General features: G+C 47.5%; 1 protein-coding gene across 1 annotated transcript; it reads left to right on the top strand.

Moving 5' to 3' along the window:
- Positions 1-33,199: 33,199 nt before the first annotated feature.
- On the top strand, positions 33,200-45,584 carry LOC144095598 (F-box only protein 41-like). Its single transcript, XM_077629296.1, has 5 exons — positions 33,200-33,566; positions 36,730-36,848; positions 44,525-44,683; positions 45,340-45,434; positions 45,525-45,584. The coding sequence occupies exons 2-5, from the start codon at positions 36,767-36,769 to the stop codon at positions 45,582-45,584; spliced, it is 396 nt and encodes a 131-aa protein (XP_077485422.1). The 5' UTR covers positions 33,200-33,566; positions 36,730-36,766.
- Positions 45,585-72,089: the final 26,505 nt, after the last annotated feature.

Raw genomic sequence — 72,089 nt, 5'->3', positions numbered from 1 at the left:
GATAGCGTTGATGCGGACATTCGCCGGCCAACGAAGAGGAACCGAGCCGTCCCTCCGCTACCAAAAGTACGTCAAGAACATGCTGGCTCTTTTCGGCGTTTCCGAGTTGCTAGCCTCCGAAATGGCCTCTACGATTCAGGAGATGGATATGCTGACTCTAGAAGTGTTGGCACCCGCCGTTGTCGACCCAGAACAGGAAATTCTGCGGCTGTCGATTCTGAACTTGAGTGATGTCGTGACTCCCGGCTTTCCCACCGACCGCTGGGCGGTCCTCGTCGACACGCATTTCCCATGGGCTCACCGCTATTCCGCCAACATTGAGGTACATGCAGAAAAGCCCAGCCTGCTCAGGGCTGTTGGGTACCTTCTGGGGCTCAAATCCAAGACGCGGGAAGCGCTGGCCCTCAGCTTGGGGCTCCGCGTTGTTACCGAGCTAGGCTGGATGGCAGACCGGAAAATCGCTGAGGCCACTCTTCAACTCCTTGGTCTTCCTTGGTCATCGCACACGCGCCGCTGCCTAGTGGAGGTTGAAAGCAGAACAGGCGTGGCCTGGTTCAGCCTTTTTCCCACAGATCTAGGAGCCCACACTCTGATTCGAGATGTCCGAGACGTTCTACTTGGTGTCGTGATGCGTCGCAGCGGTGCTCTGCTGAAGATGACTGCTAGGAAGGAAACCACTCATAAGGACATCGAAAACTATCTTGCCAGCGTATTGCCGGAGCCCACCCCCGGGACTAGCTTTTTCAACAGCTGGATGAAACTGATGAAGGTTCATTGGAGGCTGCAGCAGCACGATCTGAGCAACATCCTGAAGCCCAGGTCTGTGCTGAGCCACACGTGGAGCGTGCATGGCGCACTTACAGCCTCGGAAGAGTACTTCGTATTCCCTCTATACCATCCGGACCTTCCGCCGGCAGTCAACTACGGCGGTGCAGGGAGGCTGCTGGCAGATGAGGTCCTTAGGGGACTCTTCTACGCGCCCCCTAAAGACCAGCAGCAAGGGGCCCGTTCCTACTTCGTCACCGAAGTCAACGAGACTGACGATGCCCTGCAGCAGTGGTCCCCGTATCACGTGGACACAAAAGCCCTTCTAGCCGCCTTAAAGGCCTACAGGCTTGGCTTGAATCGACACTTCCCAGACACTCATTCTGCGAAATGGAGTCTTATGGAAGACAGGCTTTTTTTCGTGGCCTCCTGCTATGCACTGTGCTCAAGTGGAAACCACATGGGCGATTTCTATGGAGATGCGGAGCAGCGTTGCAACATCGCCGTCAAGGCGCTTGTGGAGTTCAAGAGAGCCTTCCAGTGTTACGGCTATAAAGGTTAGCCGTTTACTTTGTTTCCGCTCCGGCAGCTTTTGGGTGTTTTTGTACTAATGCACATGTCGATGTTATTTTTCTTTTGTGCTCCATGACTTGTACATGTGGAGCGTTAAGGCTGAGAAACTTCTCTTCAACAGTTTGGTGTACACGTTCAAATTGTCTTGTGAAAATGTGCACTGACTCCTGGACAGATGTGTGTGTCTGTGAATGCTGCAGCTAAAGTAGACGCCGGTCATCGGGGATTTCCGCCCATAGGAGCTTCTCGCTCGCCCAGATATGCCTTACACGAAATGTTCCAATCGTAGTCGACACGTGGCACGCACGTACTTTCAGCTTTTTGTTCCATTAAATCTTAAGGCTGCTCACAAGGTATTAATGTGGATTTTCGTGTGCAGAGAAAAAAATTCGAAGGCACAGCAGCGTTGTGCGGTTGCGGTGTTGCGGCAAGTTGAGTCCCCATGTATGATTTTAGGCACCGACGCGAAAAACTTTTTGGTTTCACTCTGTATCGATAAGGTAGTGTGCAGTGTAAGAGTTTTTTCCTAGGGAGTTTTGGATTTCACCCAGGCTGGCAGCCTGGTTCAGCGAAGAAAATAATCGGCCTGGTACCGCTGTCTTGGAGTACGAAGTATTGGACGCTTCCGCTCGGGAAAAAATCCTAATCGCTATTGCCCCGCGTTCGCACCTTGTTGGAGCCCATGGAAGAAGGAAAGATCTTCCCACGGTGACAGCCAAAATGGCAAAGCCAATTACTAAATCCAAAAGCTCCCGCCGCCGATCCCCATCACGAGGATTGTGGCCCACTGCCGCCCTCTCTTGGCGACTTATAAAAGAGCAGAGAGCGATAACTTCAACTTTTTTTTAATGTAACGGCCTGTGTCTCTAGTGTTGCTTGAAGCAGAATGCACAGGGCATAAAGCGTGGTGAAGAAAAAAAAATGTGGCGAGAAAATTCTGCGGCCCCTTTGCTTTGTGGCGGTGCATCTCAACATGCCCATTCTTTTTTAAATTTATTCATTCATTACACGCCGCCTTTTCAAGAAAAGTCCCGAGTCACTGGACAGAGACGCCTCCAGAAATATTGTGACAGAGCAAAATCATTCATTTAAAAGAAAAACTGCTCTGTCTCATTACAAAGGCTTAATTCGACATCCATATGATTTGCGACAACTAGTATAGGTAAGCAATCACGTGTACTCAGAAGCTTGCAAAGAGAAAAAAATTGAAGGGGCACAAAAGTTCTTCCTAAAGGCTATGACGCGATAGCGTAATGGCCTAATTCCCGTATATGTAGACTGTCATTCTCTACTTTGCAATCACAAATCCCCGGGAGTACTCACACTCCCCCCTGGAGCAGTGGTGCAGCGATTAAGCGATGCGCCAGTATAACCTGTGATGACAGGTGCTCCCAGCAGTGAGCCTCGTGCGACTCAGGTTGGTCTTCCCAAGCGACCAATCATTAGTTGAACTGTCACCTGCCACGGTGGGCAGTTTGCTAACTATCCGGTGGGCAGGTTGTGATGACGCCGCAAGGTTACGTGACCTACCTGGGTGCCGTCGCAGGATGCTCAAAAGTTACTGTTATGGATGAACGGCATTCCTTAGACTAGTGCCCTCAGATTGCGCGGAACGTTTTTGTGCGTCTTGCCTTTTAGTTTTATGTTCTCTGCCTCGTGTTTTCGGTAACGGCTCATTTTGTATTGGAGGGAAGTCCTCATTAACAAGCGCAAATGGCTCCGAGGCTTGTTGCCGTGCGCTGGCAGGGCTCTTAATTGTGCCCAGTCATCGACAATGTTTGGTTGCCACGTAGAAGCTCGGCTTGCTGCTTGCGCTCCTTTCGTCGTGACACTCGGGTACAGCGGGAAGTGCTGTTCCTCAGGGTTTTGGTGGCCTGTCGCCGAACAGGGCACTTCGTGTCTGTGGCTACGTGGTGACCTTTGCAACTTCGGCATCGTGTTTCTGTCGGACAGGCCTCGAGGTTGCCACGTGCGCGGAGACCATGGAACGAGCATCGACGTTGGTCGACTAGTGGAAACGGATTTACCCTGTGCCCGATTTTGTGACCGGTCTCACAAATCACAGATATCGGGTGATAATGTGCTATCGATAGGAGTGTGCTCTATAGATTATATTTGCGGGGAAGTCTGGAGCTCTGAAAAGCCATTACAGCTGCTCCGTTCTTGCCCAAGGGCCTGGCGTTAAGGATATTGCATTAGCAGCACGTGAGGTTGGCCCTAAGCTGTTGGCTTGTTAACCCGTTGGCACGGTATATGTCACCGCGGATCTGGCCGAAGCGAAAGGTTTCATAAACCTGTATAGAAGTCGCCTTTCCATAAATTAAGAGACTCTAGACCAAGAAGTTATGATCCCTCTCAGACGTATCCGATTTGTCGACTGAAAACTGATTGCTTCTTTCAAGAGGCCGTACTTGAAGGCCTGAGTGAAAACGAATCTTTTGAAGCTCATCGGCAATGGCTCCGTGCAGCCAGTGTGCGCAGTTGTCCAGGAGAAGTTAGCTTAAATATCACAGCGTGTTTAACACTGACCGGATCGGCAGCCGTAGCTTTGTTCTTTTGTCTAACAGGCTGCCAATCATCCTCCTCAGAATGGTCGTTATCAGCACAGTGATCGATTCTGACCAATGTGGTGACCGTGAGTGCCGAGGCAGAGCCCCGCGATCGAAAATGCGCACCCGTGTAGCGAGCATTTATAGCTGTCTACGAGCGCCGAAGTTTTACGCTGTGTCATTTTTTCACAAAACTAGCGTTTTCTTGAGCGATCTGGGAAGTGCCGAACCCCATCCTAGGTTGCTTGGCAAATTTCGAAAACTTAGAAGTGCAAGATCCTACCTGACAAGGGTTAGTTTCAGGCATGTTTTCCGTGCAAAGAACAGGGAAGGAATTGGACACAGGTATAGCCGCAGTCATTTGGCTGGAATCTTCATCCGTCATGCTTGCGTCGCCGTCAAGCAGAGCGATAGATTGCGCCGCGTTGTCTGTGCCGCTGCGGAGCGATGTTGGCGCGGCGAAGTTGCCGGGGTTGTCCGGGGGCCATGCTGGCGGCCTCGGCGGTAGGCGTATCTGAGATGGTTTCCTGGGATAGTCTTCGATGCGGAAGCGTTCAAGCGTTGTCCACGAGTGGCGAAGAACATGGTAGTGGCCCATCCATTTTTGGGTGCGTAGTGAAAATAAACGTACACCGGGTTTCTGGAAGACAGCTGGGTCCGGCTGATTAATTCGTCTTGACGGATTTCACGTCATTGCGCTAACATACAGGGCGTACTGTGCCTTTGTTTGCCTTCTCCTCTCCCGTCCTGTCTGTTAGCGCTGTGTAGTCGTACCCGTCAATACCATCATCCCATGCTGTCTTCGAATGACGTCAGTTTGCACTACGATAGTTGTCGGCTGGCAGTAGTATGGGACACTGAGGAGCCAAGGCTCGTCCTGCTTGTCTTTGCACGCACATCGAAAATAGCACTTCTGCTGCTATCTTGTCTGCGCCGTCTTTGGCTCAGCCAAGTGGCCGCAGGTTTCCAGACTACCACGCCAGAACCAATTGTGCCGCCGCCCCAAGTGAGTGAAGTTTTTTTCCGTAGCCACCAACAGCGTGTCGAACATTTTTGTCGTTTGATATGATAGGATTTTCGCTGTTTTGGGAGCCTTCACTATGGGTTTTTACACCTGTTCTTCGAAACAGTAGCAGGTATAATATATACTTCAGCTCCACCGAAAGCTTTGGAGCTTGAAATAATCGGCTGCGTCGCTCAGTGCAAAACAGCAGGTGGTCGGTACTAATAGCTCTTTACTACGGCGCTGCAGCTGCAGGCACCGCGTAAAAGGCACAGGTGTAGCTCTGGCGCTTAAAAAGGCCATAATTTTCCCATGCCGCTCCAGTCATTATGTGACCGGAGCCAGCGATTGAGCGTCAAAATCTCGTCTTGCGAACTGCTATGCAATGCAGCATTTTATGCTCTCAGGGTGCACATCGATGTTGCTTCTTCATGGGCCAAGTTCCTTTCCTGCATTTTCCTTTGAGTAAAGCGCGCAGAAGGTATACACACAGCACAAAGGACGGCACATACACACTAGTGCCAGTGTACAACGTTGCTTCCTTTGCCGTGTGCGCTTAACTAAAAAAAAAATGAAGTTCCCAGTAGCCGAAATGTGCGCTCTTGACACTAAGGAACACATGAGACACAGGTTAGCGGCTGCGTTGCGCGATATTTTCTTCGTGGTTATCCAGTTCTATAGCAGTTCTAGCTTCACTCGTGTCGTTGAAGCGGATTATACTGCGCACACGCTTTGAATACGCTGACAGCGGATTGGCAGTTTTAGGCCAATGGGCTACTCTATCCTCCCGCCGTCCTCCGTTGCTTGAGCGGTTATGCTTGCTATAGGGATAACCTGCTGAAAATAGCGCTGGATGACACTGGGCCCACATACCGTGACGCAACAGCGCGGCGGAGCAGTTGCACAGCGGCAGAAGTATTAAGTGCTCGCACTCGCAAGGGTTTCCTCTGCGTTGGGCGGCCGAGATCCCTGAAGGGCGATACTTCGGAAAGCGGTTATTTATTTATTTATTTCTGCGATATCAATGTAGTTCCCGTTCTACAGAAAATCCAGCATCGGATTTAGAGCGCAAAAGCAGATGGCCCACCTTCTACCTAGGTCACGTGACCTTGTGACGTCACCACCTGCCCACCGTGACAGGTAGTTAATACCGGTCGGGCGGTCGGGAGTGGTTGCTGGCAAAGAACAACATGGGTCTCAGCAGAACCACCGGTGATGCTTTCAGTCGCAGTCGTGGCCTAGTGGTCTGTGCCTCCGCTTCGGCTGCGGAAGGTGGTTGGTTCGAAACCCACCGCCGGCCACCCACCGGTGAAAATGGGTACAAGCCACCCCCGGCGCGGCGACCGGTTTCTTCAGGGATGTGTGCTTGGAGGAGGCTCTACAAACCCCGCTGCGCCCTTTTGGGTGGTGGTGGTAGTGGTTTTTTTATTACAATAATAGTAAAAAGGAAGGAGATTTTTTCTAGCCCGGCATCTGCCATCGATTGAAGCACCTGAGCTGGGGCAGCGGAAATAAAGAATAGCAGTCATAATGGAGAAATGAAATGAAAGAGTTGAGGGGACAGGAAGAGAGGATAGGAGGAGAAGTAATATATACAAACTATTTACACAATAAGAAATGTGTACAGGTAGTGCGCGTCATTAGTTCATGTTGGAGGAATTAAAACACACGCGAACAGCACTGTATTGGCTACAACTGGAATGGGGCGTCCAGTTATTAGTCGTTCAAGGTAGAACTCCCGGAGCGTTCGGTCACTGCGTGTAACTACCGAACGGAAAACAGAAGGGACGTCGGGTGCAAACCCAGTTTCGAACACTCAGCCTGCAAAGGTGGTTCGTGTTTCACTGCAATGTGAAGAGTTCGACTCAAAGCTCGCACGCCAGCGTCAAGTTCAACACTGCTGTAAGCGATGCTTCGTCAGAAGCGCTAACTTGAGTATCACTGCGGTCTTGGGCATGTCCGGTTTTACCGGCTGACACACACACACACACACACACACACACACACACACACACACACACACACACACACACACACACACACACACACACACACACACACACACACACACACACACACACACACACACACACACACACACACACACACACACACACACACACACACACACACACACACACACACACACACACACACACACACACACACACACACACACACACACACACACACACACATATATATATATATATATATATATATATATATATATATGCGTGTGTACGGAGTGCCCTTCTACGGATTGATTAGGAACTTGTATTAGATTTATCTCGTGTTGCCACAACCCTTGCCTGAATGGATATTTCCAAGTCTTGTACAATGGCTCTTCTTTCCTTTTTTCCCATAATTTTCTTTCTTTTCCTTATTCTTTTTGTCTTTGTGTTGTGTTTCTTTTTTTCTCTTCTTTTTTTAGAGGCCTCGTTGGCATTCCTCTTTACCCCCCTCCCTGTTCCTCTGGAATGTTGCCTTCTGCATGTACAGGGGTCAAGCCCTTCACGCTTGTCACCAAAATACGCCCTTCACCCCTTTCCAAAGCAGCCCTGAGGTGGTGGAAAATAATCCCCCCCCCCTTTTTCTCTTTTTTTTCTTTTTTTTCATTTTTTTAATGTCCTATTTTGTATTCTCTCGTGTGGCCACCACCCTTCTCTGAATGCATATTACCAAGCCTTGTACAATGGCTCTTCTTTCCTTTTTTCACTACTTTCCTTTTTTCTCTTTTTTTCGTCTTCTTTTCGTCTTTTTTCTTTATTAGAGGCCTCCTTTGCATTCCTCTTTACTCCCCCTCCTCCCCCCCTACAGTTTCTCTGGAATGTAGCTTCCTCCTTGTACAGGGGTGGAGCCCTTCACGCTTGTCACCAAAATCCTGAGAGGAGCGACACCTCGAGGGCCTTTTCAAGGCAGCCCTGAGGTGGTGGGAAAACATCTCCCCTTTTTATATTTTTTTATATTTTTATTATCTTAATCTTATTGCTCTTTTGTTATTAAAAAAATCGGCCTCTCCGGAACACCTGCACCGATTCTCTCTCTTCCTTTGTTAAAAAAAATGTCTCTTCCCTTCCCCCAAGTGTTCTGAACTCGTGCTTTGCTGTAAACTTGTAAACTTTGTACCTCGCTTATTCTCTATAAAAACTGCGTGTTTCAAACGCTGTACTACACTCGAAAAAGGCTGGTCCTGCAGCCGAAACGTCGTGAATTAAATCCTGTTATGTTTCTTCAATTTTTGGTGATTTTATTATATATATATATATATATTATATATATATATATATATATATATATATATATATATATATATATATTTATATATATATATATATATTGGAATGAAGAAGACGCGTTGTCCCGCTCCCCACTGCCCTCTCCTGCGCCCTCTTCGCCAATATCTGCATCCCTACTCGCAGCGCTCACTACCATGGACATGCCCCATCAACAACGCCAAGATCCATGGATTTCATCGTTGCTCGACGTACTTCGTGCACCCTCTACGGCCTTCTTCCCTCGAGCACTTCGTCGCCAGGCTTCCCATTTTGCCCTTCGCGACGGTCTTCTGTACCGGCGCAACTATCGTCCAGATGGCCGCAAGTGGCTTCTCGTGATTCCCCGACATCTCCGCACTGAGATTTGTGAACACCACCATGCCGATCCTCAGAGCGCTCACGCTGGCTCGCTGAAAACGTACGGGCGACTACGCCAGAGGTACTATTGGCGGGGCATGTACAACTTCGTTCGTCGCTACGTTCGCTCCTGCACGGCCTGTCACCAGCGGAAGTCGACACCTCGCCCTTCGACTGCCCCGTTACAGCCAATACCGTGTCCGGCTCGCCCTTTTGATCGTGTGGGCATCGACCTATATGGGCCACTTCCCTTCACGACCGCTGGGAATCGCTGGATCATAGTCGCCGTGGACCACCTCACTCGGTATGCTGAGACCGCTGCCCTACCTGCGGCTACTGCTCGCGATGTAGCCTTCTTCCTTCTTCATCACTTTGTCCTGCGTCACGGCGCTCCTCGCGAACTTCTCAGTGACCGCGGCCGTGTTTTCTTGTCTGAAGTTCTTCACGAGCTTCTCGCTGCGTGCCACACAGTCCACCGCACCACTACTGCTTACCACCCTCAAACCAACGGCCTCACCAAACGCTTCAGCCGTACTCTTGGGGACATGATCGCCATGTACATTCACTCCGACAGCTCCAATTGGGATCAGGTTTTCCGTTCGTCACCTATGCATATAACACCGCCTCTCAAGCAACCACCGGCTTTTCCCCATTCTTTCTTTTATTCGGACGCGAACCTTCTTGTATGTTGGATACAATCCTTCCCTACAACCCCGACAGCTCAGAATATGCTTCCCTCTCTGACATCACCCGCCATGCTGAGCAGTGCCGCCAGTTGGCTCGCTCCTTCACCGCCGAACGTCAAGGTCTCCGTACCCATGCTTCCGATCAAGACACGCCCGCGGTTCACTTCTCCACTGGCTCACTGGTCTGGCTCTCTGTTCCGAATACGTCCAAATTTTCGGCCAAGCACATCGGCCCTTACCGCATCTTGAAGCGTACGTCACCGGTCAACCACATTATCGAACCGGTGACACCTTCTTCGGACCATCGCCGCCGTGGCCGCGACGTCGTTCACGTCAGCCGCTTGAAACCGTATTATAGCCCCCTCGTAGTCTCCTCTCCTTGAGTCGCCAGGATGGCTCCCTCTTTCCGCCGGGGCACTTGGAATGAAGAAGATGAACCAGCCCCGAAACCAACGACGACGAAGCGCTCGCGCCGCCGGTTGGATGCTCGTGCTGGATGGAACACTGCCGCTTGTGTCTGGTCTCTCGGCTCTCTGCCTCGTAGATTGCCTGTGCCAAGGTCTTCGTAGCCGGCGCTTCCATCGTGCCAATAAACCGCTCTACATTATATATGTATATATATATATATGTGTGTATATATATATATATACACTTCGCCGCAGTGGACGACCCTACTTATAGGTTGCCGCTTCATTTTTTTATAAATTGACGCACAATACGTTCGCTTTGAAAAAACTGCGTGCATGTGCAGCGGAACAGATCACACTCTTCAGTATAGGCGAACGAGAGGAATGTGCAACGATCAGCTAAACCAAATCTGTTGCTGCAGCTGCTCTGCCATTACATTCTGTAGAAGGCGCAAAGGCGCGCTGGTTTCCAGTGTAAGTTGAGCTTAACTACGTGTGGTGTTTAAAATACATATATTATCCAGCAGACTTAACGGAATCACTTGTAGAAGAAGGCCTTAGTCTTTAATCCAGAGGTTAGGCAGAGAACTTCACAACGAAGCAAAATTAATATAGGCTGTTGCTTTCGCTGTACTTTGAAGGTTGACGTTTCGCACAGGCTCCATCTCTGAACTTTAACGTGCACTGACATCGCACAGCACACGGCCTCTAGAATTTCGCCTCCATCGAAATTCTACCGCCGCGGCCGGGATGGAACCCGTGGATTTTTGGGCCAGCAGCCGAGCGGCATAACCACTCTGCCACCACGGCGGCTTAACGTTTAGCTAGACGTGTGCTTCGACAAATATTAACTACCACATTTTAAGTCTTGCATAAATGTTACTGCGTCATGTTGCACTACTGAGCCTAATGGCAGATGAAACTATAGTAACGCAACCTGCGCAATCCAGACATTTCGTACTGACATCCTTGAATCTAAACTAGGCTAAGTAAATCAGGGTACTTTTATCTGAAAACGCGGGACCTAATTACACATCTGCAGCGTCTTTGCACGTTACTCAGTGTGTGCTTATCATCCTTTATCACTATCTTAACACCAACTTCTCATAGTGAACGTGCAGCGCCTATGAATGTAGCTTCCCCTTCGCATGACGTTCTCTTCACTAAGTGTTCACCACGTACACTTACCAACAGCCACAAATTTCAGTTTTCGGACGTGAGGAACAATGAAGAAAACAAGCTGTCGTTCTTATGTTCTCTCTTCAGGTTCAACGCCGAACTACCAACGCTGCTGCCATCGAGTTCAGCCGACTGCTTCATGAAACGGACGCCAGCGTGTTCGACTCCCCGGAGAGCGCACTGAAGATCTTCCAACGCGGCGACGAGCTGTTCCGCGGCAACAACGATGACGTCCCTCCGCTTACGGCCCCTTGTAACGGCGACGGCGAACGCACTCGGTGCTGGGCACTCAACTACCAGCGAATGTTGAACCGGATGTTGAACGAACGCGGTGTCGAATTGTTCGAGATGCACGAGAGCGCGCTTCTGTGCCAAACTACAAGCTGCACCGACGTTCCCCAAGGTACTGACGATGTCATGATTCCCACTGTTCTCCTGTGGTTACTTCGCCAGCATCAGTGCATTCGAAGCGCCATCGTGAACGGGTCTATTATTGCGCCTCACCCCCTCAAGAAGTTTTGGAGCCTCCTGCTACTAAGCGAATCAGTGTCGAGCTTCGGGATGTCAAGGAAAACAGTTTCTCCATTCACCGCGTGTTCCATGAACACGCGGAGCGACTAACCGTACTAGTCCTGATGGGTTTCAACCTGTCTGTGGCGGACGCAACTCACCTTGCAGCTCTCGTGGCCCGCAACAAAGGTCTGAAGAAGTTAGCTCTCGTGGACCTTTACATAGACGCAGCCTCGATGGAGGAGATTGTCGCTAGCATCGAAGATCACGATGGACTCGACGAGTTAGAATTGACGGCTCTTCGGAGGCCGGCTGACGGCAAAAATATTGCCCGCTTGCTCGAAGCTCGCACCAAGAAACTGCGCTTAGGTGTGGAATGTGACTGGGAACCGTTATTGGATGCTCTTGTAACAAACATCGATCTGGTTGAACTTGCGATTGTTTCCCTCTCCACACTGGCTTTCTCCCTGCATCACCTTGTGCGTGCTGTGAGCATTAGCGAGTATCTGGAGAGCCTCGAGCTTGATTTAGACACTTCCTGGGCGATAGACAACCACCGGATCTGGGAATAACTTGCAGCTATTGTGGAGCAAGCACGCGCTCTACGGGTGCTTTAAATCACCGTGTCCAATATGAGGAAAGTCGCTCTGGAACTCTTGAAGAATGAGATTGCCAGAAACCAGTGTCTTCGAGACCTTCGCTTTAATAGGTGCCAGATCTCTTGCCACGGTGTTATGGAACTGTTGGGGGGCCTAAGGTGTAACTCGACGCTGCAGTTATTGGACCTCGCGGAACTAAGCGGAAGGGCAGACGAGTATCGAGAGCTGCTACAGTTTATGGTCGACAACAGATTGTGTGACAGGGTCTCAGTCTGCTATATGGGCTGTCAGGCTTGGTTGCTAGGAAAAGCCATCACAAAAATGGCGTTCGATTCCGAAATTTTAAATTCTGTGGCGCGTACGGCCCGGAAGCGGACATCGTCTTCGGGGTTCTTGATTGCCTCAAGGACACCCTGACCGACCTGTCTATCGACTGTAACCAAGGTATGTATGATACAGGCACCCAGGCTCTAGCCAAACTGCTCAGAGACAGCTTGATCTTAGAGAAAGTCAAGCTCGACTTTCCTTCAACTCCGGACACATCACTGGTTTTGCTCCAGGGTCTTGCAGAGTCTCGCTCAGTCTCGTCTCTAACCCTGAGTGACTGTGTGATCGGCGGGACGGACGATGTCGTGCCCATTGCTTTTGAAGACTTACTCCGCGTCAACTCAAGTATCGTGACACTGACTGTCGTGCAAGGAGACTTGGGCGAGCTGAAAGTGTTCCTGAAACGCCTGGCAGCGGGCCTGGCTGAGAATCATAGCATCTCTGAATTGAACATTCTGCACGGCCCAGATTGTCTCGAAGTGTGTGACGCGACCATAAAGCAATCGCTCCGCGTGAACCGTACGATGGCCTGCTTGGCGGCTGACTTGCTTCTGGGCGCGAAGCTCAGCAGAGCAGCTGCCTATTCGCTTGGGTGTGTAGTATCGTGCAATTCAATGAAGACGATTCTGCGTTCCCATACTAGCTTAAGCGACGATGTCATCAATGAGAAACTTATGGGAACCCTTTCTGCTATTCGGAGCGAACATTTGCAGGTGAAGCGCCTGTACAAGTCCGAGGCCCGCCGCTATAAGCCACCTCATTATAGCGAGGGCCAGCACTGCGACTTCAAGGTTGAGCTCCTCAGTGAAATAGAGAAATATTTGAACTTATGGGATGTTTCTCTTAGAGAATGACAGTCTGAACTCTGCAGCATGCTCGAAGGATACGTCGTGAACGCTTCACTGCGTACGCTACTCTCCTTGTACCTCTTTGCCTGATTTTTATACCTATGTATTCTTCTCTGCGCTACGGCCATTTCCCTTTTAAACACGGACAAGTGGCCTATATCTCTTCGCCCGCCATTGTCCTGTGACTTTGACAGCAAGCAAAATTACGAAGATTTTCCTTTTGGTGCGATTTTCACTTTGGCGAACCACAAAACATACCAGGCGTTTCAAGGAAGCCCACCACTAATTTTAAAAATAGGGTTTTGAGGTAAAGAGGTGCTTTTTGCGGCGGACTGTTGGCGGACCTCCGAAAACAATAAAATCATGTTAACTTATAAAGTGATTAACTAAATTCTTAATTACCAATAACTATTATCGACAAGCGCCTGATTTTAACGAGATTTGTAGGCGTCCGTTGGTAATAGCCATATTACTTTTTACAATTTCGCAAACGCGATTGTCCTTGCCGCTGTGGCTCAACTAATTTGTGCCATTTCTCGCGCCATTCCAGAACAGCGCGCCAGCGGAGAGTGCAGAGTGACAGTCGTCAAATCAGGTTACTCCGCGCCCAACCCGCTACGTGACAAGAGAGCTTTAGCGTACCGGAGACTTATGCCGGTTTACGTACGGCAGCTGCGCATGCGCAGTGGCAACAGTGCAGCCAGGTAGGACCTCTGTGCGTGCGCAACAGGCGTACGTAAAACCGGTGTACCTCTCCGCTTGGACGTCTCCGGTATGCTAAACATCTCTAAAATTGGCCTTGCCCGCAGTGGGGCAGCGAAGTGGCAAGGACCGGGGAGCACTGCAACGCGTAACGGGCAGAGATAGTTCAAAAACCAATTCCAGACGTCGTTCAAAACATTCAACTCAAACAACCCACAACGATCACACAGCACAACAGTGATGACGTCTCTACACAATTCCTTATAAGGCCAAAGGGTCGTGATGTCATTCCGCCACCATTACGTAGTGCCTCTGAAGAAACAAAATTGCGCTCAAAAGAAAAATGGTCGAGCCGGGATTCGAACCGCTGCCCCATGAAAACAGGAAGGGACAGCGTGTGCCATGGCGCTAGCCCTCTTCCTCTACGAAACTACCGTTCGACATGATTAAAGGAAGGCCTTGCAACCCTTACAAAAAAGTGTGATGAGTTTCTGACAAAATGTCAATGATTTCAGCCGTCACACTAATTAGGTATTTTTGACGACTTCTGAGCTGAGTTTCTTATGTATTGGTGATTAATATTGGCCACCGAACTTCTGATATAGACGTGATTTATTTTTTCCTGTTGAGATTCTCATTAATTTTTTTTTGCACACATGCTGAATTCATGATGCATTTCTGAGGGGTTTATGATGCATTTTAGACTAGTGTTCGCAAAAAAAAATAAATGCGAATTTAATTTTTTTCACGGCTCAATAACATTAAACTGCAACCGCTTGGGTGAAGCTCTCTTAACTGTAATTTAAGCATCCACTAAACTATTAAGTTTTACTTCCGCTGAAACGTGTTACAGTACAGGACCATAATCTGCCAATCGTTGCCACAAACAGCTTCCAACGGCCCTCTGAAAGAAGCAAGAAACAAGGTCGAGAAAAAGGCATTACAATCTCTGGATGTACTTACTGTAAATGACACATCGATACACTCGCGTGATCTGTATAGTTCTTTACAGCGCGGGCTGATGCTTATACATTCCCAATAAGACGTCCCATAACAAGTCTTAGTGAGGCACTGTTGATAAGTAGTTTTCGAAGATAATTTTGGTGTCATATACGCAATCTCCCGCAGGTGAAAATGAAGAGATTAAACTGCAAAGTTCCATTGCTGTGCACCACTGCAGCACGAGAAATTGAAGCGACACATGAAAAAGACACTGCTCTGATGTCTTCATGCAAAAACGCTTCAAGAATTTGTTCTCAGTTCGCTTCCAAAAAAGTTAATGTGAAAATTCATCAGTAATTTGTAATTATGGTGTAAAAATCTAATGCAAAAACTCATTAAGCATTTATGATGTCGGGCTGATACAAAAAACATATGTTGCCTTCGTGAATAATTTCTGATAACTCACCACGATTATATCAATAATGGTATCAGAAATTCAATATCCATTTTTGTAAGGGTGTGTGTTTCTGTTGTAAATAAGAAGTAAAATAAAAATAAAAATGAAAACGAGAAATATAGTAAAGAACAGTGTCTGTGTCTGCAAACTGATACGCAAACAGGACCCCAGGTTGCTGAAGGGACCCATATTAACGCTATCGCGTCATACCATTATGGCAGAGCTTAAGTGACCACCGAATTTTCCTCTGTAGCCTAAAGCCACAATTCTAGCTCGGAAAGGGGGAATGAATGGCTACACTTAATCAGGAGACGGAGTAAAGTGTTCAAGGTTATCGTGGCCTTAAGAGTACACGTCTTGCTTGGCCAACCTGCAATCAGACTTCCAGAAGCTATCTTTACTTGCCGAATGCGGATTATCTTTCGGGCTGATTTCTGGTTGTAGTTTCAATTTTATTTTGTGTGGCATTTTTATTAATTACTGGGAAAGATACTATGCGCTTTAAAAATCTCGGCCATAAGATGAGCACTGAGTGCCAGTGGTGTTCTCTAGTACTTCTCCAACAGCTGTAATTTCCTGGTACTTCTGTATAGTGCGTCACACCATCAGGAGAGCTTTCTGATTGGCAGAAATGTTCTATATAAGTCTGCCAGGGAAGAATGCGCCCACTCTGCTTCAAACTTGCCGCGCACGGGTCCGGAGGGGCGCGTAGTCATGACGACAACTGTGTTGACATCCGGCTGTCACTGCTGCCTCCCCGAGTGCTCCATGGCGCCGCCCGTGTACCGCTGTCCCATCTGCCAGGCTGCCAGCAAGAGCTTCCGTTCGCTGTTGCACCACGTGCAGTGGTGGCACGGCTTCTGTCACGACTCGCCGCCCGAACCGGAGCATCGCGGCGAAAGCAACGTAAGCGGAAGATTCGCTGCGCTTCCCGCTTGCACGAGCCAATAGCCCTGGGGGTGCCTTGCATTGACGCGCCGGCCAGAAGGCACGTGCCTCGTGAGCTGTAACTCGTAGTTCAAAGGGAATAATAGCCTCCGTCATTTTGCACTGGTATCGCGTAGTAATGAACACCGCACTGAGCAAGCATGAAGAGATCGGCAGTGCGTACTTCATTCATGTGTTTATGATCGCGCCTTTCGTCACGTCGAATTCTACGGGTTAGCCCAAGACAAGCAGGCATGTCGAGCTGTGCCCGGCACGCCTCGTTGCAGTGGCAGAGAAAGTACGTGTCGCGACTCTGCTTTATTAACAACGGGCAGCTTTTAAAGTCCCACCAACAGCTTGGATGACCCACTTCTTGTAGTGTGGTCGATATCTGCAAGTACCACAGGTTGAATTTAATGACCCTTTCAACCCGCGCCCACCCCCTCCCTCCTCCACCCTCTTTTGTTTTTCTTAATTGTAGCTCCTTTGCAACTTATGGTTCTCTGGGCTATGCGCTACAATGTCGCAGGTTTCTGTGGTTATTTCGCAGTTAGTCTGGTACCATTGAGCGGTGAAGCATCTGATATTTTTCCAGCTTGCACCGAATACAACAAACTACCATGCAGATTTATTTCAACCGTTCAGAGCTCTAACAGATGTAATTCACCAAATATAGTCTTCTGTTCTCTCTGCGGAGGTGTACAAACGGAACCAATATTTTCAATTTTTACGAACTTCTGACGTTTTCGACGAAACACTGAAAACAAGAATCAAAATCCTGCTTCCAACGGCCATTAGACTATAGCTTCCTGGCTATAATCAAAGCGCATCATTCGAATCGGTTTTGTGGGTGCCTTATGAAAGCTTATCATTGCACTTCGCGCATTTGAGTGGGGGATCAAATTACGGCTCACCTGCCTTTCATGGCAAGCCGAAGTCAAGTTTGCCAGTATGCAGGCTGGACCATGGAGATCATTGCGCACGGAAATTCGGTGAGGAAAAGCAAAATCCGTGCTGAAGCAAGGACAACACTTACCTGTATAATTTGTAGCGGCTTCAGGCAATCCTTTATTTGCTTCTGGGCAGCTACGCAACCTGCTCATCGAAGTTTTGTGATGCACATCTGACAGCTGCCACCATGCACTACGCCTCATGACTTAGACCTTCCACTAATACGCGAAACTCAGCCGCCGTATAAAGCAGAGACCTATGCTCACCTTGACCCAACATTTCGCTTTCCAGTTCTTCTGTCGCTGAGCACCATGTTAACAACGCGTTTCCTAACAGGTTAGGTTGAAGGATTTCAGTGAGAATACAGGAAACGTTTCAGTTTAAAATTGTTGGGTGATAATGGAGTTGTTACAGTACCGCAGTTATAATCCGGTACAGCCTTTCACCACGAGGCCTCTCGTGGGTCGTACGTTGTAAACCAAAGTCCGCCACATGAGGACTGGTAAAAGCACACGCCGCTGAAGCATCAAGCACCTCTTCACTCTCTTGTTGCCTGAAGGACTTTTGTTGTCAATGTTCTATTTCTATTTTTATGCTTTACATTTCAGGGCGTTCTAAATTACGATCTTTTGAGGAAACGAGACGCTTACTTGCGCGAACAGGGCAAGCTACGTGCCAAGATTGACGACTTCTTTCATCGCACTGAAGCTAGAATGAAGTTGGACCGTGAAGCGCTGTCATATCAGTACGCCGCCGACACTTCGCCGCCGCACATCTACCCGCGAGAAAGACCACCTGCGGCCACCGTCTACCAAGAGTTCTGTCCGCTCACGGTTCCCAAAGAGGGGCAACACCCTGTTCATACCGTTACTGACTCTAGCAATGTTGGATCTCGGGACAAAGTAGAAGCTGCTGTTCAAGCCGCTGAAATCCGCAGACATCAAAGCAATGAGCTGTTTAACTTCCCCAAGGACGCGTATTGTCCAGCCAAGGACATGACAGGCTCTTATGACTCGAGCCACGGCGACGAAGTCATCGAACGAGCCACACAGACAAAACCACGCCCGAGGCGCCTTGCGGGAAAGCCTCGAGTGAAGTTCGCGCTCAACGCCCGGGACACAGCGCCCTCGAAGTCAGCGGACCTCGCCGGTGAGAACCGTGTGCACTTTTCAGCACCCGTCGCATTCGTGCTTCCCCTTTTGTTATGAGGCCCGCATATATTGCACTGCGGTACCAGCGAGTACTGGGGAGGAATCGGAGCACATGATTGAGGAATTAAACATGCAAAGCAGAACGGTGGGACTATGCCTCGTCTCAGGAGTAGCTTGCAGCAGCAGTGTAGGCACTACGGCCATTTGAACCAATCAGGATGTTGCGCGCTCTATAATTGTGTTCCTCTGCGGCTGTATTCACCGACAGGTGCCTCTATCTCTGGGAAAAAAAAGGACAAACGATTACGATAGTCGGTAATGCGAGGTTTGAGCTCAACTCTTCACACGGTGGCGTGTTACGCTGCTAGGCGCCCTCCGGCACCTTTCCGGGGCAGCCACCTTCCAGGGGCCTTTAGCTCTTCTGCTTACGCCTACGACTACGACGCGCAACGCAGGAAAGGGCGCCTAAGAGCTGCCCTCTAAAAAGAGTACCAGTAGTCAGCTGCTCTATCTTCACAGCAAGTGGCGCTCGGTGTCTGTCAATTTTAACGAGAGCGTTAAGTATAGCCCGTGTCGCAGAAAAGTTGTCGTCGGCGTCCGTTGTCGACACCGCCGTCGACGTCATTGACCATGAGCGAAGAATCCCCACAGAAGCAGCCTAGGTAAGCCACCTAGGTCACGTGACCTTCCGAATTCATTACAACCTGCACAGCGGATTGTGAGCAAAGTGCCCGTCATGGCAGGTGTCATTTAAATTAATGATTGTTCGCGAGAGGTCGCTCGGGACGAGTAACAGCGGTCGCACAAGTGCAACCGCTGGCAGCATCTGCCATCGCAGGGCAGTGGCGCATCGCTTGATGACTCTGCACCACTGCGCCGAAAGTGGTACGAGGACTCCCAGAGAATGTAATGTAGAGGATGACCAATTGTGGGCGCTGTAGACGTAGCCCCACGTTTGTTGCAGATGGCTTGAGACGGGATGGACGGCGGCCAGCGAACACGTCCTCTCTGTCCGAGTACCTTAAAGGTGTCCAACACCTCCTCTTCTTTTCCAGCGTCACTCCATGTGTTCGCTCTCATAATCATCATCAGCATCAGCAGCAGCAGCCGCCTGACTACGCCCACTGCAGGGCCTCTCCCATGTCTCGCCAGTTAACCCTGTCCTTTGCAGCTGCGGCCACCGTATCCCCACAAACTTCTTAATCTAATCCGCCAACCTTTCTGCCGTTCCATACTGCTCTTGCCTTCTCTTGGAATCCACTCCGTTACCCTTACCGTTACCCTCCGTTACAAGACCAGCGGTTATCTTGCATTAGCAGTGCATGCCCTGCCCAAGCCCATTTCTTCCTCTTGCTTTCGACTAGGATATTAAACCCTGTTTTATCTTTCACCCACTTTTCCCTCTTCCGGTCTCTTAACGTTACACCTATCATTTTTTTCCATAGCTCGCTCCGTTGTCCATAACTTGAGCTGAATCCTATTCGTTAGCCCCTACGTTTCTGTCCCATAGGTGAGCCTGGTAAGATAGAGCTGTTGTATAATTTTCTCTTGAGGGATATTGGTAAACTGCTACTCATGATCTGAGAGAACCTGCCAAATGCTCTCCACCCCAATCTTATTCTTCTAGTTATTCCTTCTCTCGCTCTCGATCAGCGGTCCCCACCTGCCCTAAGTATTCCTTTATCACTTCCAGCACCTTGCTACCAATTGTGAACCGCTGTTCCCTTGCGAGACTCTTGAACATTACTTTGGTTTCCTGCATGTTAGTTTTTAGACCTACCGTTCTGCTCTGCCTGTCTAAGTCACTATCATGCTTTGCAGTTCATCTCCTGAGTGGTTTAGCAAGGCAATGTCATCTGCGAATCGCAGATTACTCTTACCCCCAAATTTTCCCAATCCAGGCTTCGGAATATCTCCAGTAAACCGGCGGTAAATAGCATTGGCGAGATAGTGTCTTCCTGCCTGACAACATTTCCTTTTTTGAATTTTATTGTTGACCTAACAAAGGTTCATGGTAGCTGTGCAATCGTTATAAATATCTTAGTATTTTCGTATAAGACTCTTCTGAACCTTGATTCTGTAATGCCTGCGTGACTACAAAGGTTTCCACCGAGTCAAATGCTTTCTCGTAATCAATGAAGGTTTTATGTAGGGATTGGTTATATCCTGCGCATTTCTCTAACAGCTTATTGGCTGTGTAAATATGGTCACTGTCAAGTACACTTTACGAAAGCCTTCCTGATCGTTTGGTCGATTTCATCATTTGGTCGATAGAGTCAGGTTGCCTTGACTGTATTGGCGATTACTTTAGTAAATACCCTTTACGCAACGGACACCAAGCTGTTCTGTCAGCAATTTTTCAAGTCCTTGACGTCTCCTTTCTTATTAATTCAGGTAATGTTAGCGTTCTTCAAAATTTTTGGCACGAGAGAGGTGATAAATCGTTTCATATACAGAGTGGTTAGTTCTAGCACAATCTCCCCACCTTCCTTCAACACATTTGCTGTTAGCTGACCCTCACCAGCTGCTTTCCCTTTTGGTAGGCGCTACAACCCATTAATTCTATCGTGTCATATCCTTAAGGCGGAGATTAAGTACCCCTTAATTTTTTTTCCTGATGCAATGCAATTCGAAGATTTTCAGGGCTAACTCCTTCGCTTACATCAGGAAGCTATGCACTTTCGATAGACGGCGTGGACGGACGGACGACCGACTCGGCGGACGCCATGTTTGCGAATGGAGGAGCTCCACTCCGCAACAGGGTGTAGAACCGGAACCGAAACGAAACCCGAAACCGGAACCGAACCCGTATTTTTTCCCGAAACTGGAACTGAATTCAACCTGTATTTTTTTCTCCATCTTGGAACTGAACGATTCAAAGGAACCGTTCCGAACCGGTTCGGGACTCGGTTCAGCGCCACCGTTCTCGCAACACGAAATACTTTTTTTTAAAGAAGAAATGAGATGCGCTAACGCTTAGGTTTAGACACTGAAGGCTGTCTGCGCTAGGCAGAGAAAATGGCCCCCATTGCGCCGCAACAAAATTGTGGGAAGTCTGGTGTCTAAACAATTAACCTAATTGGCGCTTCTGTAATGTCCTTTCGGCAATTCTAATACATTTTACGCCAGATTGATGTGATATCTTTTGTACATTGCATTCACATGTTTGCACATATATTTTATCAAATTTTTAGCACTGCTCTATCTCATAAAGCTCTGAGTGAGAATATAGCTTCTCTTTATTTGCATCATGCACCATAAATGTGTGAAACACAGGTGCAACGACTCAACCACGTCGTGCAACACTTAATTTCGGAGGCATTCGTTGCCTTATGCAGCAGATACAAAATAAGGCGCGCCACGATGGCTCAGTAGCTGGGGCGCTCGGGTGCTGACCAGAAGGACGCGGCTTCGACCCCGGCCGCGGCGGTCCCATTTCGGTTGTGGCGAAGTGTAAAAACGCGCGAGGCCTGTGCGTGAACAAAGTGAGCTGAAGAAACCCAGGTGGTCTAAGTCCTCCAGTACAGCGTCCCTCATAACCCCCGTGTCACTTCGACACGCTGAACCCCAGATAGTACTACTGATGTTGTGAAGTAAAGACTGAGTACATTTCTGGATTTTTTTTTCTGAATCCGGGCATTCTTTGTTGCAAGCCACGGAAATATGCAAGGAAAAACGGGCTTTCAGCAGCGATAGAGATACTAAAGAGAAACAAATTAAATGGCGATTACACAAAGGTATAATGCGGGGGATGCAAGCGCCAGCTGGCACATGCGATAATGATTAATTAGAGAAAGGTGCCTTTGCAATAAAATTTAGCTGCGAAGACATTATTTCAAGTTATGCCGACGTGCAGAAATGATTCTGCCTATAAAAAAATAGTTTCTAATCGCTTGCGGGCGGCTTCGGTACGCTATTGTCGAACTTCTGAATATGGAATTCTCTGTCGGCCGGCTTATATCTGCCTTTCGCTTTCGGACTTCGGGTTCTTGGTGTCTGATGGTTTATGGGGGTTTGACGTCCCAAAGCGACTCAGGCTATTAGAGACGCCGTAGTGAAGGGCTCCGGAAATTTCGACCACCTATGGTTCTTTGACGTGCACTGACATCGTACAGCACACGGGCCTCTAGAATCTCGCCTCCATCGAAATTCGACCGCCGCGGCCGGGATCGAACCTGCGTCTTTCGGGCCAGCAGCCGAGCGCCATAACCACTCAGCCACCGCGGCGGCTTCATGGTGTCTGAGGCAAGCGGCTTATGCTTATTGGCACTCTTTTCTCGAACGCCTGGGCGACGGCACGCGTGGAGCATTTACAGCCCGCCTCGGCTGCATTGAATCAGGTGTTTTGAGCACCAGTTCTCAGCGAACAATGGAAAAAGCGTCTGGAAACCGCGGTGAACTTGAAGCAGAACATCAGGGGAAAAAAAGGTGTACATGAAGCGGAATTCAGTTCAGTTCAGTTAATTAACTTAAAGCTTCCCGTAGGGGGCATTACATAAAAGCTGGGCTTTTTTTCATCTCGTGACAAGTAATCTTTGAACAACATGGTCATTTAAAAGCTGTAAAAACGAAGATGTGCACGTGGTAGCAGCGATGTCTGGGGAAGGCCATTCCAGTCTGGCGGTTCGGAAGAAAAAGGAAGCAGTGAATGTAGTCGTTCGAGCTCGTGCGCTCGTGGGAATAGTTTCGTAGTTACTGTGAGTTGCTAGGAATGTGCGAATAGTACTTTTCCAAACCGAATCGAATATGAACAGTGTAGCTAAAACTGAATCGAATACAAATAGATTACTGGTAGGGCCGAATTCAGTACGAATCAAATATTAATACTAATATTCGTTAATACCTGTGCTAATACTCGTATAGAACGAACAATTGTGTGAAACACTGAAGTGCCAGTGGTGGCACTGCTGTCTAGAACTATAAGTTTAAAACTTATCAAGTTTTAGTTATAGCTGCTAAAGACGCAACAATAATCTATATGATTCATCCAAGACCCTTTTCACGAACGTTTCACTCCAGAAAAGCCGAGCACCAAGCCTGAGGAAACCTTGTGCCCATTAGAAAACCGGCGGGTACCCGGCGGTACTAGAGCCGCACCGTAGGAAATTAGGAAATGAGACTGGTTGCATCTACGCATGAACCATGGCCTCGGATATCGAGAATCAAGGCAGGATTTTGATGAATTTGCCCAAATTTTTCCGCCTGCTCCAGCTTTAGAGAATATATACAAGCATTGTGAAAGCCGCCACGTAAATGAACCGTGTCGTGGCGCTGAAACCTTCATTCCGGATGAAGGTTGACTGATAGTGTGGCTCTTCATCTCGTTCATACTTTTCGCGAAAGGATGGTGCGTGGCGTCGGCTTGAGCCGTTTCTGGAACAGTCGTCAAAGAAAAATACCGCGGGCCTTATTCGAACCTCCTGCCGATTATTCGAAAACTGTTCTATAAGTTCGAACTTATACTCGATTCATTTCGAATAATTCTCAAAATAAATTATTCGATTCGTTTTAGTAATCGAATAGAAAGATATTCGACTCACTGTTCGAAATTTTCGAATATTCTCACACCTCTACTAAAGATAAATTTTGGAGATGTGCCGATGGGGCGATTGGCAATTCGGTTGTGGGGCGGTGAAAAGGTGCCTGTTTGTAGCTGCCGATAGAGGACAGGTTCCTCTCTCAATGGGTACCCTGCACACGCCAGGCGCCTCCACCGTCGACTTGCGGTCAGAGCCACTACCCAACCAGTTCTGCGTAAGTGATGCTGTGAAAAGGCAACTGATTCCTCTTTAGAGTGACGCTGCTCGCCAATAAAAGGCAAAACATAGCGGGGGCGGTAGAGAAGACCAAGTCTGCGGAGACAGGGTGCTCGCAGCTGGCGCAGTTGTAAATCGGTGGAGGAGGCCTTCTTCGTCACGCAGGACACGTACTTAGGGTTTATGATTATGTTGGTGGTGGTGATGATTATATTAAATCACGGCCACGTCCAAACTGCAAATGGCAAGTGTCAGGATGATCACAATAGCTGCATTGCATGTTTACAGCGGTATTCGAAGAATTGTATTGGGAATAAATAGGTACAAGAGTAAACGTGGAACACCTCGGCAGCATCCAGTTCGGTTAAGAATTTCACTGCTAATTAACGAAGGGAAGAACCACTGAGCATGATTGAAGATCTAAGAAGGCAAAGTATACCAGTAGGATGGAAGTTAATGTTTAAAAGTTAGGGAAAAGCCCGAAAGCTTACTTAGGCAGTACTAGAAGTAGACTTCTTAGGGTGCAGCGGTGCTCCTGGACTCCGCGTCGTAGTCGGCGTCGGTGTAGTCGTCGGCGTGACGCATTGCCCAAATAGCAGAACTAAACGCCACCTGGAAGGTGTCTGCCACAGGAAGATCCCAGAGGGTGGTTACCAGCGTAACACACCACCTGACAGGTCATGGGTCACTCTTTCAACAGACAGATAGCAGCAGAGCGAAACGTCACCTGCCACGGCGAAAGCTGAGGAATGGACAGTTGGAGGGTGGCTGCACGAAAAGGTGGGTGGCAAGACTAAAATACGCGACGAGCTGAGCTAAAACTTCGTAATATTGGCTATCGTAATCATCTGTCAATTTTTTTCCTGCAGTGGACTCAGCTAAGCAAACGCTGACGGTGATGTATGAATCTGTCTAGATATAAAATGATCCATTCTGGCAAAAACTATCTGCACTTGCACGAGCCTTCCCCGATTAGAATTTGAAAATATAAGGAAAAGGGTGCCTTGCGTAAAAGACGACCTTTTCTAATTGACCGAGTAAGGCACACTTCATGGCCAAACGTTTGCACACAATTTTGGACTGTCTTCACAGACGGGGTTGTCGACTAAGACTTCCGAGCAGTGTCGGGATTGCTTACAACAGCTTAAAACGAAGTGACTTTATTGCAACGAAGTTATCGGGTTCAGCCCTTCGCTATCCTTCGCGAGTGAAATTCAGTCATTTATTCTTAATCGTCTTCGATTTAAATGCAAATATGAAGTTATGTAGCATTGGTTCCCTTCTGCAGAAAATGTCCTCGAAACAGTGATCCAGTTCCTTTCAACCGACGACCTTCTGATTTGTCGCCGAGTGTGCCGGGCATGGAAGCGCATCGTCGAGAGGCCCCACCATTGGCTTCACATCGACCTCAACCATACCAGTGTTTCTGCGGAGGTAAGCACTGCCTCTTCCGGCCATTGCATTAATACTTCATAGCATATCGTCCCCTATACCAAAGCAAGAACTCTGCTCCAGGTTTTTGTTCGCTCAGTATAACGAAATCATTTCATTAAAATCACTTCTGTCTTAAAATTAGGCTGCTGTTCACCGAACTGCACGCCACTTATGGGAAATTATTCGAAATGTACAGAAGGCGGAGATCGCTTATTATGTGAGGTTACTTGCCGCAACTGGCGAAAGACCGGAAGCTCGTGCGGAAAAGCGCAGATGGCCAACTACTTCCCGTCATTTCTCAATCATGTGATACTAAACAACGTGGCAAATATCACGCCGCGGTGCTACGCCGGCTTCTCCAGTACATACTGCTTTGCCACAGGTTAAACACTGGGATAGAGAGGGGGGGGGGGTAGCATTCTGACAGCAGGAGGGTGAGCATGATTTTCCCCCAGTAGAACTCGAGAAGTAAAGCATGCTGAACAACAGAAGCAAGAACACATTAATGAGACAAGAAATGAGGGCAAAGTGGACTGTGGTGCAAAAAATGGTCCGGGATAAAAATGCGCAAGGGACAACTTCCCAGTTTTTGTATGGACCGCACCCAAAGCCAGGCGTGGTGCCAGTAATCAGCGGGCAGAGGCCCTGCACTACCCTGCACAATTGGCAGACACTATCGTCGTATTTCCCTCTGCATCGAAACGAAAAAGCCTTCGCTTTTCTTACCACGATCTATTCTAGTGAATGTCTCTGCTAAAATAACCTATACGTATTGCTGGAGCGCATCAGCCCCATCGCTACGGTAAAGCAGCAAGTTGCGCTTGTTGGGGATGGCTCATGACTGGACGAACGTCACTGCGCTATAGGATAACCACGTACGTATGTCCTGCTCTTTTCGGGGTTATCTTCGTCTTATAGCGCAGTAACGTTATTGCAGCCATGAGCCATCAGCAAAATTTTTCTAAGGGCTCTCATCGAAAACCGCTAACAAATAACCTTACCACCCGACTCAACGACTGCAATCGTTATAAGGAGGGTTTCTTGTCCTTGTGTTCACCGGAGTGGATTCTTCAGACGAAGTCTAGTGCTTTCGCCTATATACAGGGTGTTTCACCTAAGACTTTGCACTATTTTTAAAAAATGTTTTTTTTTTAGTAAGAAGAACGCTAGCTTCGGTATGACATTGTCAGCGGTGCAGTACATTAGAATAGAGCTAAGAGGTGCTAAGAGGTTGGTTAACTAATGTTGAAGAGTTAACCTTTTAACTATTACCGTTAGGCTCCTTAATTACTGAGAGGCGTGTATGCCACGATAAGCAATATCCGTATTACTTTTTGGAATTTCAAAAACGCGGTTACCCGCGGCGCTCTGGGCCAACAATTTCGGGCTACATCGAGCCGAAATACATGCGCTTTCGAGAAGCTTGCGGGCGAAGCTACCTCTCCAGTGCATGTAACTCGCCGAAGTTGCCAAATTTTTAAGCCTATTTTTAAAGCCTATTTTTAAGATTTGCCTAACGTCTTAGGTCAAACACCCTCTATAAACCCCTCAAAGGGAGGCGTGCGAAGAACATAACAGGAGGGGTGGGAGATAAAGTTGTCGTTCAAGTTTAATTTGGTTTTGTGGGGTTTAACTTCCCAAAGGGACGCCGGCTATGAGGGACGCCGTAGTGGAGAGCTTCGGATAATGTCGACCACCTGGGCTCCTTTAACGTTCATTGAGATCGCGCAGTGCACGCGCCTCTAGCATTTCGCCTCCATCGAAATGCAGTCGCGGTGGCTGGGATCGAATGCGCGTCTTTCGGGTCAGCAGCCGAGCACCATATTTACTGAGCCACCGCAGCGGCCCTTCAAGTTTATTTTTAACAGCTGCCACTAGAGTTTCTCAAGCAAGCCCATCAAGTGTTACAATCTTCATATCAAGAAAGTCATTAATAGCTTGACCAGACGAATATGAAGAATTCAGGTCAAATTCCACTTGAACTGTTAAGAAACAGATCTTTATAACTCTCATTGTATACACCGCTGCTCTCCCCTCCTCCCCCTTCTACCTCCCCGTCTTTTTCCTGTCTTATCGAAATACAGCGTAATCTGAAAGTTCATGGACGTCCAGGGGATTCTTTTCTGATTAAAAATGCAGCGCAAAGGACATTGGGACCGCTGACGCGTTCTCTCCGTTGCAGCTTTTCAGCGAAATGGCAGCCTGGTGCTCGGCCACTGAAAGCCTGTCCCTGCAAGGTAAGGCTGATTTCGCTGGCGGAAGGGACAGGCGGAATGAATCCAATTCACAACCATTCCGTAGCCGCAGCCGAGGCCAGTGGGATTGGAACACACACTCGCTCACCTCTAGTCGCTTTCTTTTGCTGCTCTCGAAGCGACGGCTGACGCCAACAAGCGTGTGCCTGGGTATGTCACGTGCGTATCGGACATTTAAGACTTGCGTCCTGCAAGAAATTATGTTGTGACAGCCGAAATGAATTAAATTACAATTATTAAATTACTAATACTATTCACTATTATATTAAATTAATATAAATAATAATAATTTGTGTTCTGACATCTATTTTAAATCGTTCAACATGCACATGCATGCGTAAGGTCCGCATGTTGCGAAACTTCCCTGGTCAGAGCGCGCATGTCTGGAAGGAGCATGGGACCATGCGACGCCGAAGTAATAGCTGCAACTCGACGGCTTCTCATTGATGGCAAGGAGAGGTCCTGCGAATTAACGCAGCCGTTTCATCAAGACATGCATGCATTCCTGCTCCTGACAGAGGTAGCTTGGTCTGCGAACTTGCAACAAAGGGTTGCACCCACGCACACTTATCCATACCACACAGAACTGTCGAATTCGTTCAAAACAGCATTATGTTCAGTCTTGGTCTCCTGAGCAAATGGCATGTGGTTCACTGCTTTCTCTGCAGGGCTCATCTGGAACACGGTTTAGAGAAACTGCTGATGGCTTGCTCGAAAACGTTGAAAGTGCTTACAGTGGTCGGCTGTGACAACCTGCTGACGGACAGGCAAGTTCATGGCGCAGAAAACTGGTATGCCTTCATCGTGCAGTGAGTGACGCGACATCCCTCAATCGCGTCAAAGAATCTGCTGTAGTAATTGCGTGAGATTAATGCCTCACTGCCTATTCTACTTGGCGGGGGGATTTGCATCAAGTTGAGTTGGTTAACAACACTCGTGATGTCTTGCGCATGGAGAAGTTTGAGAAGTGCACGTCAGGAGTAACATGCAGTTGCTGCGACTTAAAATACAACAGGTAGATACATCAATAAGTGGTTGACAAAATGCAGCAAACCTGCTGGCAGCTGCAACGCAAAAAAAAAACACTTGTGACAAACATTTGTAGCGGAGAGGAAATATTCTTTCGAACGACCACCTGCAGCAAGTTTCAGTCCTTGAGCCAAAACACTGTACATTCGCCGCTTCCGCTATAGTGGAGGGCTTAGACCTTTCGCTAGAACATTCTGCTCGAATATTCAGCGCATAGACACTATGCACTAAAAGCATCATTATTTTCCTCGGTTCGCAGACTGGAAACGCCATAGTAAGGTTTTTAACTACTAAAGTTTTGCGCAAAAGCAGATCACGCCATAGACCAGACGGGAAACCGCCATGCCATCTTTCAGTTATACATCGACAGCTGCTAATGAGATGCACCCCCAGACTCACGACGTTGCAGTAGACGTCCGCACCGCAGGTGAAGTTTGTACGAAGGGCGCCTACTTTGGGCCATTGCTATCCCCGCTTCGCGTGGCCACTCTCACTAGGTTAGCAAATGTCACGTTTCGCTCTTTATTTCTCACGGCGTCAGCTCGATACTGCGAGAGAAAACTGAGACGTTCCCCCGCCAGCCAGAGGGACCGTCACTCACGTGTGCCTGAGCCATGTAAGTCACGTGCCCCAAGGGGCCCCACGTAGCCGTGTCGGTTCTTGAGTGCGTGAAATGAAGGCGGCAGAAGGTGGGCTGCGGTAACTGCTGCCGCTTCTTGCCTGGAGGAAAGGTGGACAGTGTGGGGAGTCTCAGCGTTAAAGAAACATGGACCAAATAGCCAACGCACACGTCGAATACGCGCCGCTTGTGTTTCCTCTGCAGAGCGCGGCCCTTAGGCGCCCGTTCCTGGCTTGCGCGTCGTGGTAGTTGTCGGTGCAACCGACAGAGCTATGGAAAAGCAGAGAGCACGGTGAAGAATGAAAGCAGGGCGATAACGAAGGGAGGGGCGAGAATTCGGGTTCACGGGTGGAAAAGAAAACCTCTCATGGCTCAATTTTTTGCTGGCTGTTTTATCCCACGGTACTCAATTTAAAATTTATTTCCGGACAAATATTAAGAGCTGGTGCCAGCAATTATACAAAAAAGAGAACGAGATACAGACCCACGCATGAGCCGTACGTGGCAGAAAAAGGCAGGCAAGCATTCGCTTTAGTCACGAATCGCAGCGAGGACTGCATGTCTTTTATTTATTTGCCTTGAAACATTAACCCTGATTATAACTCTGGTCCAAAGCAAAAAGTTCTCAAACTGACTTGACTCTAATGTGTGTATTAGTTTTGAGAAAATGAAACATTTATTCGTGAGAATATACTGAAATCTTTTCACTTTCGCTATATCTCTATGCGATTAAAGTGGAACCAAAACTACTTTTGCGAGCTGCGAGAGAAATTTGGCTCTGCTGGATCGGCAGCTTGCGCAAAGGTATAAGAACCAACGAACGATAGTTGTCCTTCTTCCAGACGACGATGTCGGAGCAGCGTTAACGACAGAAGTTGTATTGAGGAATACAAAAGTAAATAAGAAAAATAGTGCCTCAACCCGTGCCACTTGCGAGCAGCAGCCCACTGTAATAACAAAGGAATATGTCCCTGAGGGCAAACGGTATTTCGCACACCCAGCGGTGGAAATGAGGAAAGCTGTATATACTCGGGGTGTGCGAATATTCTAAATTTTGGAATGGCGAATAATATCCATCTATTTGATTCGCTGGACGAATAAAATAGAGCATGTTCAAATTTTTTTAATCGAATGCGTCCTCATGTTTTCGAATAGATTTTGAATAATTGACACAAAGTTCGAATAGGCCTCGCCGTAGTTTTTCTGTAATTTGTGGGGTTTAATGTCCCGAAGCGACACACGGTCTATGAAGGATCCCGTATAGTGTAAGGCTCCGGATTAATTTAGACCAGCTGGGGCGATTTAACCTGCGCTGACATCACAGAGCAAACGGGCGCCTTTTGCGTTCTGCCTCCATTGGAAAATGGCCGCCTCGGCCAGGTTTGAACCCAGGTCCTCAGGCTCAATGGTCGAGCGCCATAACCACTGAGCCACACAGCGGTGTGTCCGTATATGTTTTTTTTTACCATTGTTTAAAAAACAGGGCCAACTCCGGCGCCGCATAGCATGCTGGCGCGATTAGTCTGTGCAGGAGGGAGGGTTCTGCGCCGAGACGCGGTTCATTCGTGAATCATCATTCATAATGCCTTCAAGATTGGGCGTCGCGAACGGGCTCGGCCAGTTTCAGCAAGGCCTCTCTTCAAACCTTCATAACCGATGTCGAAGGCCATGGCTCAAACACTCCTCCCACTCATCAACTGTGACTTGGCGCTATTTTGGTCGCCGTAGTCATCAATGGGAAAAGTTGTTGCTTATTTAAGCAGCTATAGCTTCAATTGTACGACTTATAGCGCCACCGCTATAGCGCTTTACTGTTTCGAGTGGATATGCGTTCGTACCATCAGCGTCAAATGAAACGCGAACAAAACAACTGAAACGCGAGCACAAACAATCAAAATTATTAGCGGCTGGAAAGGAGATATACGCGTGGTCTATTAACACTTCCAAAGAGTGATCTTTACGCTTTCGATGCGAAAATCAGCAGCTCTAGTATTCAACCTCGCTAGTGCAGATTTGCAGTTTGTGTTTCAATTCTTTTGTTTGCGTCTCATTTGACGCTGATAATATATTTATTCGGTCATTAAGCAGCGAATAATCATACAAATATTCCATTATTATTCAATATTCTTGCACTATTAAGTTTGTATTTGATTCGGTCTCGAAAAAGTACTATTCGCACATCGCTAATGTTTACTATAGCGACCCACAGCAGAGAGAGCGGGCCTGGGGTGCTCCCCTGGTCTACTCTGCAAAGTAGCGGGTATGGGATGGTATTTGAGGAATGGAACGTTGGTCGTCAGGCTTGGGTTATGGTAGTTTGGGTTGGATTGGGGACAACTTGGGATTTCAAAATTGATCCGAATAGAGTCGAGCTCCTTTCAGACCCCCGCAGAAGGCGGACACTCGTTCTTCGCCTAATAGTGGCCCTCGGCCTTCAAGCGTACCTCCATACCACGGAATGCTCGCCGGGGCCTTCGACGCTCCGAGAAACGGTACCCTACAAAGGCAGGTTTATGGGGTACCCAAGCCCAAGCCAGGTTCGTGCACCCAGACCTTCCTCCACTGCTAGAGACCCGTACTCACACGGGGGACCCCTTTAGCGGTTTTCAGACCCAGCATTGACTGTGGTACTGCCCAAAATGCCCATGATGGCACCGTTCTCTGCTAGGAATCACTTTTAGGTCCTCATTTCTCTCCCACACCTAATAATAAGGACGCCCTTTTGGAATCGGTTCACTAAAAGGATGACGTTTTGCTACCTAGGATATATATGGTCCACGTGAGATTTTCTCCGGGCTTCCTAGCCGTTACTCGGTGTTTACATCTCTGACGTTCCCAAGTTTCGGGGCTTACTGACCCTCGGGGCTCACTACTAGACCTGTCCTTTTCGACAGTTCCAGCCAAAGCTGAGTTTCTCAGAACCCAGACTTGGCTCGTCCAGCCGCAAGGCACCGCGAGCTCTTCGAAATCGGAAATTATCGCACCGCTGCTTGGTTGTACGCCCTTCGTACTGAGGGGGTGATCCTTCGGCATGAGAAAATTTGGGTTTTTTTCAATTTTTGCTGTATTTTGATATGCTAGATTCGTACGAGCCCTGTGTGGACCCATCCAGACTTGCCAACAACCCCTGGCTGCATCCCGCTCACAAGGCCACAGAGAGAGCGCCGCCAAATCTCCTGTGGATTCGCAACCCCAACAGGATGAGCCGCGGCTGATACTGGCCCAATCACTGACGTTAATTGCTGACGGGAGGGAAGCCGAAACCGCCTGAACTCAGTCTCCATGAAGCGTTGAATCTGTTAAAAAGCATTAATGATCATTTTTGTTCCAATCGGTTACGCAGAACGTTTAGTGGCAGCGAAAGTAAAGGCCGCAAGTTTTATATTGCCACGGATCTGTGTACTGTTGTTCACGCTCAAAGCCGCCAGCACTGGGATTTATCATTTGCTTCTGACGCGAGATGCGACCTGACTTATCTGGAATGTTTGTAGTCATTCATATTTTTGTGGGTGCAGGCCAGCCCAATAAAGAGTTTCTTTTGGAAGCCGTTTTAGCCGATTTCTTGACTGCCAGACGGCCGTCTCCACTACGTGACAATGTCGGTCCTCTTTTAACTTATCCACGAATAGGTTATTAGAAAACATTCAGGGGGGCACTTTGTTCACTTAAAGGGCGGTGAGGCAGAAGCCTTTACACAGCGTGGTGTTGCTGTTTGTGTCACTGATGTGTGGTCAAGATGGTAATTACGTACACAATAGTTTGTGAATCTTAAATGCTGGAGACATTTGGGGGCGTTTGGGAGGCATCCGTCTGATTTGACGCCTTTCCGCAAACACTCTCCAGCTTCCTAGATAAGGAGAACTACATGTGCGTTGGCAGGAAGTAGCGTAGTCGTTAGCACGCTGGGCTGCCGAACGGAAGGATGGTGGTTCGGATCTCATCGTGCACAAAGATTTTTATTATTATCAATTTGAAGAGCGTAAAGGATGGACGGACGGACGCGAGCATGAGCCATTAAAGGCTGTCGCCTTAACTGAGCGGTTGGTCAGTGAGTGCACTTCTGGGGGCTTTTTACTGAATCTTAACGGGGTACCACGTTGCCGTCTTGCATGCAGGGTCCTGTGGCTGGCGAGCGCGTGCCCGTTCCTCGAGGCGGTGGCCTACGTAACTGCGTCCCACGTGACTCTCCCGGAGGCACTGTGGTCCCTGGGAGCAGGATGCAGACGCATCAAGGCGCTCGTCGTACCGCCCTTAGACCCGCAGTGAGTGCAATACGGTACCGACACGGAGATCAGGACACGCACTGGTGTTTTGGTTTCCCGACGACGTTCAAGGATACGCTATACGACAACGTCACTGTGTGTGTGGTATCGCGAAGCGTTATCAAAGCCACGTGACCACGTCGCCTCGGTCACGCTCTCTTCGTTTTCCCTTGCCCACTGTGATAATGTGGCTTATTAGAGCGCGTTGCGCCAACCACGGGCGCGCATTTTCTTCGTTTCCGTTATCACGGAATAAAGCCGTCCAATCTGAATTATGCTGCCTGCGTTGTCTAGCTTCAAACTCGACAATGTGCCATTCACACGACTCTGGTCACCACATCTGGCATGCCCAATGCAATGCCCAAGCGCGTGGTGGGGGTGGTGGTGGTGGTAGTCGTTTTTTTATTAAAATAATAGTAAAAAGGAAGGAAAAGATCTCTGCCAGCCCCGGCATCTGCCATTTATACTGGAGCACCTGAGCTGGGGCAGCGGAAATAAAGGATAGCAGGCAGAATTGAGAAATTAAATGAAAGAGGTGAGGGGACAGGAAGAGAGGATAGGAGGAGAAGTAATATATACAAACTATTTACACAATAAGAAATGTGTCTAGGTTGTGGGCGTGATTAGTTCATTTTAGAGGAATTAAAACATAAGCGCACAACACTGTGTTGGCTACTACTGGAGTGGGGTGTCCAGTTATTAATCGTTCAAGGTAGAACTTGCGAAGCGTTCAGTCACTGCGTGTAACTACCTGAAATCAAAATTTAAATTAAAAATGAAATTAAAATTGGTTTTGGGGGAAAGGAAATGCCGCAGTATCTGTCTCACAAGCGCGTGACCTGGACTGACATTATCGCCCGCCGGGCGTCGGCCGCTGTGTCTGAGGCCATTCTAGGGTGGCTGCATGGCACACACTATCGTCGGCCGCTGTAAACACATCGGGCTGCATGGTCTTGGACCTAGCGGCCAACGTTCGCGGCAATAATATCAGTCCAGGCCACGAGCTCGGACACAAAGAGGAACTACAGGGCCTATCTACATCTGTTTGTCGGATAATTAGGTAATTACTGCATTAACTAACTGCTTAAGTTTTACGTCTCACCCATATCTTGATACTATAAGATTGAAAGGTACCGGCTCTATAGCCGCTGCGTGGTTTGAGGCGGTTGTCTTCATCTTCCGCAAGCTCGCTTCCCCGCACGTTTCTCGCGCTTGAAGCCGTCACAAACTCGAATCACGCTTCAAAAGCAGAAGAGTGGTGTCAGCACGTATTCACAGTGCTGACTGCTTCCTCAGAAATTCAAAAAAGGATGGCGCACTCTCCTTCTCTGGATAGGAAACTGGATAAAGTTGCGCCCTATTACGCCCACTTCACATGCAGTAGTTCCATTAGAAAGTTAGGGACAAATTATTCATTAGTGCCCATCTGGGCGCAGCCATACGGCGACAAAGTAAAGCTGCGAATCTTTCTCAGAATATTTGCAGTTGAAGAAAAACTAGTCCTGATATCCCAGGACCAAAGCCTGTCCGCGGCAGCCGCTTTACCGACCATCTGTCTGCTAGCAGCCCTGATTGGTGTAGCTGCTAGCTTTCCGAGAAAGCAGTATAGCTTTTCTTTATTTTCTTTACTTTGCTCAGGTGGATGATATATGAGTAATTACTCCCAAAGCGGAGACTACTCCACCCAAGCGAATTCCCCTCAACACACTGTACACGGTAGTTGAATGAGTTCTTCAAAATAGTTTAATCGGGCAGATAAATTTCTTATTTGATTCTTTTGCTTATACGATCTAATGTCCACCAAAACTCTACTTCGATAAATCACTTTCAACTTTGCGAAAGGAATATATAATGCTGCGAAGCTTTGTCATGTTTGTTTTTTTTTTTTCAATTTTCACGGCCTGCCTGCCGTCACCCCTACGTGACAATATTAGAGTGTACAGTCGAACCCGGATATATGAAACTCGAAAGGGATCGCAAAATGGATCAATATTTCAATATATAGAAAAAAACGACCAAATTTAAGCTCATCTGTAACCTACAGGCAAGAATATTTTGCACCCACGCTAGTGACAGGCTCTTTGCAGCGACTTGCCGCCTGCCGGCGGCATGCTGGCAGCGCCCCGCTCGCTGGGCGTTGGTGAGCCTAATTTGCTTCGCATCCGAGCTGCAGAGAGCGTTTATTAGGAACTAGGCGCTGCCTATCGAATTTTGTTACCAGTACACAATAAATAGAGTAACCGCTCATCAAAATTAATCTGCAGTTGGCTTCCGCACGTCTTCGGCAGCGAAGTACGCCAGGAGAGGGCCACCGTTAGGCTTCAGTAAGGTCGGCTTCCCCCCATCACAGCGATGCGGCGTGGAAAATGAGTGCAGGAGATGGAAGGCCACCCTCAACCCAATCCACATTCACCTGGTCACACGGTTTTACAGCGCTAGCGCTGCCAGCAGGTGCACAAGGCCGTGCAGCTAACCAGTCTCTGCGCGCAAGAAGTGTTCAAAGTGTGCCTTTAGGACAAGCGCGACACTTGCAGGGGCGTGGCGCGTAGTTCGATATACGAAATGGCCGGCGAAATTGTAGTTCGATATACTGCGTGACTTCCCTATCATTATATGCGGGATTTTCAAGAGAATAATGTGTGCGCTCTATTGATGCAAATCTTTGCAATGGTTATTTGTTTATTCCTCAAAGCTGCCCGCACGCATCTTTATCGCTTTGTGATGCAAGACGTGGCCAGATTTATCTCGAATGATCGCAGACGGGCGGAACAGATCCTACTTTGTTTAGGACTGTCGTGGTTACTGTGCACGTTTGCCTCGAAAGTTTTTTATGAGCACTAAATTTAGCCAGGCCGAGGGCGGTAGGCACGCTTGTTGCTATCGCCACCACCGAGTCGTTCATTTCTTTGTGGGCGCGAGTCAGCCCAATAAACTTTGTTTTGGAAGCCATTTTCGCTGTCTTCCTGAAGGATGGACTGCCGTCACCACCGAGTAATCCTATATAGACGATAATTAGAAATATCCGGATTCGACTTTAACACCTTGAAGAGCCATGTGTATTGACGTTCTTATAAACTTGATTCGCCTCTATCGTATCTTGTTTTCTGTTTTCGCGCCTTATGCGCGTAGGTAACCACTGCTTGCGGTGATGTTCTACTTGCAGAAAAAGGCAAGGCTACGCTGGCCATCGGGTCTGCCAGATGTTGGGAAAGTGCTGGCCTCAGCTGCAGGTCGCGTGCGTCGGCGGAAGGAGCCTTACGTTGGCCAGCGTCTGCTGCGTTCGTAAGCCCATTCATTTCGATTGTTTCTGACAAGGAAAACAAAGTAACATTTAGAAAAGAAATCAAGCTACCCTGGCGCAAACAATTCCGTGTCACCGAGCAAGCGCACAAACCGGCAGTCATACCTCTTTTAATTCGAAAACTTGCCATATGGCATAAACTAGGGCTGGCGGTATATTAGAGATAGTCGTGTAGTCTGTTCTCCTGCACGAACATGGGAAAGCTGCGGCTGTTATTTTGTCAGCAAGCCTCTCTTATGGCTGTAAGTCGAATTTCATGCAATATTCGTATACTTGAGGCATTTGTTTCTGCACACGTGCACAGCAGGTGAACCTCTGTCAGTTGGCAGCTGATATCTCTATGTTGGCTCTCAAGCCGCATTTTTGGGTAAAAGTCCCCTACGGCCAAATTTTAAAATTATTCTTGCTGCTTTCCCTGAACGCATACTCCACAGCACAACCACTTGCTCTGTGCTTGCGCAGTAGGCCGTCTCCAGCGGCTGCTGCGACGACGAGTTCACAATGGCAGAGCGAACAGTCTCTGCTGCACAGTACGGTTCCTTAATATTCCCTAGAGGGAAAGCTGGCGCCCCGCCTATGGGAGTTTTCATGGAGCTTCATCGAGACCACCTCAGCCACCATGGGCGCTCTAAGTATCATGGGACGGAGAGCTACCGACTGCAGAACCACAACTTTTGGCCAAATATTAATGAAAAAAAAACATTGTTCGATAATCAACTATGCCCTAAAATTCAATACCCCCTGTATAAATTGCAACTCGTTCATGATTAAACTGCGTGAAAGAAACAGGGACAAAGGCAGGAAAACACGTACACACGCAGCGCGCACTAAACACGTACACACACAGAGCGCACTGTGTTCTGCGTGTGTACGTGTTTTCCTGCCTTTGTCCCTGTTTCTTTCGCGCGGTTTAATCATGAACGAGAAGCACCAACTAGCCCGCCAGAAAACCCTTCTTAAATTGCAACAAACGAGCGGAAAAGTATCGAAGTGTAAACTTTGCCTAAAATAAGAGATGGCTTGCTCTCCTATTGGCAAAGTGTTGTGCACCACAAAAACCAATATTTAGAGCTTAACAGGCGCACTTATAAAAAGAAATGTTTAAAAAATGTTATGGCTTAAGCAATATAAGAGGTTTTAAATGACACTTCGGAAAACAGAAACCTTTTATTGGCGTCGCTGCTGTTGCGTTTTCGCTGCTATGACTTTTGCGCATTACTTTCGCACCGAAGTCGTCTGCGTGCGGGGCGCGTCGTGGACGGAATGGGGCATTTTAGTAACGCCACTCTGTGTTCCCGAAAAAATCCGACTGTCCCGCACCAAGTAGCTCACCGGCCTATTTTGATTTGAGCGTCCATGGTGGCTGAGGTGCAGCGCCGCCAGATTTCCCTCTATAGTTGATAGTAAGAAACTCTGTGCTGCAGTGCAGCTGCACTGAATACAATGGGTTGTTGCCAGACCAACCACTTGCTTTTTCTTTTCCAATTTGGACTCACATATTTCTATTATTAGGCGCATATTCCTGACACCAGACGCGTACAAGTGGCTGAGCCAAGGATCGGCTAGGAACGGCATGAAAATTACAGGGCTCCCTTCAGCGCTTCCTTGAGTTAAGGGAGAAAGGAGGTCTCTTCATATGATGTGCCAAGGAGTGCTCTGAAATTTATGTGAAGTGAACTAACTTGCTCCTGTCAAACTGTTAGCCTCGAGCTATGAAGCGCTACGGAAGAGCTCAACGAAAGCGTCTCTCCGTTGTTTCAGAGAACGGACATGAAACGCTACACATTGAAAGAGATTCTTCATCCTTTCTGAAGCGACGACGACCATTCGCCCCCGGAAACAATGTTTGGCCAGCGAAAACATTAGCTGCGGGACGAGGCAGTCCTGTGCGAAGCACCGTGCGTCAATACGTTTACGGCTTGATCACATTTTTTGCACGACGAACGCTGTTATGCGTGTCGTCGATGTTTTAATTCTTATCAAAGCCTGCTGCAAAAGCGGGTCACAATAAAACAGCCAGACATTGCACGAATAGTAGCAATACGTGCTATAAATCGTGACTGGGCTACACATACCCATCGCATGCTGCATGCTACATATAACCGACCTGTTTAGAAAGCTGAATCGGTTGTAGCGGTTGTCTAAGAAGAAACGAGCTACTAATTATCTCAGCTCCCATTTCATATGTGAGAGCATTCTTGCAAGTTGACTTTGTGAACCTCCTTCCCTACTTAGTGGTGCCTTCTAATTCCACCTAACGCCCATCTTTACTTGGGCGTTTGTTGACAGTTCACTTTTATAATGAGCATACATATACGCTTTTTGAAAGGACACTGAAGAAAGCATTTGCTTTGAATTATCACAGCGTGCGATAGCTGATGGCTGCTCAACGTAACCACGAGCCATACGAGACGATTTTTCCGCTTGTACTTCACAGCCTTTGGAAAACGCGTTTGTTGGACCGGAATGCTGAGCTCGTCGTTTTCCCCAGAGCGAATTCTGGCCAGACGGTGCTCAACTGAAGGACACTTACGATGAAAGTGAATTTCCGCCGGATTGGTTTCCGTTATTGATGTGTTGTCTTTGCCTGCCACCCTTCTAGCTGTGTTAGTCGTGTTTTCTGTCAAGTCGCTGCAGTGCGGCCACTAGCTGGCTACTTTGTAAACAACCTGTGTATATAAGGGTGTTTCACCTAAGAGTTTCCACAATGTCTAAAAGTAGGCTTTATGAGTTATAACAGCGCTTTTTTCGGCATAGCTTTGTCAGCGGTACAGTACGTCAGAATGCAGCTAAGATGTGCTAGCTAGCAGGCTGGCTAACTGATATTAAACAGTTAACTTTTTAGCTATTACTGTTAGGCTCCTTAATTACTGAAAGGCGTGTAGCCCATCGTAATTAATATCCATATCACTCTTTAGAATTTCGAAAACGTGGTTACGCTCCGCGCTGTGGTCCAACAAATTTTGGCTATTTCGATGAGGTATACGTGACCTGGAGAAGTTGCTTTGCCTGCAAGCTTCTCAAAATAGCATGTATTTTGGAGCGATGCAGCCAAAAATTGTTGCACAACAGCGCCGTGGGTAACCGCGTTTTCGAAAATATAAAAAGTGATATGGATATTACTTACGATGGACTGCACACGTCTCTCGATAATTTAAGGAGCCTAACGGTAATAGTTAAAAAGTTAACTAATCAATATTAGTTGACAAGCCTACTAGTTACACATTCTTGCTGTATTCTGATGTACTACTCCGCTGACAACATTTCATGCCGAAAAAAGCGCTCTTCTATCTCAAAAAGCTGATTTTTCAAAATTGTGTAATGTCTTCGGAATAAATTCTAGATTGGGCAGAAAGAACAGTCGTAGCAGTGGTCTATAGAGGGTAATGCGCCCGGCTCCCATCCGAAGCGGCAGTGGTTCAGTTCCCAACGAGGTCACGAAATTTTTATTTTTATCTGTTGTTGCTCGCTTCTGACGTCATTAGTCTTGAGAAGGATTAATGGCTGTGACAATGCAGTTAGCCTCCGAAAGGACGAACTTTCCGTCCAGTAAGGCGAAAAAACGCTTAAGGGCACAGGGTAAGCCCTATACTTCCCATGCATTTTAGGCCATGTTGAGGTACATGTTTCTCACTAACTAATAACAGTAGCCTAATAATACATATATCATTGTTTGCCAAATTTTGTGCTCTTATTACTGAACTAGAATATTTGAAATGTGTTGAAAACTCGATTTTTAATAAAATTTTTTCCGGTAGTACACAAATCTGGCCTTTCTTTGCGCATTTCAAAATTCATACCAGAATAACTGCTCAGTGAAATTGCTTAATTCTAGTTCAGTAGTTGGCAACACTTATGTAGATGATTGCAAAAAAAATCAGCCGTCTGTCTTTAAAGGCATTGGAAATAATGGTACCTTTGGAAGAAAAAACACTGTTTTGAGATAATAGAGCGTAAAAAGAAAAAAGATGTGAAAAACCATTTTTTATTCGCAGAAACGCCTCCATAGTAATTGGGTTAATAGCCCCCTGCTTCGTAGTCACTGTCGCCGTCATTTTTTCGCTTTTCGGCTGGTCGTTTTGATTGTCGGGCCTCTTTTGTAAGCTGTCGTGTTGCTCGGTCCGCAAAGTACATGCGCTTATGGTCAGCTTCCCTCAGCCACTTGATGGTGTTGCTCCCTGGGTTCAATCCGCACGCCTTCAAAACGTTGGCCCGTGCGATGCTACCATCATTAAATCAAAGAACAGCATCCAGTGTTGCCATCCGTAGGGTCCGAAGCCTAACAAACACATCCTTTGGCGCGCGTTCCCAAACAACATGGTTGAACGACTCATTTGCATTTTGAGTTCGCCCATGCAGGCACTTCTCTAGGAGCTCAGCCTTCGATAGCTCCCTATAAATGGGTTTGATAGCCTCCAAGACAGATGCAGGCAAACTCTCCTTGTGGAAAAATGGCTTGCCCTCTGACTGACTTCTGTTGAAGGCACACCACGTATCAGGTCCCTTTGGGCAAAGTCCATGGCATGGGTCATCGTCTGTGGCCGATAAGTGGAAGAAGGTTGCCCAAACGGCCTTTCGCATTTCATCCAGGTTTCCTACATTTCTTCTGATGGCCAAACCATAGTACGTCTGGAGCTTGTCTATTACTGCATCAGTCAGTCGGCCTCGGCCCGAGAGGCTCTTTCCATCAGAGAGTTTTCCTGCTTTGTTTCCTTTTTTTAGCCTTCGTAACCTTGTGCCCATCCTTTTTTGCACGTGCCCTATGCACTCAACCTTGGATATTTCAACGGAATCACCATATGGCATTTGTGCCTTCACAGCCATAAAAGCCTTGCTGTCACCATCCCCAAGGTATTTGACGTATCGAACGCCGTGAAGCTCCTCACTCCTGCCGAAAATTTTCAGTTCTCCTGCGACTTCCATTCCACCGCTGGTGCCTTGGTAGTTGCTTTGGCACACCTCTCTATGAAGGGGGTCACTGTTTGCACCCTTGATGCTGCACTTTGGACAACGTTTAGGCAAAACCTCCACATCCAGCACTTTCCCAGAGACTACACTGGTCGCAGAGACAATGCCGTTATTGGAAGTATGGCCTCGCTTCTGCCAGCTTCCATCAAGAGCAACAGCGATGTCTTTATCCCCCTCATTCAGCTGCACAGCTTCGTCAGCTGCCCTTTTCATCGACTCCTGAGCAGCAGCTTCGATGTGACCTAGAAGCTCTTGATTGTATTTCGCAAACTTTGTCGGCGGCTTAGGAAGGTTTAGCATAGCACAGAGTATATTTCCTGCAGCCATTCCCTTACCAATGGACCTCAAGGCATACACTAACCTGAGGTTGGCTTCATAGAGGTCAGAAGTAGTTTTCTTCGACGTCTCAAATCGTTGTGCGGAACTACACACTTCACAGTTCAAACTGTAAACGCTTGCAACACCTACCCGTTTTGTCACAATTTCGATGAGCTCAACACTTCCACCGCACTCTCTGCACACACAAATCTGTGTAATTGCGGCACAAATGCCGTCCATGTCCATTAAGGCATATTGGCTGCTGCTCTGTAGCACATCCTCTTTCTGGAAGCACAGAGAAAATCTTGAAAGCTTCGATGTCGAGGAGCTGGCGCGTTCGGCATTCGGGATCTCATTCGGTCGTGGACATCCGTTTGCTTTTTCACGATGAGCGTAGCGGTTGCCGTGAAATTCACGCCAGACGAAGGCCTTCTTTGCCCTGGGCATCTCAACTTATCAGCAGCAACCAACACCGGCACAATTTACAATACTGATCGAAAGGGATAGCACTCGGACGCGGCTGCATGAAGGTTGCAGAAACGTGGAAAAAACGTGCAAAGCGTCTCAGGATTGTCTTGGCTAAAAAAGAGGAGCTGTACAATACTTGCCAGACAATTTTTTATATGTAGCTGATTTTAGACAAGTTTTGAAATCAGGTGGTGGACTTTTTGGTTGAAAAAATTGACGTTAATCCTGAAAGGGGCGTGGCCGCTCACTACTTGGTTTCGGAAAAAGCGTTTTTCAGCCGTAAATATGGCTTTCTGAGGAAAGTGCGATCATGGAACATGTGTAGAAAGAATTGAACTTCTAAAATTCCAAAAGAAAAAAAAACGATTTTTTTCTAATTTTACCTTACCCTGTGCCCTTAAAGTGTAGACTGAAGCGCAACTCTCAATTCTTCTCTCAGCTAAAATTGCTCCCTTATTAAAATCTACCCCATATTGCGGGATTCTCTTAAACAATTGACCAAAACTGTTCTAACTTCGAGTTATTGATGAGTTCGCTCTCGCCCTACCACTTGCTAGCCATCCCGGTACGCTCAGTTCGTAGAGCGACTGATACGGTGAAGCGGTGGACCCGGGTTCGAACGCAGGACCAGGACGAATTTGTCTTCAACTGCGAAGTTTCTGTTGAAGCTGTATATATTTTCTTTTTAGAGCCGTAGCTGGGCTTAGGTGGACGCCAATGAGTAAGCTAGTACTCCCTTATTACAAGGGTATATTTTCCCGTTTACAATACATTGTCTCGATGGAAACAGGACAGTTTTAGGCAGCTTTCTCTTTTATCTCTGTGCACCCGCCGCGGTGGCTCAGGGATCTTGGGGTTCGGCTGTTAGTCCCACGGGGTCGAATCCCCGCCATGGCGGACGCATTTCGATGTAGGCGAAATGCATAAACAATCATGTGGTGCCAGTGCGTGTTAAAGAACCCCCGGTGGTGTAAATCAACCAGGAGTCCCTCTCGGCTGCTGCCCGCGTGAGAGGTGAATCCGGAGCAGGGACGGAGAAGTCGCGCACCGCCTCCCCACACCCATCCATCGGAATGCCGCTTAAGAAGCAACAGTGAGCATCGTATAATTTACTTTGTTGTCTCGTAGCACTCAAGCCCACATTCACGGAAGAAGCCTTTTGTCTTTATGGTCCTCTGGTCAACAGGGGCTGGCCACCTGACACGGTGGACAGCTCACATCGCAGGCTCACGTGACCAAGGTGGCAGGTTGGCCACCTGCATTATCGCTCTCAATGCCTCCGACGGCGACAACGCCGCACCTTATGCGGAACGGGAGCCGCGGCTGATGTCCAAGCATAGAAAGATTGTAATAAACATTGTGTCACACATGTACTGTACTTCATCCCCGCCATGCAAAGACACACAATTCACTCGATGTACCATTTTAATCACATAGTAATACCATGAATAACAAAGCGTAACCATGATAAACAATGCAAAGCAATGACCACACTGTGCTAGCGCACCGAATTCGCATTTGGCCTAACTGCTCAAATCAACCTTCATTTTTTTTATCCTCCGTACAGAACATCATGTTTCGAAGCAAACTATTTCTAAGGAGACAAATTTCGGGATTTTCGTTTTGTTAACACGTTAGTGATTGTAGCACTTCAAATTGACTTCATTTAAAACAGTTTGCACATTTCGTAAGATGTGCATGTATTTCCTCGCTCCTGGTAAATCCCGTGACGAGCTTACGGTTTACCCTTTCATGCGAGGAACTTTGTGTCAGTTTCGATACTTGGATTTTTTATTTGTTGCAGCTGCACCGTGATGATCGTGAACGCAATGCCCTCGTAGGCCCGTAAGCGTAAGCTGCCCTTCTGTCCTATTTTTTCGAGCTCCCTCTGTCTCTATCGCAGTGCGGTCCTGTGTGAACCTGGTGTCTTTCGAGATCGACAGAGGGCGTGAAATTGACGAGGCGTCCGCTGAAGCAATGGTGGAAGCTGGCCTGCAACGAATCGAGCGCCTGTACTTCACACACACCGTTATATCGCACAGAGCTGTCGTGATTCTGCAAGGTAATATGCCACGGCTGAAGTATACGGTTTTCAGTCATGAATTGCTCCTCAGCACTGTCTTGAAAGATATAACTTATGTTAGAGAAAGAAAAGCCTCATTTGCGGTTCAAATAACATGTTCTCCTACGTATACATGTGCTGTATAAGTGCTGTGACTCGATGCAAACAGCGATATGTCACCACAGCTGTTAAAAACGTGTCGCTATTCGCTGCTCCTCTTTGTTGGAACAATGCCATGTGTGTACCCAGACCTCAATTTATCTCTGCTCGGAGACTTGTATTTTTGCACTGCGCTTGTACCTACAAACAAAACCGAATTGACGCTTAACGCGAAGGGGCCTGCGGAGACGACAAAACGGAAATGCGGCTTTTCCGCAGCGATGTGGAAATCAGTTGCACATCCAGCCCTTCTCATTAAATGAGTAACACTGCGGTCTAAGTGTATATGAAGCTAAAAATAGGAGTGTAAATGGTCGGGGAGCCTCTCCTACGGAAAATGAACAGCGAATGTGCGTGAAAAAAAATTTGCTGCGGCGTCAAAGATCAGTGAAACTATAAGGCTAACGGGCAGAAGTTCTGGCAGCGAACTACACTACGAAGGCATACCTGACATGCGCTATGGTTCCTTGTGTGACCTCTAATTTTGCTTCCTGCAGGTGCTTGCCCAAGAATGAAACAAACCAGCATCATACTGCACGGACGAGACTTTGGCTGTGCGTCGGCATTGAACAACTGTGTGGCTAGCTTAAAGGTGTGGACAAAACCGGTCCAATTTGCTGTGCATGCTAAAGATTACACCACTGCAAGAATTAGTACAACGATCTCGCTTGCCACTTTTCAGGTGCTGCAACGAACGAAGCCGTTCGACATTATGCTCAGACTTGTACTCGCCGATGAATAGGGCGGCCTCGTCGGATATAACGCCTGAAGCGAATGACTTGGGTGTTGAAAACGTGTACGCATTTTAGACGTGTAAAACCTTTTTTCTTTCACCCGCTGAAGACACGGATGCCCTCTGGTTGCTGGAAATACGTGACTCGATGAGGGCTTCATTATGCCGGGCTATGCTAGTGAGGTCCTGTCTGGCCAGTCCGGTCACGAGGTCGGCCGCCTGCAGCCTGGCGCCGATATGGCACAGAGAGCGCCATGACGCGGCAGTGAATGTCCGACATGCACCAGGACGAAGGCCTGTAAGCTTTCGCTGGCGCAGCGCAGAATGCGCAGAAAACAAGCATCAGGCGCAACTGCAGTTCATCCCAGTAGAGGTCGTTGGATGCCTCGGCCACGTGCGAGACGCCTTGAAGCGCATTGGGTCGCGTTTGCACTCACGCTCCGCTGACTCAACTGCCACAGCCCCGAATGTGGGGCCACGAAACAGCCTTCGTTGATTGAGCTGCTTCGTCGTCTCGGAAGCCCTCCCTTGTGTTGTCACTGAACCTAGAGGGACAAACCCGACGCAGCTGACGCGGTATACGGGCAACGCTCGCAGTCACCGGCCACGGAGCAAGAGAGACCGGAGTACATGCAGGATCTGCTGAAGCTGATACGAACGCTTGGGCGAACTGCAGTTTCGTGGCATGTTGTTTAGGTTGCATGGTGTCTCTGTTCTCGTTGATACTGCCGCCAACCACACTGGCCGGTTAATTAAAAAAAAATCTTCTGCAACAGCGGGCTGCCGTGGGCGCTTTGCTTAGATGTTGTTAGCACTTCAAAAGATGGCACATAACCACACTGGGAATCGGCCAAGAATCGGGAGGCAGTTGTTGCTATACACCTGTACCCGACCCGCACCGCCAGAACGCACAACGGGCTACATAATAAAGGCAAAAGAAAAGCACTCAGGAGAACACCGAAGACGTCGCAGAGCTGTTGTCTTCGCGTGCTCTAGCGTGCATTTTGCTGAGATTGCATGGCAAAGTAAACCTCTTTCTCTTTCTTCCCTTTAGCAATTAAGCTCATGAAGAGTGCCAAGGAAGAAATGTGCATGCCTGTGGATTTTTTTTTCTGAAGAAATAATGGCGCAGAAAAACACTCACGAAAACGGCGAGAAAAACAAAGAACACACACTAACTCTCATTAGTCTTTATTTGCAGCCAGGCCAACCTATATATACGGGGAAACAAAGAAAACCAAGACATGCACAGTGCTGAATAACATACAGTGACAAGCCACGTAAACATAAAAAATCCCGGAACACGTTCAAGAAACTTGACTTCTGCCCTCAAGAGCTTGACAGACGTATCGCTCCTACCATGTTAAGCTTCCAACAGAGCTCCACGGAGAAGTGGAGCCGCCCTGGTGGTTGAACTACTATCTTGTCCAAGATGGCCACTGTGGTACCCCCTCCCTCTTAAGCAAGGGGGAAGATGGAAAGCTTGGAAGCATTCTCGGCAAAAGGTTTCGCACCGCAATAAAGGCTCAGCGCTGGATGTCTCCTCGGCTGAACAGTCACCGCGGCCTCTTTGGTGCTGTGACCCGAAAAATGTCCGTCAGCAAATAGGGTACAGCGTAGAACTCCTTCCCTTAAATGACGCTAAAGCGATTCCGCCATCGTCTTCTCGGTCGTTTGTCCCCCATCGACGCGATCAGACCAGCCGAGTCACAAGTTTCCGCATCCGTGCATGCACTCGCTGTAATTGTTCGCCCGTCAAGTGAGAAATGCACACCTCCGACCATGGAGAAAGGGGCGCGTGGCGTTTCTCCTGTAGGCCAGAGACTGCTGAACTCAACATACGGCATTACCGCCTCTGAGCACTGTTTCTGCGACAACCACTGAACGCCGCTTCCGAAGCCCCGCTTTTTGGCGTTTCACTTTCCTATAAACATGGCAGAGAGCAGCGCATAGGGACAGGAAAGGAAACGAAAACAAGGCGCCGACTGACAGCTATGATATGGGAGACAGGGTGGATGACGAGGGAGAAAAAAAGAAAAAAATTCAGAACAAAAACAGCATAGTCAGCGGCACAAGAAGCCAGCCGAATCGACCGGCGTCACAGCTGCGCCGAAGGCAGAAAGGCTACAGAAGGATAGTTAGGTAATTTAGAAGTGTGACTTGAAACTCATCAGACAGTGGCCGGTCGCGTGAAAGGGAAATCGAGGCGAGGAAAGTTGGTTATAAAGGGTGCCCGAGAGCCTCTGTAAAGGGGTGGGGTGGGGAGATCGGTTGGATGGCGAGGAAAGGTTTTGCAACTTTCCCTCTCGAGGAGTTCCATCGGACGGGATGCAGGAAAGAAACCGAGGAAGTGGAAAATAAAACGGAAACAGAAAACAACAGACACCAAAAAAAAAAACGGAGACAGCGATGCCCACTACAGAGCATGGTAGCAATCTAACCATCCAGCTGTCTAAACTCATTCTGAAGGTTGATAGAAGGGACTCTGAGAGAGAGAGAGAGAGAGAGAGAGGTCCTCTTTTTCTTTCATCCAGAATGTCTCGAAAATTGACCTCGCCACGCGGTCCCTGTAGCCCCTGCAGATGGAATCGGTCTGGAACAAAGGGCCGCACCCACTTGAAAAATGCGAAGCCTTTTCCACCTAACCTCAGAAAGGGTATTGCTTTTATGCCGCTCCGGAGGCACCACACCAATTTCATGAGCATTTAAATGGCCATGATCAAAATTACGTTCAGCCGCTGTGACCTGAGCTATTTCGAACCTCTGTAATTAATTCAGCGCTGCAAGCATTGCACGCCCTAGCATCGTCAGTAGTGAACGCACAAAGCTGTGGCCATGACCATATACTAAGAGCAAAAATTTCCATTCATCGGTGATCTCTTGTAGCCAGAGACGTGCAGGTACAGCGCTCAACAGGAATGCATGCCAACATTACGAGGTCTATAACTTTCAAATTTTGAGGGTTGGGTTGTGAAACGTTGAACATTCAAAAGATCTCCCTGGGGCTTTTCTAACGGAAGCGCCTTGAGGTCTCGAAACAAATTTCGAAGGAAGAAACACCGAAATAATGAGAAGGCCAGACATTCCATTATTTTTTAGCTGAAAGAGTACCAGTCGGTTTCACGCCCTCAGTTAGGTGTTCTTTTCTTTAAATAACTGTGTTTCTGTCTGTGCACTTCAGCACGAGAGACTGACCTCTGCTTAAGGAACATTGGTGACCCGATTAGCGATCGCTTCCAAGCCTCGGCTATAATAATACTGTAACAGCAGAACAGTGTTCACCAGAGAATATCTGACAAGTCTCCAGATTAATGTGGCGGCGCTTAAATAAGTGTGTGTGTGTGTGGGGGGGGGGGGGGGTGGGGGGGGCTGCTACGTGCCTGCAGTGAGCCATATACTCACTTTGCATTAATATTGCCGCCACTGCCGGGACCGAACCTGGTACCTTCAGGATCAGCAGCCGAACGTCAAAGCCACTGTGCCACTCGCGGCGGGTAACTGGCACTTTGCCTCGTTTAAGCTGCGTTCCATGCACGGCGTGAATACCAGCTCGAATTGACCGCGGAATATTTGCACACACATTCCCGTGCCTGCCGCGAGCACAGTTTTTCGGCCCACGCTCACTCGCTGCGGCAAATCCCAGCGGACGGAACACCCCTATGCCAGTCACGCCGGCTGTCCGAAAGGAAAAAAATAAAGCTTTGAAAGTGAAACCGAAAAACAAAACATGGCGCCACGTAGGAGCCCGCCCCCTCAGCGCCACGTCGTTCCACAAGTCAAGTACTTTTCTGCCTTCCCTTCAGTTCGCTATCGATTCCATCGACAGACAAGGGTAATGTTAGCGCACTCGTAGGGGCCCAGCACCTTTGCTTTCCTTGTAGTTCAGTTCTTCCATATCCTACCTTTGCTTTTTGCCTTCCGTCCTCCTCTCTTACCTCCTTCCTCTCGTCGTTGTTCTCTCGGTTTCTCTCAACCCGTTTCCTCTCCCAGCCGCCGGACTGGACGCAATTGAGTGGCCGAAACGTGACATGCTTTCCTTGACGGCAGAGTCTGAGCCGCCGCCTCGGCGCGCACAGTATATAACAAGACACTTGCTAGTATTTTTTGTTTGTTTGTTTTAGTTGTTGCGTCAATCGTTCACTGCGCCCTATAACGTCGATTGTGTGCATTAACACAATGCGAAAGTACCGTGACGCAACGACTGAGCTGTGTACCGGCAAAAAGAACCACGTAGCGCATATACGGAACAATCTCGAATGGTTTCTGTGTGTCTCAATAAGACACATTTCTTAGCCTGGATGCGTCTGTAAGGTTTGCTAGCAGCTAAGAGTATCTCACTGTGAGAAGCAGTTTTTGGTGATTAAACCACGCCTACCGAAAATTGCTCCGCTGGCCGGGTTTCGCTTGTGGCAAGCGCCTTTTAAGAGGCCCGGCCCGTAACCTGTTTTTTTGTCCGCGTGTCAGCTTTATCAGATCAAGGGAATTCTTCAGGCAACGCACGCACTAGCTAAGAAAGACGCCGAATACGATTTCATCCTTAGCAAATTTTTACCGATAACGCTTAACGAATCGAAAACTATAGAACACATTGTACACTCGCCTTAGAACGCTCGGAATCGTTGCTCTCCAACATGGCACTTGTGACCTTGCTTCATCGAAATTACATAGCCGCCTTCTCTCCTTTGGTTGCACTGAATTAATTTGTGAAATAGTCGGATCATCACATTCACCTTCAGTATGGCACGGCCTATAGTTATACCTGGTATTTCACCTAAGATGTTCTGCAATTGGTAAAAAAAGGCTTTCTTGAGCTACAAGTGTGTTTATTCGGCGTAGCATTATCAGCACTGTAACTCATCAGCATACAGCTAAGACGTACCAACTAGTGGGCGGGTGAACTAATACTGAATAGTCAACTTTTTAACTACTGCTAGTCTCCTTACTTAAGAGGCGTGTAGCTCACCGTAAGCAATATACATATAAGTTTTTCGAATTTTCTAAAACGCATTTACCCTCGGCACTGTGGCCCAACAAATTTTGGCAATATTGACGAGTTACGTGCACTGGATGGTTGCTTTGAGCGGAAGCTACTCCATAGCGCATGCATTTTTGGCGCAATGTAGCCAAAATTTGTCGAGAGACAATGCCGAGGGTAAATGAGTCTTTAAAATTCTGAAAACTTATATGTATATTGCTTACGGTGAGCTACACGCCTCTTAAGTAAGGAGACTAGCAGGAATAGTTAAAAAGTTAACTATTCAGTATTAGTTAACCCGCCCACTTGTTGGTACGGCTTAGGTGTATTCTGATGTGCTACACCGCTGATAATGCTATACCGAAAAATGCGCGCTTCAAACTCGAAAAGCATGTTTTTAAAATTGCGGAGCATCTTTGGTGACACACCCGGGATATATGTTGGTGCAGAGAGTATCAGACACTCAGCTTCTCAGCGAGGCCCACCCCAGAAAGACCTTAAAAGCATTGCCTCAATGATGTCGGAAAAATTGTGACTTTTTGTACTTTTTTTAATGGCGAAGTGGAGTTTTTTTTCCAAGAAGGATGAAACTCGGTGTTCATTAGTATCTATGCTCCGTCCTTTGCAGTGTGTTCGGGGTTACACCTGCGATGCAGCGTCCCTTCGGCGTCAGCGAGCCAACGCGACCTTCCAGAGTCGCTCCCCACCGATTCGCACAAGCGATTATCCGCTCTGGCTTCGCTGACAAGGCGGAACACCTGAAGGTCAGCTAGCAAGACACGCGCACGGCGAGCGTTCACTCACACGTCCTCCAGCATCCGGCCGCGTAAATATTTGCAGGACCTGCGTTTGGGATAATTTCTGAGTTGCACATGACAGGAGTGAGGCCCGCAGAAACACATGTATGCAAAACTTTAAGAAATATTTTTATCGCTTCAAGAGTACCCATGAACGCAGCCGTTCGTTAACAGTTGGCGAGTGCATAACGGAAGTGAAGAGCTATTATTTTCGGCTGCGGGACTGTTGGGCACAAAGCTTAGGAGAGTTAGATTTCCGGTCATTTCATTTTTACGGCGGTTGAGATGAAAGGCAGACGCGTAAAAAAATATAGAGGGAGCTGTCTACAATCCGTCACTTTATAGATGAAATAAAAGATGGAACGACCTAATCAACGGGTTGTGAACTGCTCGAACGTTGTACTGGCGAACTTACCGGCCACCACGTATATCGATGTGCGGAAGGGAAGAAGGCGCATAGAAAGCCGCGATAGGCGTGTCGCTCATCAGGGAGCTTTCCTTTCCACCCGAGTCATGTGACCCCGCCCGGTGTGTTCCCAAGAGCGCTCATCCCCCTTTCTAATTAACCAGTCTGCGAGCGCGAGCTATCTGGTTACGACATACTACGATGGTGATGCCGACACAGTTTACGTCTTTTAAACACGCCGATGAACGTTATCTTCCAGCAAGCTGTACTTGGTGCAGCTGCTGCTCGTCATCATCCTTCGTTCGCAACGCAAAGGCCTCTCCCATCGATCTTCAGTGAACTCTGTTCAGCGCCAGTCACGAGCACCCGGCGGCAGCTACTGACGTCTTGGCATTTCCTCATACGTCCTTGCTGGCTGTCATGCAAGGCGGATGGCCAAACTCAACAAAATTCTGGCTGTCGGCACAGTCTTTAATGGGCCACCGAAAATTATGTTCGAGCTCGGCTTTAAAATGCTTGTCGTATGTAGAGTACAGGCCACCCAGCGTTCATGCCGCGTACAAGACCTCAAAAGCAAGCGGGAAATTTACAATACATTTTTAAAATTTTCCCGCTTTCGCAACTCGTGGCCATATACGGTGGATGCGTGGTGCAGGTTTCGCGCGAAACCTGGCACACGACGTCACGTCTTCCAAGTGACGTCAGCAGTCGGGGTTTATCATTGGTTCAAAGCACCAAATTCCTTTCAGGCCTCACGCAGCTACCACGGCTGCGGCCGCCTCGTGAGCGCCGGCCGCCGACGGAGGAAGGGGACGCTTAATAGGGTAGAACGTTGGGCCAGTTGGTGTAGCGACGTAATTAAACACTGCGCAGAATAACACAGGACGGGAGGGAGAAACACGCACACACACACACACGATCGTTCCCACGCGCCGAGTGGGCCGGGCCGGAGGAGGAGCGCCGACGTTTTGGCGTGCGAAAATTACCCAGAGGAGAGGGAAAGGCGCGAAGACGCGCAAGTTCAAATTTTGAGTGTATATAACTCTTCCCCAAAACGCATTAAAAAAACTCTTGCTGGTGGATATCTGCGAAGCAGCGTCTTTTAACATCCCAGACATATCGCGACTTTATTGTGAGCCCCTTTCTGAGGCCCTTTAATAAGCGATTTGATTATTCCGTTCGTACACCATATTTCGAAAGAATACGCATATATCGAGTAGCAAGAAAAATAAATTTCCAGACGTCCAAATCATGACGCCAGCAGAGGTGGGCAAATGCCCTCATTTTTGCTTTTCCTCCCTCACCCTCACTCTCACAAATTAAATCCGTGGCCCTCCCTCGCCCTCACGCTCACATCGGTGGCCCTCCCTCACCCTCACTAACAGTCATTTTAAAATTCCAGTTATATTTTCTAGTCTGCAACTTCTCGCAATATTACTGAGTAACAAACATACAAGGCAAGCCCTTAAGGGCACAGGGTAAGCCCTATACTTCCCATGCATTTTAGGCCATGTTGAGGTACATGTTTCTCACTAATAGCAGTAGCCTAATAATACATATATCATTGTTTGCCAAATTTTGTGCTCTTTTTACTGAACTAGAATATTTGAAATGTGTTGAAAATTCGATTTTTAATAAAATTTTTTCCGGTAGTACACAAATCTGGCCTTTCTTTGCGCATTTCAAAATTCATAACAGAATAACTGCTCAGTGAAATTGCTCAATTCTAGTTCAGTAGTTGGCAACACTTATGTAGATGATTGCAAAAAAAATCAGCCGTCTGTCTTGAAAGGCATTTATAAATAATGGTACCTTTGTAAGAAAAAACACTGTTTTGAGATAATAGAGCGTAAAGAGAAAAAAGATGTGAAAAACCATTTTTTATTCGCAGAAACGCCTCCATAGTAATTGGTTTAATAGCCCCCTGCTTCGTAGTCACTGTCTCCGTCATTTTTTCGCTTTTCGGCTTGTCGTTTTGACTGTCGGGCCTCTTTTGTAAGCTGTCGTGTTGCTCGGTCCACAAAGTACATGCGCTTATGGTCAGCTTCCCTCAGCCACTTGATGGTGTTGCTCCCTGGGTTCAATCCACACGCCTTCAAAACGTTGGCCCGTGCGATGCTACCATCATTAAATGAAAGAACAGCATCCAGTGTTGCCATCCGTAGGGTCCGAAGCCTAACAAACACATTCTTTGGCGCGCATTCCCAAACAACTTGGTTGAACGACTCATTTGCATTTTGAGTTCGCCCATGCAGGCACTTCTCTAGGAGCTCAGCCTTCGATAGCTCCCTATAAATGGGTTTGATAGCCTCCAAGACAGATGCAGGCAAACTCTCCTTGTGGAAAAATGGCTTGCCCTCTGACTGACTTCTGTTGAAGGCACACCACGTATCAGGTCCCTTTGGGCAAAGTCCATGGCAGGGGTCATCGTCTGTGGCCGATAAGTGGAAGAAGGTTGCCCAAACGGCCTTTCGCATTTCATCCAGGTTTCCTACATTTCTTCTGATGGCCAAACCATAGTACGTCTGGAGCTTGTCTATTACTGCATCAGTCAGTCGGCCTCGGCCCGAGAGGCTCTTTCCATCAGAGAGTTTTCCTGCTTTGTTTCCTTTTTTTAGCCTTCGTAACCTTGTGCCCATCCTTTTTTGCACGTGCCCTATGCACTCAACCTTGGATATTTCAACGGAATCACCATATGGCATTTGTGCCTTCACAGCCATAAAAGCCTTGCTGTCACCATCCCCAAGGTATTTGACGTATCGAACGCCGTGAAGCTCCTCACTCCTGCCGAAAATTTTCAGTGCTCCTGCGACTTCCATTCCACCGCTGGTGCCTTGGTAGTTGCTTTGGCACACCTCTCTATGAAGGGGGTCACTGTTTGTACCCTTGATGCTGCACTTTGGACAACGTTTAGACAAAACCTCCACATCCAGCACTTTCCCAGAGTCTACACTGGTCGCAGAGACTATGCCGTTATTGGAAGTATGGCCTCGCTTCTGCCAGCTTCCATCAAGAGCAACTGCGATGTCTTTATCCCCCTCATTCAGCTGCACAGCTTTCTCAGCTGCCCTTTTCATCGACTCCTGAGCAGCAGCTTCGATGTGACCTAGAAGCTCTTGATTGTATTTCGCAAACTTTGTCGGCGGCTTAGGAAAGTTTAGCATAGCACAGAGTATATTTCCTGCAGCCATTCCCTTACCAATGGACCTCAAGGCATACACTAACCTGAGGTTGGCTTCATAGAGGCCAGAAGTAGTTTTCTTCGACGTCTCAAATCGTTGTGCGGCACTACACACTTCACAGTTCAAACTGTAAACGCTTGCAACACCTACCCGTTTTGTCACAATTTCGATGAGCTCAACACTTCCACCGCACTCTCTGCACACACAAATCTGTGTAATTGCGGCACAAATGCCGTCCATGTCCATTAAGGCATATTGGCTGCTGCTCTGTAGCACATCCTCTTCCTGGAAGCACAGAGAAAATCTTGAAAGCTTCGATGTCGAGGAGCTGGCGCGTTCGGCGTTCAGGATCTCATTCGGTCGTGGACATCATTTTGCTTTTTCACGATGAGCGTAGCGGTTGCCGTGAAATTCACGCCTGACGAAGGCCTTCTTTGCCCTGGGCATCTCAACTTATCAGCAGCAACCAACACCGGCACAATTTACAATACTGATCGAAAGGGATAGCACTCGGACGCAGCTGCATGAAGGTTGCAGAAACGTGGAAAAAACGTGCAAAGCGTCTCAGGATTGTCTTGGCTAAAAAAGAGGAGCTGTACAATAGCTGCCAGACAATTTTTTATATGTAGCTGATTTTAGACAAGTTTTGAAATCAGGTGGTGGACTTTTTGGTTGAAAAAATTGACGTTAATCCTGAAAGGGGGCGTGGCCGCTCACTACTTGGTTTCGGAAGAAGCGTTTTTCAGCCGTAAATATGGCTTTCTGAGGAAAGTGCGATCATGGAACATGTGTAGAAAGAATTGAACTTCTAAAATTCCAGAAGAAAAAAAAACGATTTTTTTTTTCTAATTTTACCTTACCCTGTGCCCTTAAGGCTCTGTTGAACAAGAGGCTGGATGCTTATATTGTGTGTGTGCGGGTACGTGTGTGAGGTATTTGAGCTGATACGTGAGACAAAACCGAGACAGTTACGAGTTGGGCCTAAAATATCATTCTGTCTTTACTTCTGGCACGCACTGCATGCATACATGTGCCCTGCACTTCATTGTTATCTATATTTATTGTGCTTATACTGCAATCCCCACTGGCTATTTTAACAGGGAGGGATACAGATAAGTAAACAACGTAATAGCACAAGCAATGAACACAACAAAGTAGAATAAATTAGCTTGAAAATTTTGGAGAATAAGCATGCCCAACAGATTTTTAAACAATACTGAATTGAAATGTCGACATAACTGATTTCGAAACGTGGTCTTTGGTTACGAGATTCCCTGCAATTACTGTCCGTGGAAAGAATACTTAAAGCGGTTATTACGCGTGGTAAATGGAGTTACTGTGCGGCTATGCCTTTGCCTAGTGGCGTAACCAGATGAAAAAGAAATTATTCTAGTGAAATCTTCCTGATTGTGGCCGTTAATAAATTGAAAGAGGAATTTTATTCGTGCCACGCGGATTCTTAGGGTGAATGGGAGCAACTTCGATTTGGTTAACAGTTCTGCCACTGACGTACGTCCAAATCTGTTTTAAATGAAGCGACGTGCTTTTCATTGCATAATTTATATCTTATTAGTGTAAGTTTTAGTGAAAGTGTCCCAAATAACGCATGAATAGTCTAGTATCGGCAGAATTACGTTTTTGTATGCGAGCAGTCGGACAGGAGGCGTAGAAAGTCTCAAAGCTCTCCTCAGAAAGAACAGCTTGCGATTAACATTAGCCATTATGTAGTCAATGCGCTTGGTCCAAGTGAAGTCATTAGGTATCAAGAGTCCTGTCGTGTTTGTCGGGGACAGCAACCGAAGGCCAGGTGGGCGGAAAACCGAACGTGGTTTATTGCATCACAGCTTTTAGTGGAATCCCCCCCCCCCCGGTGGCCGAACAGCGCGGCTTATCTTATAGCCAGCTCTCGCGATCGTCGCGCCGCCGCTATCGCTCTAGCCGCGACGATTACACAACAAGTCCGAGATACTTTTAATGTATCTCGCGAAAAGCTCGAGAAAAGCTTCTATAGGTTGAATACATGTATTTAGGTTTCTTATCTAAAGCGGCGTCTGCAGTACACCTTTGTGGTCCGATATTCCATCTACTATAAGGATATTTGTTTTAGCGGTAACTGGTCCGCTAACAAAAAAGAGGTCGAGCATTGATTGTGAATTGCCCTTAAATATGGTATCTTCTTCTACCATTTGCAATAAGTCGAAGGCAAAAGCAATGTTCAACAAAACTACAACATGGTGGTCATGCTTTTTAACTGAATAATTTGACCCATCTACCTCAGGCAAATTAAAAGATCCTGACAGTATAATACGATTATCGGGTTTAACAATCGTGCAGTTTCAGTTCCTATAATACGGCAACGGTAGAATGTGTGTGTGTGTGTGGGGCGGGGGGGGGGGGGGGGCGTGCATTGCTCCAAAAATATACAGTCTAACGTTTCCATAGGACGTTGTGCAAAAAAATGCACTCTACATTGGGTATATCAGGCATTGGTAAAATTCACAGGGATGACTTAAACCGAATCCTGACATCTCCACCTCTACCATCACGATCCTTTCGGTACGAACTGTAGCCAGTGGTAACGAACTCACTGTCAAACAAATGTTAAGCCAAGTTTCTGTCAAAACCGTATTTTCAGGGTCATGCAAAAGCAGAACAGCCTCCAACTCAGTTGTCTTGTTTATGGCACTTCTGCAATTAACATTTAGTATTTTCAGGGTCTGAGATCTTTTAGACCAGAGTCAGTTTGATTTCTTTTTTAAGCCTAAAGCTAGGAGCTGTTGTTTCATCCCAGCCATACAGTACGCTATCAACGCTTAGCTTATCATAGATTAGCTGTAAAGCTTGGCGCTCTCTTTCCCCTCTTATTCAGAGCTTTTCCACTGTTGTTTCCGTATTTCTCTAACTCATTTAGAAGAGTCCCCAGCTAATGATTTTAAGCTTATTTTGGTGTTTTTAGTTACTAGCATGATCGTAATGTTGAAGTTTTTTCACATAAGTCGACGAGTTTCATAACGACTGGTCGCGCCTTATTTATTTCCTTTTTGTCCATCCTGTGGCATCTTTGGACATCACTCACTGTTAAACCTTGTTCCAGAAAAAAACACCATCAATTACTTCCTTTTCCAGTTCCTCGCTAAATTCCTCGCTAAGCTGTTTTATTCCTTAAATGATCAGGTTATTTCTCCTGCCTCTGTTCTCTAAATCGTCTATCAGGTTCTTAACTGTACTAAGCTGCTCCTGAAGTCCCCATATTGCCGATTCCATGTCTTTTACCTTCGTGGCTAAGACATTTAGGCCCGACAACTGCTTCTCAGGGCTATCATGCAATTCGCTGAGTTAAACCGAAAAGTTTATTCTCAGTTACGTTTTGAGACGCCTTCAGGCCCTCCATGGATGAATTAATCTTGCTCTGGCATTACAGAAATTCCGATAGCATTTGTGTTTCAATCGGGCCAGGATTTGTTTCAACACCGCCACAAGACAACAGAACTTTATATAATGCAATCACGCAAGAATGGAAACGCTGAACACACCGTGTGCAGGGCAGGAGCACAAGAAAGCGATCGTCACTCCTGTAGAAATGTGCAGATTTTGAATCAGTGTGCAGATTTGGAATCACTAACCTGGATAGCAAAGCAAAAAGAATTGCTTAGCATGCTGCCTCATTTGCTGCTGTCATGCCCACTGTGCTAAAATGGACTGCTAAAATCAGGCAGCGCGTTGATGTGTCTGTGTAAAAAAACTAACGTACGCCTAAAGTATTTAGAAAACAATTCAGTAGCGTTTACCACAATAATTACAATAAATGCTAAGCACAAAATAGACTCAGAACAAGGAAATTTTGTAGGTCGCTTAATTACTCTTACCCGATATCATTGCGATTGCACTGGGTCTTCTGAATTTCACTGCTTCTAATCTTACGCCATTTCGGGCGGTTTGCTACATGCTCGTTGATAACGCTTCCACGCGCACGGATGGAAGATGATGAAGACCGCGCTTTCAAATTACAGCTTGAGAGACTGGCGTGAGAGACTGGGAGGGATTGGCTAAGCATTGGGCGGCTGGTCCTGTTTTTTTTCCCCCTGTGCCTTTGCACCTTTTTTTTCTTGTGTGGATAACGCACGCGGTGAGTTTCTAAATCTCAGGAAATGTCTACGCAGTCTCCCGGCCAGGGGAGGTCCCCTGGTCGGCTTCCCTGCAGCCACATTAGGTGCCTCTGGAAGCTTTTAAACGCTCCGGCGTCCGCAGCATTCTTGTGGCGCTGGCGCCAAAGGATGGTGGCTCTATCCAAATTAACAATCCAGGGCTTGTTCTAGCTGCTCTCCAGGCGGCCACTTCCCTTTAAGAGGCAATCACTGAGGTAAGGCAGTTTGGACGTGGTGGGATTCTGTGCCGTTCACTAGACCTGTCGTGCGTAAAGGATCTTATAAACTGCTCTTCTTTTGGGTCTCTTTTGGTAAACAGCTTCATTCCGTCTCATCTGGTCTGTACAAAAGGTTTGGTTCGCGGTGTGGACTCTTGCTTGTCTCCAGTTGAGACCCTCGACCTTCTCTCTGCAGCGGGTGTTGTTGCTGTGTATCGCTGTAGCCGGGAGGTGAACAATGAGCGGGTGCCAACGGAAACGGTTATTGCCACTTTTGCGGGTACTGCCTGCCCCTCAGAAATGAAAGCATGGCCCCTAATCTTCCGTGTAGTCCCCTTCCGTCTAAGCCACTGCAGTGCAGCAATTTCTAGCGATATGGCCATAGTGCTCGTGGCTGCAAGTCCACCTTGCGCTGTTGCAAATGCGGCAATGACCCATCCATCAAATTTATGCTCTGATCCAAACGAGAAGTGTTGCCTTTGTGGTGGATCTCACGCTGCAAATTCCATGGATTGTCCTTCTCGGGATCATGAACTGCAAATTCTAAACATAGCCGACCGCAAACGCTGTTCGCGGCGCGAGGCAATATCAGAAATTAAAGAGAGGGCTCACGGCTATGCAGGTGTGTCAGCCCGTTCAGGAGTGACACTAGATTCGTCTATCTCTCACGCAATATTGACTGCTGTGGAAGCACCTATGGCTACGATGGTTGACAGGATAGTGTACACTGTCACAGGGTGCATATCTAATGCTCTGGCAACGCAGATTGCCCAGGCCATGCAAATTGGGCTTCTGCCATGTCAGCCATGCCTTCGTTAATGACCCAACATTCCTTGGCTGAGCAGTGTCAGTCCCAAAAACAAGTTACTGCTGTTTCTACACTTCCTCAGTCCACTAATTCAGATAATGCTCAAATTATTCATGATGCAGAGATGGTGGATTCGGATACGCGAATCCTCAAACGCAATGGATACCCCATATCTAACCCTTCTTCTCCACATCCTCAGCCGAAATCAAAGAAGCAACAGATTGGCTCTAAGCCAAAAGACACTATTTTAGGGCAGGCAGTTGCTGCTGCCCGGATTTCTCAACCATAGAGGTGTTAAGAGTTCTCCAGTGGAACTGTCTGTCACTTCTTTCAGCTGCAACAGACTTACTGTACCTTATATCTCAACATAATCCAGACAATTATTTTACAAGAAATTTGGCTTACATCTGAAAAGCACTTCCATTTGCAAAATTATTCTTCATTTCGGCAAGATCGTCAGTCAAGAGGAGGAGGCTTACTCATACTAGTCACTTCTAAATTTTGTCACAGGGCTAAGATTACTTTTCAGTCCTCTACTATAGACTGTGAGTTATTGACTTTAGACTTTGAAATTCAATGGTGCTATCCGTTTTCATTAGTAACTGTTTATTTTCCTTGCGGTGTGCAGGATACCAGGCTGCTAGATCTTCTGCTCCTTAATTGTCAGAAGTCAGTTCTCTTGGCCGGTGACTTTAATTCTCATCAAGTGTCGTGGGGCTTTAGGACCATTTCTGTGGTAAGGGCCATTGGAATTGGGTTACTGATAACCACATTTCGTGTATGAATTCAGGTTCGGCCACATTTCTCCGCGCACAAATTCGATCTGGGTTAGATTTAACTTTCACCAGCCCTAGTGTTCCTGTACTCAATTGGTTGACTGTGGATTGTGGAACATCTAGCGATCGCATACCTATCGTTTATGATGTTAATTGCCGCTTAACTGCGGTGTGCTCTCCGCTGAGGTCATATATAAACTATGTCCAGTTCCAGTCCTTTTCGCGCTTTACTCTTGCTTTACCGGTAAATTCTGCTGAAGAGCATACAGCAAAAGGCATATGCTTGGCTATTCAGGAATGCCGAAAGAACTCCGAATTTTTGGTACGTACATCAAGAGGGAACACTTCAGCTAGATTGTGGAAAGCAGATTGCTCGCGGAATTACAGACGCAGAAGGGCTGCATGGAAGAAGCCCCTACACAATCAGTGCCCAAAAAATTGGCATGAATATAAGTTCATTGCGGCTACTTTTAAACGCACAATTTCACAAGCGCAAGAAAATTATGAATCTGAGCATTTTGATTTCCTATTAAAATCAGGAAATATTCGCGCATTTTTCGGATTTTTAAGATCGCGGAAAAAAAATTCCAGTTTCAGAAAATTCACCTTCATGTGTTTTGACCCCGCAAGAAGCAATATAAACAGTTGAGACAATCGCCAAATTATTAGAGCAGCGTTTCGCCTCTGTACTTCCCTTGCGCTCTGAGTTTGTGGCGTCAGGGGACCAGTTTCAGCATGTCCTCTCCCTATTACCCTTCCCGAGCTTTCCCCGATAGTGTTGAGGTTACCAACTGCTGCTCCTGGCCCTGATAGGGTAACATCAGAAATGTTAAGGATCCTCTTTGAGGAGTCCCCTACATCCTTATTGAAGCTGGTTAATTTTTCAATCAAACATGCATGGATTCCTCCTGAGTGGAAAATCGCAGAAGTGATCCCTTTACCTAAAAACAATGGTGGTGGCTATTCACTGGATAATATTAGACCCATTTCATTGACATCAAACGTGGTTAAGTTAATTGAAAGGGTCATGCTTCTACGTGTTTCGGAGTTTGTGGACCGCAATAATATCATTAGTCCCTGTCAAATTGGTTTCCGCCAAAAATGTTCCGTATGGAATGCTCACACCGATCTTGAGAGTCGCATTCGTCTTGCGCGGCACCAAAATATGCATGCTGCGCTGGTGACATTAGATGTAGCCAAAGCTTATGACAGCATAGAACACTACATATTATTGCAAAGATTATATACTCTGCAGTTTCCGAATTACTTGCGCGGATATCTGCGTTCCTTGAAAAGAGACAGTTTTTTTTGTATACTAAATGGTGTAAATTCTGGAAGACATAAACAATCCAGAGGTGTTCCACAAGGGGCAGTCTTGTCGCCTGTGCTATTTAATATTCTAATGAGCTATATTCCCAGCTATCAAAACATTCGCACGTACGTCTATGCGCACGACGTTGCATTTTTCACTGCTGCAGCTGATATTCAATCTCTCTATGTGCGCCTGCAATCGTACCTGAATTTGCTTGAAAGTTGATTGTGTCACTTACGTCTCAACTTAAATGTAAACAAGTGCGCTGTGCCGGTACGTTTTTCAAATGAAAGTTCCTGTCCATCTGTCTCTCAGTTACCAGCGACAAAATATTTTCGCTAAGTTAAGTCATTAAGATATCTTGGTGTCATTTATGATGACAGCCTCACATGGCGCTCTCACATTGACCATGTCGCAGCGAAAGGGGCTCGTGCTATGGGCATGTTGCGTAGATTAAGTACTCCCCGGTCTGGAATGGGGAGAGATGCACTTTTGCTGATTTATGTTTTGTATGTCCGACCAATTTTAAAATTTAGATCTGTGTTGTTTTCTGGTACGGCTGCTTACAAAATTCGCCCCGCTCGTTCTTTTGGAGCGGGAAGCGCTTCGGTTATGCCTTGGCCTCCCCAAATTTGTGGCCAATAACGTGCTTTATCTTGAAGCCCGTATTTCTCCTTTATCATCTAGATTTCAATTCTAACTGTTCAGACGTACCTAAGGATATATGAATCAGATTTACACCGCTCCTTGTCTGGTTTTTGTTGCCAGCCGACTTCCTTTCTTGGAGTCCATTGGCCTAGATTTCATACCCCGCACGTAGTTATGCTACAAAATTTGCTTGAACCTTTAAATGTTCTTTTGTATAACATTCTTCCGACAAAAAACAGTGGGTACTCTGTATAAATTGTCTGTGATGACATTTTCTCGAAAAACGCTAAGCATTTACCACCCCGCATTTTAAACGGATTATTAGAAGACCATTTACAAATCCTACCTATGAGCTTAACGATAGCTACTGACGCCTCCCAATGTGATAAAAAGGCAGGGGCGAGAATATATTCCCCGCTTATAGATTTGTCTTTTTCTGTGCAGCTTCCCGACTACACCCCAATTTTCTAAGCGGAGTTTCTGGCGGTGGTGCTTGCTCTTCGCAAACTAGAGCCAGCTTTCTCTTCAGTGGCTCTCATTACAGACTCTCTTTGTGTTCGTCCCTTGCTTCGGCTGTAGATTCGCCAATTCTAAGCACCTTCCATTCATTACTCCTTCCGCATTTGAGCCTTGTTCACATGATATGGGTGCCAGGTCATAGCGGTGTGACAGCCAATGAAGTTGCGGACTGCCTGGCAAAGACCTCCCTCAATGGCCCCGTGCTACCTATCGTTCCGGCTTCAGCGTACATTACAGCAGCGATGTTCCGGAGACAGAATTTCTTAAGAATGACAACTGGATCTCTTTTAAGATCTGATGATTACCTGCACCTGAGGTATTCGTGGAGCAGGCAATCATGCCATTCACGGCAGGTTGAGGTATCTCTATCAAGGCTTCGCTGCTGGCCCAGTCATATTGTCGTCTGGAGCCAGCATACTTGGGTACAGCCACAAGTCTGTTTTTACCACCGTTCAAAATTTTCAATGGAAGCAAGTCGACTACCTTGTTAATTTTTTTAATGTTTTCAATATTATTTTTATTACTACAATCATTATTATCATTTAACTACTCGGCTATAAACATCAGTCTCGATCTCCTGCGCGCGTTATGCATATCCCGTTTCATTTCGTTGTTCCTTTTTGTTTAATTCTTCCTTCCCTACCATTTATTTTATTTTCGTCCAGGAAATATTTACCTGAAAAACTCTGTTCCCCCAAATTCTTGGATAATCCCCATATGTGGGCATGTGCCATAGTATGAGGATAACTACAAAAACAACAACGACTGGCACTTTCAACAGCAACTCTCGAGAACGCGGCTACGTGACGAAGACGACGACATTGCAAGCACAGCACGAGAGCTTGGCAGTTCGTACAGGCAGGGTGTTGGGATTTCTCCCAACTGATCGTTCAAATTAGGGAAGTGCATGAACCGACCGATTTAAAACCGGAGTGGCACTCCTTCTTGGTAATGCGCTCAGCCTTTACCTCTCTTGCTGTCTTTACCTCTTGCTGCTTTACCTCTGTTGCTGTCTTTTTTCGATGTGTTTCGTGGCATATCCTAAAAGCATTGTAAATGATTTAGTTAATGTAAATAAAATATATTTTCAATCTTATAAATGTCATGCTTAAAATAAAAGCGGTGGCGACGGCGTAGTTTTTTGAAGTGCCGGCCAGCGCAACTGATTTGTCAGTGCCAACGCGAGTACGGATCCCGCTCCCCCAGCTTTGTATCTTTTTTTTTTATTTTTTTAGTGTCTTCCCCCCTATACGGTGCCGGCTTTTCGCAGCAGTGAGTCTCTTATGCGGTCGCTTAAAAAAAAAATATTTGGGCCACTTGAAAATCAAACGGCTGCCCGAAATGCAGCATTTGGGTTGAATAATAGTGATCACTAATTCCCCGAGTCTGGAGTGAACGATTCCTGTGGCTGCCATTTTAGTGCTCTAGCGCTTCGAATCCGCCGAAAAGTTGTCGTCTATCTGTCGAAACCTGCTTCTAGCACGTGGGCCACCTTGGTCACGTGGCGTTGTGACGTCATCACAAGCTGCCCATCTGACTGTGAGCGAGCTGCCCACCGTGGCAGTTCAATTTACTGATTAGTCGCGAGAGATTCCTGAGGAATAACATAGGTCTCACAAGCCCCACCGATGACAGCACCTTCCATCGCAGGGCAGTGGCCGTAAGCTTAACCGCTGCACCTCTGCACCTGGAGCGGAATCAAGACTCCCAGGCATCTGTGAATATAGAGACTGACCAATTCTACCGCAGTACAAGTCTAAACTGCTGCAATAACACGCAAACTTACATCGTATGACATATCATCCAAAGTAAGCATGTTCAGGCCAAGCAACAGCATAGAAAGTCAAGATAGACCATGCCAAACCAGACTAACGGTGCTAGAGCACGATAATTCATGGTTAAGACCATAGCGAAGCCGCCAGTAAGTTTCTTGCTTGCACTTCTACGCCTTACTCAAACGCTGAGTGTCAATTCCCTATCATGCCTGCTAGAAATTTGGTTCATAAAATTAGGCGCGCCATTACGCTGTCACGGGTCTTGCCAGGGGAAGAAGTAAAGCAAGAGATGTTGATGTTATTTGGAGAGCAGTACAACTTTTTCTTTTTTAGCACATCGTACAATGCAAGGCGGAGCGAGCGATGATTCAGACCAAGGTGGTTAAGTTGCTCCTTTATATTCATGGCAAGATTACAGCAGTCGCCTTTGCCCACCACACTGCGGCACCGCTTTCCTATAGAGCAGTTCAAGAGAAAATAGAACACAGAAAGAAGATATGGCTGTACTGAACTACTAACAGCGTAAATAAAAAAATTCCACACCAACGCCGCCAACAGGCTTTGATTTGACAGCGGAATTCCGCAAAAGCGTTTTTTTTTTTTTGCGCTGCAGCCAATTCTGTGAAACCTCACTGACCTGAAATTTGACTTCGTTCCGGAAAAGAAGGCCTAGAACTTGGGAATTCAACAGCCTTACAAGGTATAAGTTCTATATATTTTGCACTACACTTTGATCATCTGACAGTAAAAACATCTTCCCCGGGATCTTCACCCTAAGAAGTAGCGCTTTAAAACGGGAATTCATAACGGGCGGTAATATAATAATAATAATTGGTTTTTTTGGGGAAAGGAAATGGCGCAGTATCTGTCTCATATATCTTTGGACACCTGAACCGCGCCGTAAGGGAAGGGATGAAGGATGGAGTGAAAGAAGAAAGAGGTGCCGTAGTGGAGGGCTCCGGACTAATTTCGACCACCTGGAGATCTTTAACGTGCACTGACATCGCACAGCACACGGGCGCCTTAGCGTTTTTCCTCCATAAAAACGCAGCCGCCGCGGTCGGGAGGGCGGTACAGACAAAAGCGTTAGCCCGGATTACGGTTCGGGCCACCAACCTCACCCGCCGCAGTGGCTCAGTGGTAAGGGCGCTCGACTACTGATCCGGAGTTCCCGGGTTCGAACCCGACCGCGGCGGCTGCGTTTTTATGGAGGAAAAACGCTAAGGCGCCCGTGTGCTGTGCGATGTCAGTGCACGTTAAAGATCCCCAGGTGGTCGAAATTATTCCGGAGCCCTCCACTACGGCCCCTATTACTTGCTTTTTTCTTTCACTCCCTCTCTTATCCCTTCCCTTACGGCGTGGTTCAGGTGTCCTACGATACATGAGACAGATACTGCGCCATTTCCTTTCCCCCCAAAACCAATTATTATTATATTCACCAACCTCGCCTTCAAACAGCGAAATCTGCCCTCCCTCACCCTCACCTCGTGATGCCCTCCCTCCCTCGCCCTCACCTCACCATGTCTTTCCTCCCTCAACGTCGTCCTCACGTGTTTTCATCCGGCCATCCTCCCTGGTATTTTTGTGCGTGATAAATAACACCGGGCGGTCAGAATTAATCCAAAGCTTTCTAGGGCAGCGGTGCAGCTTAGGCCAGAAAAATCTAGTAAATTCGAATTACTTGGAAGCACTGCCCGCCGCTGCCAGGCTCTGCATCCAAGCCAGGGAAAGGAATTTATTTACGAGGCTCCCGTGATGTGTAAGCATTTGGCGCACAAGAGCGCGTCATTGTCAAGTGTGTGGCTCCATACCCACGCTTGTCCATACATACTGGAACTGCCCAAGTGCCAACACCACACGTCGCTCACTCTCGCAACATAACCGCGTGGGAGGCCTGGGTTGCGGCCTCTTCATGGGGCAGTCTCCAGGGATCGTTTAAATAAATGTTTTTCTCTCTCTCTCTCTTTCTTTCGCTATCACCCGAGCCTTGAGAGAAGAACTGTTCTTTCTGAGGAAAGGAAAGGCGCAGTAACTTCCTCACTTCTCGATGGACACCTCAAGCCCGCTGCGAAGGAAAGGAAAGGAGAAGGTGGGAGTGAAAGAATAGGGTGCGATGTTCTGCACGGCTGTGAATTGAGCTGTGAATTTCATCGCGGAGTGGGGCGAGGGGTAGACGGACGCGTGGTGTCGACAACGTGATGGCTGCCGTTCCTTCAAGAAGCGGCAGCCTAAGCAGTTGGATGATTCCGGAATGCAACATGCCTAAAGCACTGCCTTCAACCGGTGAAAACAGAGTCCGTGCGTGAAATGCAAGAAGCAAAATCGAAAAACCGTAACCAAGGCAGCGGACTGTCACCGAACGATCCATGCTCCCTTCGGATCGACCATCGATTGCGGCATGATTTTTTGAACATCTGTAGACAGAGGTGGGCATCCTCACGAGGGCTAGTCCTCACCCTCATCTCATGAGGACTTCACTCGGTGAGGTGAGGGTGAGGGAGGACGGGCGGAGGAAAATACGCGAGGACGAGGGTGAGGGAGGGCATGGTCTGAAGGCGAGGGTGGTGTTCGGATCCGAACCGTACTGCGGGCTAACGTTTTTTGTCTGGGCAGTCCGTTATGAATTCCTGTTTTAAAGCGCTAGTTCTTAGGATGAAGGTTGCCGGGAAAGACGTAGTTTCTACAGTTAGGAGGTACAGTACACGAGGCGAGCACGAAAGGTGCGGAGCCGCAAGCCTTCTCCGCCGCCGCGACTACACCGTTGGCAATGCTATGCCGAAAAAAGCGCTCTTCTTACTCAAAGAGCCTATTTTCTAAAAATTGCGTAAAGTTTTAGGTGAAACACTCTGTATAGTGCGCTAACAAGGGGGCACTGGCCGGGCCGTGCGGGTGGCCGCCGGTCCAACGGGAACCGTGGTACCACAGTCAACATTTTCATTATCAGCCCCGAGTCTGTCAGATGATCGTAGTGTAGAGTACAACATGCAGAATATATGCCTAGTAAGGCGGTTCAATTCCCAAGCTATAAGCCTTGTTTCCTGGAACGAATTCCGATTTCAACTCAGTGAGTTTTCAGAGCTGCAGCGCACAAAAAAAATGCTTCTACGAAATTCCATTGTCAAATCAAAGCCTTTTGGCGGTGTTGGTGTGGAATTTTTTTCATACACACTGTGAGTAGCTCAGTGCAGTCGTATCTTCTTTCTATTTTCTATTTTCGCAGAAATTGAGGTATGGGAAAGCGGTGCCGCAATGTCTGGTCGGCAAAGGGAACCACTGCAGTCTTACCATGTAAGTAAAGCAGCAGCTCATCCACCTTGGACTCAATCATCACCCGCTCCGCCTAGGGTACGAGGTGCAAGAAAATAAAGAGTTGTACCGCTCTCCAAATAACAGGAACATCTCTTGGTTTATTTCTATCCCTAGTGATGCGTGTGATCACGTAATCGCAAGCTTGATTTTATGAATTCAAATTTCTTGCAGGCATGGCAAGGAATCGACACTCAGTGTTCTGGTAATATGTAGACGTGCAAGCAAAAAAGTAACGGGTGGTTTAGGTTGAGGTTAACCACGAATTATCATGTCCTAGCACCATTCGTCCTGTTTTTGCATGATTTATCTTGATATTCTATGCTGCCGCTTGACCTGAACTGGCTTACTTTGTTTGATATAACATATGATGCAAGATTGCGTGATATTGTATACTGAATTTTAGGCTTGTACTGTGGTAGAATTGGTCATTCTCTACATTCACAGATCCCTGGGAGTCCTGATTCCGCTCCTGGCGCAGAGGTGCAGCAATTAAACTACGCCTCACTGCGCTGCGATGGCGGGTGCTGCCAACCATGGGGCTTGTGAAACCGAGGCTGTTGTCCCTGAGGAATCCCTGGCGACTAATCATTAATTGAACTGCCACAGTGGGTACTTTTCTCGCAATCCGGTGGGCAGCTTGTGATGACGTCACGTCAGTGATCAAGGCGGCCCCCGTGCCAGAAGCAGGCTTAGGAAAGACAGTCAACCACTCTTCGGCGGAGATGCAGCGCTAGGGCACTAAAATGGCAACCACAGGAATCGTTCACTCGAGACTCGGGGAGTTAGTGATCACCACTATTGCGCCCAAATGCTGCATTTTAGCGACCCGTTTAATTTTAAAGTGGCCTGAATAATGATGTATTTTAAGCGACACCATAAGAGCCTCACTGCAGCGGAAAGCCGGAGTGACACTGAGGGGACACTCAAGAAATAAAAAAACTTCATAGCTGGGGGCGCGGGATTCGAACCAGCGGTGGCGCGAACAGATAAGTTCCGCTGGTCACTGCTACATACCACTACGCAGTCACCACAGCATTTTTTGAAGCATGGTATTATTACATTGAAAATATATTCTATTTACATCACCTAAATTATTTACAAAACCTTTAGGAAACACCGCGAAACACATTGCAAAAGGCAACAGAGCACTAGACGGGGAGGTAAGGCTGAGCACATCACCAAGACGGAGTGCCACTCCGGTTTAAAGTCGATCGGCTTATACACTTCCCTTAGATGAACAGTGAGCCTGAACAGTAAGTGAGTGAACAGTGAACTGCCAAGCTCTCGAGCTGTGCATTCAATGTCATTGTCTTCGTCATGTACCCGCGTTCACGTGAGTTAAACTGCCAGTCTCTCACGCTAAAGTTTGAAAACGCGGTCTACATATTCTTCCATCCGTGCGCGTGGAAGCGTCATCAGATGAGCATGCAGCATATATATACCGCACGAAATGGCGGGGGGACATTAGAAGCAGTGAAATTCAGAAGACCCCACTAAAACGAAATCACTCGGGGAATCCTGGTAACGAAGCGGCACGCATCAAAGCTCGAGTATTCGTCAGCCGAGCAGGGGACGCGTTAGTTACGGAGAGTTTCTCGGACGACGACCTAGAATCGCATCACGACATTACTAATCGTTTTAAACTAAAAGGGGGGATCTCCCTTCCTCCAGACAAAACCTTAGATAAGGTGCAGGAGACCACCTGAAGGCGACTCCAGACGTGATCATTCGTGACTCCTTACCTACTATAAAAATTCTATCCTGGTGATTACGACCCGTAATGTACACTATGTGGTGAAATAGCCACTTACGATCACATATTGCGGAAATGTAATGAGGAGCCGCCACCGGAACCTCTAATACAAGTTCCTCCTCTCGAGCAATGGGAGCCCGTGTTGGTCAGCTCAGACCTGGGCGTTCAAACCTGGTCCACTGAATGTACTACTCAGTTCGCCGTTAACCATTGACTGATAGCCACCTAGCACGGATCATCTACATTTTTCCTGCTGACGGAATAAATGTTTTGCATTCCAATCCAATGCTATCTAAATGTTATCGAATGAGGGTAATTAGGCGACCTACAAATTTGTTCTGTGTTTATTCTTTGCCCAGCACTTAATGTAATTGTCGTCGTAAATGCTACTGCATTGTTTTCTGAGTATTCTTGGCGCACATTAGTTTTTGTAATCAGACGTAACAACGCACTCACTCATTTCAGCAGTTCATATAGATACAATGAAATGTTATAAGCGCAGGGCACATGTATGCATGCAGTACGTGCCGGAAGTAAAGGCAGAGTGATATTTGGGGCTCAGCTCGTAGTTCACGGTTTTGTCTAACATATCAGCTCAAACAACACACACACGCGTGCACGCACACATACAAAAATATAAGCGTCTAGCCTCTTGTGCAATAGTGCCTTGAAGTAATATCGCCAGAAGTTGCCAATTACAAAAAAATAACTCGAGTTTTAAAACGACAGTCAGTAAGGGTTAGGCTGAGGGAGGGCAGACGATGTGAGGGCGAGGCCGAGGGAAAGCCATGGATTCAAAAGTGAGGGTGAGGGAGGAAAAGCAAAGAATTGGCAGTGGCATAGTTCGGCTACGCCAGGATATACGCCGCGAGAGGTACGTTTCCCTGGCTGAGCTTGTTGTGGTCACTGTATGTTTAGCAATGAGAGACATTGGGCTTCATCTCGGCGGCTATGCGCCATCTGTTACGCTCGGCAGTCTGGCATCTCCGCTTGCCAAACCGTTCCTCTCTCTGTTCGGGCGTCTCCGCTGCTCTCTTCGCCTTCTGACGGACTCTCATTCTCTCTTTGGTGTGTAGCCAAGTGCCTGGAGGCAACCTCAGGATCGGAAGAGGGAAGAGGAGGGACTTTAATGGAACACGACGCCTGCCTGGTTGTCGCCCTGGCATGCTACTCCAGGTGAGGGTGAAAGAATAGATTAGAGAAGATGATGGTGAAAAAAAGAGGGAAAGAGAAAAAGAAGGGGTGAATGGTGAAATCAAGCACACACACACGCACACACGGTAACGGCGATGATGATGATGCTGCTGATGATGATTATTGCCGAAAGAATAAGGCAAGGCTTGATTTACAAAATGTTGTTTACATTTTATTCGACTTTGCATGCGGTGTGTTTAGATGCCCTAAACACACGTTTCTGGTGAATAGCCCGTTGCTTTCTGATTTGTCGCTATCTGGCGGTATTCGGCACTTGCTCCAATTTATCTATTCGAGGAAATATAGTGAAACATTGTGCTCGAGAATTCCTGCATTTCATCCGCCGGATTTTGAGCACTAGCAACAAACAAGCTGTTTAGGGTCCGGTCGACTCAGGACGCGTGTTGCGCCAGATGACAGGGTTACAGTTATTGCCCTGTAACCACAGCAAAGGCATCAGCCCAGAGTGCATAGGAGCTTTACTAGGGGACCATAATGTGTGCAGCAGCAGCACCAGTGGGGACGTAAACGACTGCGAAAAATGCTGTTGATGGTGCCAGCTCGTTCTCTGCAGCAGTGGAAAAGCTCATATTGCCACTGTAACGTGAAATCGACTGCACTGCGATCGTCAAATCAATTTCCGCTGCTGCAAGTGCAACCACCTCATTTAAGTCTCTCTCTCCTTCAAGAAAAGTAT

This window comes from Amblyomma americanum, chromosome 1 (assembly GCF_052857255.1).
Source record: "Amblyomma americanum isolate KBUSLIRL-KWMA chromosome 1, ASM5285725v1, whole genome shotgun sequence".
NCBI classification, from domain to species: domain Eukaryota; kingdom Metazoa; phylum Arthropoda; class Arachnida; order Ixodida; family Ixodidae; genus Amblyomma; species Amblyomma americanum.
This window is presented reverse-complemented; position numbering and strand designations above follow the sequence as displayed.

Coding starts and splice junctions, on each gene's coding strand:
- LOC144095598 (XM_077629296.1), top strand. CDS start 36,767: ATGTTGGGAAAGTGCTGGCCTCAGCTGCAGGTCGCGTGCGTCGGCGGA. Junction 36,849..44,524: donor GGCCAGCGTCTGCTGCGTTC/GTAAGCCCATTC, acceptor TCTCTATCGCAG/TGCGGTCCTGTGTGAACCTG. Junction 45,435..45,524: donor ACTGTGTGGCTAGCTTAAAG/GTGTGGACAAAA, acceptor GCCACTTTTCAG/GTGCTGCAACGAACGAAGCC.